Source organism: Balaenoptera physalus (genome assembly GCF_965194825.1).
Source record: "Balaenoptera physalus genome assembly, chromosome: 16".
NCBI classification, from domain to species: domain Eukaryota; kingdom Metazoa; phylum Chordata; class Mammalia; order Artiodactyla; family Balaenopteridae; genus Balaenoptera; species Balaenoptera physalus.
Window position 1 is genome coordinate 40,628,131 of NC_138898.1, and position 72,089 is coordinate 40,700,219.

The following is a 72,089-nucleotide window of genomic DNA, read 5'->3' on the forward strand; positions in this document are numbered from 1 at the left end:
GTTCTTCACACTCAGGATCACATGTAATATTTTAAACAGCCTTGGAAAACCTATTGTGGTCTATTTTAGAGATGAGGAAATTGAAGCTTAGAGAGGTTCAGTGACTTGCCCAAATTCATACACTCACAGAAAAAATCTCTGTATATGGCTGGAAAGATGCTTCACAGCTTGTCAATTTAACATATTATGTTTTTAGATTGTCTGACTGTCTTGGATCCCCATTCACAAATTTGAGGGACTTGCTGGCTATCCCAACCAAATATCCTTTGGTCCCAAGTTAAGGTGCCCTTGCAGTAACTTGTTGGTTCCTCATTAAGCATGTGAGGGGGGCAGTTCTTGGAGAAAGGACTGTAGGGCAGACCAAACCAAAGGTGTCCATGCCCTAGGAGAGCTTATGCTAAATACTCTTATAGGATAAAGATAGTTGGTGATCAAAGGACTCTTGCCTTCATTCAGTCATTCAACAAACTTTTGAGAGTTGGCAGTGTGTAAGGTCCCTGTGACAGATGTTTTTCCAAAGATAAAGGATATTTACCGGGAGGCTTCAAAATTGAAGGAAGATTTAAAGAACTAGGCTTCGAGAAGGCGAGGAGCTCAGCTTCAACCACATTCTCTCCTTAAATGGGTCTTCCAGATCAAATTTCTGAAAGACTCTCATTGTCCCAGCCTTAGTTTCATTCTGATCCCTCGACCAGCTTTTGGGTTAGGGCACCCAATTGAGAAGCCCAGAAACCCACTAGGATCACACTGGATAGGGATGACAAAGGACAAAAATAGAGCTATTATCAGTTGAAAAGAGGGAGAGATGATATGATCTTAAAACCAACAGAGGTTCACTCTGAACAGCACTGTTAATGCTGGAATACAAGAAGAAAAAATATCCCCTTATCTTCAAGAAGATTTTAGACTGAGAGAGAGAAGACATGTATACAAACATGTGTATATGTGATATATTCACTACAAAAAGCCCTCAGTGCTTCAGCCTCCTCTGAACCACATGCTTTGTAACGTGGTTCTGCGATGCCTTCCATCAAGAGGCAGAGCCATTTTCTGGCTCCTCGCACCTCGGCTGCCTCGAGAGTTACTTTCACTAATAAAATGCAGTAGGAGGGCCCATGTGCCAGTTCCAGCCCACTTGTCCCAGCCAAAGCTACCCTGGACCACCTCAAGGCTGCTGAGCCCCAAGCATGAGGACCCAGCAACAAAGAGCAGGGCCACCTCGCAGTCTACAGCTGACCATAAACACAGCTGTGAGCCCACAGGAGACCTGAAGGATAGCCCAGCTGACCCACCGTCTTATGATCAATAATACATTTTTATTATTTTAAGCCACTGAGTTTGGGGGAGTTTGTTATGCAGTAATAGCTAACTGAAATTTATGTATTTATAATCCAAGAGGGCATTCAAAGGCAGTTAAAGAAGGCCAGAACTAAATATTACAGGAGTTCAGAGGAAAAGTTGGCTTCTGGATTAGAAAAACAGGAATGAATATTATGGTCCTCAGTCCCCTTCTCATAGAGGAAGTGATATTGTGAGTTAGCTTTGCAGATTAAAAAGTATTTCCTCAGGTAAAGATAAAAGGAGAGCATAACATCTTTATTTTTAATAAGAGTAATTCTTCATTTGAAGTTTTCAATGTCTTTCTAATGTATTTAATATCTTTAAAAAAGCTTTAGGGCTTCCCTGGTGGCACAGTGGTTAGGAATCCACCTGCCAATGCAGGGGACACGGGTTTAAGCCCTGGTCCGGGAAGATACCACATGCCACGGAACAACTAAGCCCGTGCGCCACAACTACTGAGCCTGCTCTCTAGAGCCCATAAGCCAAAACCACTGAGTCCACGTGCCACACTACTGAAGCCCGCGTGCCTACAGTCCGTGCTCTGCAACAAGAGAAGCCACTGAAATGAGAAGCCCACCCACTACAACAAAGACTAGCCCCCGCTCGCCGCAACTAGAGAAAGCCCTCGTGCAGCAACAAAGACCCAACTCAGCCAAAAATAAATAAATTAATTAATTAATTAATTAATTTTTTTAAAAAGGTTTATTCCTTTCCTCCGTGACTGAGAAAAAATTGTATAGATACATAAATTTCTCTTCCTCACATAGCAAGAATCAAGACTAGAATTACAGTTCTGGAAAGGCAACTGTATTTCCAGTGACACTCTACAGCAAACATTTACATCACCCCAGCACCTGTTAAATTAAACATGCATATTTTATTTATAAAGGTCAACTAATTAGCAAGAGTGGGTTTTTATAAAACAGAATTTAAAAGGCAATTATTCTAAGATAGAAACCTAATTGTTATACATTTAACATGTTGAATTATCCAAGAAGAAAGAAAGAAAGCAAGAAAGAAAGGGAGAAAGAGAGAGAGAGAGGGAGAGAGAAAGAGAGAGGGAGAGAGGGAGGGAAGAAAAAGAAAGAAACCTTATAACATTATTCAAGTGATCCCTAGAAGCTCACCAATGAGAGCTCGTCACCTCTCTCACCCGTGATTCAAATATTAAAGTTCTAATTCTAATAATATTGTGAAATAATGAACTATAGGATAAGAATGTTTTTCAAACAAAGTACACGGAAATGAGAATTACTGCTACAGGAACATGATAAAACCATTATCAGAAAACAATTAAATAAAGGGGAAAATTCTGGAGCACAATTACAATAAAATAATAAACACACAGAAGAGAAAACGCCCTTTCCATTTTCCCAGATGCAATCACATAATCACATTTTCCTCACAGAAACAGAATCACACACACACATTGGGTATCAAGAAGTTATATTAGAACAGTGCTTAAAAGCAGTATACATTAAAGATAAACAGGAGAAATTATTCTCAAAGTTGCAGTCAAAGTTATGACAGTGTTAACTTTACAAAACTCAATTCTGATTGGGTCTATCCACTGACTGAAAATGCTCAGTGGCTCCCTATTATTTACAGAATCAAAATTGAAGTATTACGTGAGACTCCCTAAAAGCAGTCAGGGATTGTTGTGCCTATCATTTGGTGAGGTGTGTCCTCAGAGGAAGGGAGGTAAGGGAAGCAGGACAGGACGTGTTCGAGGGGCCAAGCAAGAATGTGGTCTGGGCTGGAGTTTCGGCTCACCCCATCCCACAAGAGCTCTGAGGCATGAACAGCACCGCAGAGCTGCCTCGTCGTGAAGCAAGGAGCAGGCTCTTACACCCCCAGATCGCTACTGGCTGCAGGTTTCCCTGGTGAGGTCTGTAACCTCTCAGGCATTTCTGGATGAGGTGGCTCCTACAGAATGGGGAAACTGTCTGGAGAAGTGGCAGAGATTAACCAACACTCACAGCAGCTGAAGGAAGAACACACTGGCCAGGCAAAGGGGTCTCGGTGGGACACCAACCGAGCATCTTCTATGCATTTGTAATCCCGCCTGGACTGCCTTGCTGTCCTCAGCTCCCCTCTCCCCCGCTCCCCCCAAGCATGGCACATAGGTACACGTTAACAGCAATGATTTCGCAGAGTCTGTTCCCTCGTACTGGACTCCCCTTTCCTCTTTTTCCTCTTCCAAAGCTCCACCTTATTCTTTGTAATCAAGTGCAATTGTTCCCCTTTCAACAAAGTCCCCTTTGATCCCCAGAAAGGATCCGTTACTTATTTTTCTCTATTTCAAGGCCCTTTGTATAATTCACTCTTATGGTATAGCCCATCATTTAAGATATTTGTTAAATGCATTAACCCCCTGGCTAGATCATCAGTCCCATGAGGACGGGGATTGCATGTGGCTGTTTTCCTGTCCCCAACATTGAAATACAGGGCCTGGAGTAGGGTAGTGGCTCTGTGACTGATTGGTGACTAAATAGATGCCTACATGAGAACAATGGTCTTCTCTGGAGAAGAACAAAGTCATTCATTCAGCTTCGGCTTTCTATTCCAACCGGACAATCCGGTGAGCTGTGTCACTGCAATGTCCTGTCTGAGCAGCCTGTTTACTCATAACCTGGGAGGCTTTTAGCCAAAATGCTGCATTGTCCATTTCACTGGCATGGGGCACACCAACAATTAAAAGAGGGCTACTAGAGAATGGACTTGAGGATATGGGGAGGGGGAAGGGTAAGCTGTGACAAAGTGAGAGAGTGGCATGGACATATATACACTACCAAACGTAAAATAGATAGCTAGTGGGAAGCAGCCACATAGCACAGGGAGATCAGCTCGGTGCTCTTTGACCACCTAGAGCGGTGGGATAGGGAGGGTGGGAGGGAGGGAGACACAAGAGGGAAGAGATATGGGAACATATGTATATGCATAACAGATTCACTTTGTTATAAAGCAGAAACTAACATACCATTGTAAAGCAATTATACTCCAATAAAGATGTTAAATAAATAAAAAGAAAAAAAAAATGATAAAAGAGGACAATAAAAGGACCACATTCAAGCAAGTGCTGATGCACTTACTGGCATCAGCCACTGGATTCAATTATGTCCAAAAGGAAACATTGAAAACTAAGGGGTAAAAAGAAGGTGCAGATATTGAAGGATAGCGGTCAGACTCACCTTTGCTTCTTAGATCTTTTTAGGTACAATGATCATAATGAACTTGCTTATCTTCTCATAGATTTTTTTGACCAGTTTTCCCCACTTCCAGTTGTTATGAGAGAGACCCAATTTTGAGGAGGGAGTTTTATAGATGTATGACACATACCCTGAAAAGTGCACAAACCATAATTAATTAGTTAATAATTAATCATCAATTAATTTTTACTCAGTGAGCACACCTATAAAACCAGCACCCACATCAAGAAGTAGAACATCATCAGGAGCCCGGAAATTTCCTGTGTTCCCTCTCAGTCATTACCCTCGAGAGTTACTAGTATCCTGGTTTCTAACACCATATATTAGTCCAGCCTGTTTAGGAAGAAGGAGAGTCATACAGGGTACACTTTTCTATCTGGCTTCTTTCACTGAACAGTATGTTCATGAGATTCAGGCAGGATGTTGTGTATAGTTGCACATTATTCATTGTCACTGCTATGCCACAAGCCATTGCATGAATTATGCCATGACTGATTGGCCACTCTGCTATTTATTGATGAAAAATTGGGTTGTTTTCAGTTTGGGGCTATTAAAATAGTGGCACCACAAGAATTCTCATACATATTATCTGGTAAACATAGTATGCATTTCTGTTGAATTCATTATGTTAATGCAGCATAAATGTATTTGATGGTCATCTTTCTTTGTCAAATTACTAGACTGTTAGGTAGAAAATAAAGCTATCCACATTAAAAATAAATTACATTATGAAAAAGTAAATAAAAGAAAAATTGGACACATGAAGCAAACGCAACCAATTTTTTAAAAAAATGATTCAGAATAATAGGTATATGGGATTCATTACACTATTCATTCTAATTTTTTGCATATCTGATTTATTTTTCAAAATTAAGGTTTAAAACTTGTGCTTCAAAGTGATCAGTAGAAAATTTCAACAACTATCCCCAAGTAGATGTAAAATTCATGCATGTAATCAGAGAACACAGGCCTATTTAGCTTTGTAAATACTGCCAAAGAGTTTTGCAAAGCAATATGACCAATTCAAACCTGACTTTTTCCAGTTTTATGGAGACATAATTGACATACACCCTGTATAAGTTTAAGGTGCACAGCATGCTGATTTGATTTACATACATTGTAAAAAGAAAAAAATTCTCCTTGTGATGAGAACTCTTAGAATCTACTCTCTTAACAACCCTATAAATCACATAGCAACGTTAACTATAGTCATCTTGCTGTACATTACTAGCACTTACTTATAACTAGAAGTCTTTGACCACCTGCCTGATTCCCCCTCTCCTATCTCCCACCTCTCATAACCACACATCTGATCCCTTTTCAAACCTGAATTTTTAAAATCCAGACTTTCATTGTACAGATGGACCAGTGTACTCCTGCTAATAGACCCAGCCTGGGTGACCAAGGGTGTAAGATACATAATAGCTATGGCTGGGCTCATTCATTCTCTATCACTAAAGGTAAATAAATCAATAGCAAGGATGAGAACACATTATGTGGCGGATTATTTACTATATACATTTAACCTGGGTCGACCAGACCAGGTGACACCAATTTCTATTCCTATTCACTTTTCCTCCTTTGCTCAGAAATCTTCAATCCAGATATTGAACTATTTTTTCAGCAATAGAGCACTACATACTAATACAAATGTGTGGTCTTGGAGCCTTAGTACTTTAGCAGGAAATAGCTAGTGCCTCATAATTGAGAACTGGGTTCTGAGGAAATTGATTGTTAAATTTTCATGGGAAGTAAGAGTAGTAAAAAAAAATCTGTTGGAAAGGGGTTTGTAAGTATTTTTAAATTTCTGTTTTCTCTATGATACCATGAAGTCCATGATTATGAACATCTGGTTCATGGTTGCTACCCAGACATCTTGTAAAGTGCCTGACACAGAGTAGTTTTCAGTAAACATTTGTGCACCTAGTTGCTCATAATATTCATCATGACTCTTGTGCATTTAGGCGAGAGGTCTTAAAGGTGAAAAAGTTGCTCAAAGAAACTGTGTGTGTGTGTGTGTGTGTGTGTGTGTGTTTGCCACTATTTTGGTAGATGGACATCATGGCTTGTGACATCATGTGATATCATGGCTTTCACTGATTCTGAATTAGAATAAAGGTGAACATGTCTAGTGCTATTTTTCACTTGACTTGATCCAAACCAGTTTGGATCCACACAGGGCGTAAATTAGACGACTGAGGTCACAACTCAATCCAGACTGAAACTGAGAAACTACAGCTGGATGACAAATTGGTCAATTCCACGTACAAACTGAATAATGATAAATGTGTCCACTGGGTACTAGAAACAGTATCTAGATTAGATGCACTGTCTCTAACTCCTACAATGCCGCGAGCAGGCATCATTATTCTCACTATTCAACTGAAAATGAGAGCGATGAAGTGGCTGACTAAGACCACTTACTTAGTAACCAGAGTGGGGGTTGATTCCAAGCCTGGCTATGTTTGACTCCAAACCTCTTGCTAGTTCTGCTATATCTCAAAGCCCAGGGATTATTTATTTAGTGTCAGGATGGAAAATTAGGAAAAACACAAGGCATAACAAAGTGTCGAGACTCCTAAGACCGTGTGGGTATGGAGGATGCAATGCAAGGTTTCTCCCAGGTGGACAGGCCAGCTAGCAAGCCTGTTGTGGTGTCATGGCAACATGCAGTATCCTTAGCAGAGTCACATTAGGTGATGGATGCCTGTTTTTTGGTTTATAGTGTGTGGGTTTTTTTAACTAGATATTAAGAGAACAAAAATTTTTTTTATTATCGGTGTCTTTATTTGAAAATCACTCTGCACATGGACCTCTGGGGAAATGCTGCTCCATCTTTCAAAGGCAAATTTGCATTTTACACATAGAAGAGTTCTTTCTTGTGATTTGCTTTTCCATGGGAGCTCTCCAAGGTCCCTTATTTAAGTTTTAAAATGCTATGATTTTACATCTCATCAAATATAATATAAAAGTTCAAGTTTAATATATCTTACAAAAATTGCCTTCCTGTAGATTATGTCCTTCAGCTATCATTTTAAATTGTAATTTGCAGTTTTGAAATTCTGCCATAAAAGAAGACGTTTTCTTTAGTCAAAATAGAAGTAACTTAATTTTTATTGTCTGGCCAAATTGATCCACTTTTCTCCTTTTGTTTGGAGGAATTGTCATGAATTTGTAGAGCTGCCCCATTTTCCAGGGAAATATATGTATTCTTTGGGTCTCAGAGAATAAAAAAATTTGACTTTAAAAGGCACTTAGGATGAAATAGCTATAATTCTATTGTAGTTTTATTACTGAATTCAGTTTTTAAGGGACAAAAGATATTAATTAGCTTAGGTAGCCCTCAACACAATTCAGTATATATTTTGGAGCATGTAATACATATGAGTCTCTCGAACATTGAAATAAGGTAAAAAGGGTCTCTTTCATTAAAAAAGCCCACAGAGGAACAGGGTTATTTTGAAAGCTAGTTAAAGAGAGTAACGGGTCATAGATGAGTTGGCTTAGAACTGATGAAATGAGTACTTTGCATAAAGCCCACTGCGTCTTTATTATCTTAGTTCAACATTAGTGCTCAAAGACTATGTTGAAAGAATGGATGGCCAGCATGATGAATACCTGGAGATAACTTTATTTCATCCATACCTTTCATGAGCTCTAAAAACTATGCATGCTTCATCTGTACTTTCCTTAGATCACCTCCTCTTCCTGGATGAATGTCAAAGGCATTATGGAATTAAAAGACCAACACTTTTCCTGTGATATTGCAAAGTCCTTGTAAAAATACTTTAAGTGGTATTTAAATGACAACTCGAAAGGTAACAAAATTATTTATAGTTGAAAGAAAAGTCAGGCAGATAGAAAATTTACAGTGATCCATGAAAATGATATGCAGTGAAAGTAAACTGAGAGAAGAAAGATATCTGCCAGGCTTAATTCACGTCACTCATTTTAAAATTCACACAAAGGTAGTTAAAATCACTAACTTATGTTGAAACATTCTCTATTGATTGACAGAAGAATGCTAAATGATGTTGACAAATGATAAAGCACATAAAATAGCCACACTCAAATTTGAGAACTGTTGCTGTTCAAGTGTATTAGTCTGGTCAGGCTTCCATAACAAAATACTCAGATTGGCTGGCTTAAACAACAGACATTTATTTTTTCATGGTTCTGGAGGCTGGAAGGCCAAGTTCAACGTGCCAGCAGCACAGGTTTCTTGTGAGGACTCTTTTTCTGCCTCAAAGATGGATGTCATCACCTTGCCTTTCCTCTGTGTGTGCACTGCTATTGTCGCTCCCTCTTCTTATAAGGGCACTGGTTCTATTGGATTAGAGCCCCACTCTTATGGCCTCATTTAAACTTAATTACTTAAAGATCCTATCTCCAAATATAGTCACACTGAGAGTTAGGGCTCCAACACAGGGATTGGGGGAGGTACAATTCAGTCCATAAAAATGGGGCTCACTATCAATGTCAGCACAGAAATCTCTAACATCTTAGACAATCAACTACATAAATTGCCCAAGATTCTTGGGCCCAGATCCTTGAGAATGAAAATTTTTAATCAACATTGTTTATCCAAAAGATTAGCCTCTCTCATGTACCAGCATGATTTCAGTTGGAATAGTAATATCTTGCTGGCTAATTTGTTGCATAATTCTGTACTATTGTATCCTTCGAGAAATAGTTTAATTTATATTTAGACATAATTAGTTTTCTTCTTCATCATCCAATTCTTAAAATTCACTCAAAATGTTCCAATATTGACTACCCTTCCCCTGGAATGCCAGCTTCAGCAATGCTTTTTTCTTTAAAATGGAAGCTCACATAAGCAATTATCAACATCTCAGCTTTTGAAAGAAACTTTCTTTGCCCAACTTGGGTAAATGAATAGAAAGCAATTGTTACTTCAGCTACAGTACACTAAATTATCACAGTAATAGCTTATGAGTCAGGTTTATTTTGCACTCTTTTGAGCCCTTTTCCTGCAGAAAAATTTCCATCCTCCCAGTTTTCTCATTGTGATTTTGTAGGACCAAAAAACACAGTAACAGTAGAAGTTCTTTTTGAATTTCTTTGCCTTTTTCCTTTGATGTTTGTTGTTGTTGTTGATGTTTATGGGCCTTCTTTGCTCACTCTACATGGGTATCCAGACACTTTGAAGGTGCAAGTAAGAAGCGTACTTCTACAGGTGCATGAGAGATGATGTCCTGGAATGATCATAACATTTTGGGTGAAGAAGATTTGAGTTCTGATTCTGGCTCTGCCAAATACTAAGTGTGCACCCCTGGGAAAGCTGCTTACCTTTTTACGTCTTACTTTTCTCATCTACTAAGTGTAGAGGATAAAAGTAGTCTTAAAGAATTGCTGTAAACACCATAGATTTAAAAATATACTAGACAGAGACCTTCAAGATGGTGGAGGAGTAAAACATGGAGATCACCTTCCTCCCCACAAATACATCAAAAATACAGCTACATGTGGAACAATTCCTACAGAACACCTAGTGAATGCTGGCAAAAGACCTCAGAATTCCCGAAAGTCAAGAAAATCCCCATGTACCTGGGTAGAGCAAAAGAAAAAAGAAAAAAAGAGACAAAAGAATAGGGACGGGATCTGTACATCTTAGGGAGGGAGCTGTGAAGGAGGAAAAGTTTCCACACACTAGGAAGCCCCTTCACTGGTGGGGATGGGGGCGGGGCAGAGGGAAGCTTTGGAGCCACGGAGGAGAGTGCAGCAACAGGGGTACAGAGGGCAAAGCGCAGAGATTCCCTCACAGAGGATCAGTGCTGACCAGCCCTCACCAGCCTGAGATGCTTGTCTGCTCATGCGCTGGGACGGGTGGGGGCTGGGAGCTGAGGCTCAGGTTTCGGAGGTCAGACCCCAGGGAGAGGACTGGGGCTGGCCACGTGAAGACAGCCTGAAGGGGGCTAGTGTGCCACAGCTAGCCGGGAGGGAGCCCGGGAAAAAGTCTGGACCTGCCGGAGAGGCAAGAGACCATTGCATTGGGGTACATGAGGAGAGGGGATTCCTGTTCTGTGTGGCCACAGATGACAGAGCACTACCTAAGTGAGCTCCAGAGACAGGCAAGAACTGCAGCTATCATCTTGGACCCTAGAGATGGGCATGGACAGTTAACACTGCTCCTGCTGCCACCAAGAATCCTGTGTTCAAGTGAAGGTCACTACCCACACCCACCACACCCTGGGAGCCTGTGCAGCATGCCACGGCCAGGATCCCATGATCCAGGAACAACTTCCCCAGGAGAACACACGGCATGCTTAAGGCTGTTGCAACGTCATGCTGGCCTCTGCGACCACAGGCTCACCCCGGATTCCAATTATGACTACGGTACCCCTCCCTCTCCCTGGCATCAGTGAGCAAGAGAGCCCTAATAAGCCGCTGCTTTAAACCCCTCCTGTATGGGCAGGGAACAGATCTCTGAGGGTGGCCTACACACAGAGGCAGGGCCAAAACCAAAGCTGAACCCCAGGAGCTGTGCAAACAAAGAAGAGAAAGGGAAGTTTCTCCATGCAGCCTCAGGAGCAGTGCATTAAATCCCCACAATCAACTTGATAAACCCTGCATCTGTGGAATACCTGAATAGACAATGAATGTTCCCCAAATTGAGGCGATGGACTTTGGGAGAAACTGTAGATTTGGGGTTTGCTTTCTATGTCTGATTTGTCTTTCGTCTTATGTTTATCTTAGTTTAGTTTTAGTGCTTGTTATCATTGGTGGATTTGTTTATTGGTTTGATTGCTCTCTTCCTTTCTTTTTGTTCTTTTTGTGGGGGTGTGTGTGTATGTTTCTTTGGAGATGTTTCTGTTTAGTATTTATTTTACCATTTGTTTTCGGATGCGTTTGTTTTTTCTTCCTTTTCTTCCAACCCGTGCGGCTGGCAGGGTCTTGGTGCTCTGGCTGGGTAACAGGCCTGAGCCCCTGAGGTGGGAGAGCCGAGTCCAGGACACTGGAACACTAGAGACCTCCCGGCCCCACATAATATTAATTGGTGAGCGCTCTCCCAGAGATCTCTGTCTCAACACTAAGACCCAGCTCCACCCAACGGCCAGCAAGCTCCAGTGCTGGATGCCCCATGCTAAACAACTAGCAAGACAGGAACACAAACCCACCCATGAGCAGAGAGGCTGCCTAAAGTCATACTAAGTTAACAGACACCCCAAAACACAGCTCTGGACGTGGCCCTGCCCACCAGAAGGACAAGATCCAGCCCTACACACCAGAACACAGGCACTAGTCCCCCCAACCAGGAAGCGTACACAAGCCACTGAACCAACCTCACCCACTGGGGCCAGACACCAAAAATAACAGGAACTAAAAACCTGCAGCCTGCAAAAAGGAGACCCCAAACACAGTAAGTTAACAAAATGAGAAGACAGAGAAATATGCAGCAGATGAAGGAGCAAGGTAAAAACCCACCAGAACAAACAAATGAAGAGGAAATAGGTAGTCTACCTGAAAAAGAATTCAGAGTAATGATAGTAAAGATGATCCAAAATCTCAGAAATAGAATGGAAAAAATACAAGAAACATTTAACAAGGACCTAGAAGAACTAAAGAACAAACAAACAATGACAAACAAACAACACAAAAAATGAAATTAAAAATTCTCTAGAAGGAATCAATAGCAGAATAACTGAGGCACCCGGGTGGGGGTGTGTGTGGGTAGTGACCTGCGCTTCCACACAGGATTCTTGGTGGCAGCGGGAGCAGTGTTAGCTGTCCATGCCCGTCTCTCGGGCCCAAGAACGGATAAGTGACCTGGAAGAGAGAATAGCGGAAATAAATGCTGCAGAGCAGAATAAAGAAAAAAAGAAGGAAAAGAATTGAAGACAGTCTCAGAGACTTCTGGGACAACATTAAATGCACCGACATTCAAATTATACGGTTCTCAGAAGCAGAAGAGAAAAAGAAAGGGTCTGAGAAGATATTTGAAGAGATTATAGTGTAAAACTCCCCTAACATGGGAAAGGAAATAGTCAATCAAGTCCAGGAAGTGCAGAGAGTCCCATACAGGATAAATCCAAGGAGAAACATGCCAACACACATATTAATCAAACTATCAAAAATTAAATATAAAGAAAATATATTAAAAGTAGTAAGAAAAAAGCAACAAATACCATACAAGGGAACCCCCACAAGGTTAACAGCTGATCTTTCAGCAGAAACTTCACAAGCCAGAAGGGAGTGGCAGGACATATTTAAAGTGATGAAAGGGAAAAATCTACAACCAAGATTACTCTACCCAGCAAGGATCTCATTCAGATTCGATGGAGAAATTAAAACCTTTACAGACAAGCAAAAGCTAAGAGAATTCAGCACCACCAAACCACCCTCACAACAAATGCTAAACGAACTTCCCTAGGCAGGAAAAACAAGAGAAGGGAAAGACCTACAAAAACGAACACAAAACGATTAAGAAAATGGCAATAGGAACATACATATTGATAATTACCTTAAATGTAAATGGATTAAATGCTCCAACCAAAAGACACAGACTGGCTGAATGGATACAAAGACAAGACACGTATATATGTTGTCTACAAGAGACCCACTTCCGACCTAGGGACACATACAGACTGAAAGAGAGGGGATGGAAAAAGATATCCCATGCAAATAGAAATCAAAAGAAAGCTGGAGTAGCAATTCTCATATCAGACAAAATAGATTTTAAAATGAAGACTATTACAAGAGATAAAGAAGGACACTACATGATGACCAAGGGATCAAGCCAAGAAGAAGATATAACAATTGTAAGTATTTATGCACCCAACATATGAGCAACTCAGTACATAAGGCAAATGCTAACAGTCATAAAAGGGGAAATCGACAGTAACAAAATCATAGTAGGGGACTTTAACACCCCACTTTCACCAATGGACAGATCATCCAAAATGAAAATAAATAAGGAAACACAAGCTTTAAATGATACATTAAACAAGGTGGACTTAATTGATATTTATAGGACATTCCATCCAAAAAAACAGAATACACTTTCTTCTCAACTGCTCATGGAACATTCTCCAGGATAGATCACACCTTGGGTCACAAATCAAGCCTTGGTAAATTTAAGAAAATTGAAATCGTATCAAGTATCTTTTCCGACCACAACGCTATGAGATTAGATAACAATTACAGGAAAAAAATCTAAAAAATACAAACAAATGGAGGTTAAGCAATACACTACTTAATAACCAAGAGATCATTGAAGACATAAAAGAGGAAATCAAAAAATACCTAGAAACAAATGACAATGAAAACACGATGACCCAAAACCTATGGGATGCAGCAAAAGCAGTTCTAAGAGGGAAGTTTATAGATATACAGTCCTACCTCAAGAAAAAAGAAAAATCTCAAAGAAACAACCTAAAGCAATTAGAGAAAGAAGAACGAAAAAACCCAAAGTTAGCAAAAGGAAAGAGATAAAGATCAGATCAGAAATAAATGAAAAAGAAATGAAGGAAATGATAGCAAAGATCAATAAAACTAAAAGCTTGTTCTTTGAGAAGATAAACAAAATTGATAAAACATTAGCCAGACTCATCAAGAAAAAAAGGGAGAAGACTCAAATAAACAGAATTAGAAATGAAAAAGGAGAAGTAATAACTGACACTGCAGAAATACAAAGGATCATGAGAGATTACTACAAGCAACTCTATGTCAATAAAATGGACAATCTGGAAGAAATGGACAAATTCTTAGAAAGGTATAACCTTCTAAGACTGAACCAGGAAGAAATAGAAAATATGAACAGACCAATCACAAGTAATGAAATTGAAACTGTGATTTAAAATCTTCCAACAAACAAAAGTCCAGAATTAGATGTCTTCAAAGGTGAATTCTATCAAACATTTAGAGAAGAGTTAACACCCATCCTTCTCAAACTCTTCCAAAAAATTGTGGAGGAAGGAACACTCCCAAACTCATTCTAGGAGGCCACCATCACCCTGATACCAAAACCAGACAGAGATACTACAAAAAAAGAAAATTACAGACCAATATCACTGATGAATATAGATGCAAAAATCCTCAACAAAATACTAGCAAACAGAATCCAACAGCACATTAAAAGGATCATACACCATGATCAAGTGGGATTTATCCCAGGGATGCAAGGATTCTTCAATATATGCAAATCAATCAATGTGATGCACCATATTAACAAATTGAAGAATAAAAACCATATGACAATGTCAATAGATGCAGTAAAACTTATGACAAAATTCAACACTCATTTATGATAAAAACTCTCCAGAAAGTGGACATAGAGGGAACCTACCTCAACATAATAAAGGTGATATATGACAAACCCAAAGCCAGCATTGTTCTCAATGGTGAAAAACTGAAACCATTTACTCTAAGATCAGGAAAAAGACCAGGTTGCCCATTCTCACCACTATTATTCAATATAGTTTTGGAAGTTTTAGCCACAGGAATCAGAGAAGAAAAAAAAATAAAAGGAATCCAAATCGGAAAAGAAGAAGTAAAGCTGTCACTGTTTGCAGATGACATGATACTATACATAGAGAATCCTAAAGATACCACCAGAAAACTCCTAGAGCTAATCAATGAATTTGGTAAAGCTGCAGGATACAAAATTAATGCGCAGAAATCTCTTGCATTCCTATACACTAACAATGAAAAATCTGAAAGAGAAATTAAGGAAACACTCCCATTTACCATTGCAAGAAAAAGAATAAAATACCTAGGAATAAACCTACCTAAGGAGACAAAAGACCTGTATGCAGGAAACTATAAGACACTGATGAAAGAAGTTAAAGATGATACAAACAGATGGAGATACAAACCATATTCTTGGATTGGAAGAATCAACATTGTGAAAATGACTATACTACCCAAAGCAATCTACAGATTCAATGCAATCCCTATCAAACTACCAATGGCATTTTTCACAGAACTAGAACAAAAAACTTTACAATTTGTATGGAAACACAAAAGACTCCAAATAGCCAAAGCAATCTTGAGAAAGAAAAACGAAGGTGGAGGAATCAGGCTCCTTGATTTCAGACTATACGACAAAGCTACAGTAATCAAGACAGTATGGTACTGGCACAAAAACAAATATAGATCAATGGAACAGGATAGAAAGCTGAGAGATAAACCCATGCACATATGGTCACCTTATCTTTGATAAAGGAGGCAAGACTATACAGTGGAGAAAAGACAACCTCTTCAATAATTGGTGCTAGGAAAACTGGACAGCTACATCTAAAAGAATGAAATTAGAACACTTCCTAACACCATACACAAAAATAAACTCAAAATGGATTAAAGACCTAAATGTGAGGTCAGACACTGTAAAACTCTTAGAGGAAAACATAGGCAGAACACTATGACAGAAATCACAGCAAGATCCTTTTAGACCCACCTCCTAGAGTAATGGAAATAAAAACAAAAATAAACAAATGGGACCTAATGAAACTTAAAAGCTTTTACACAGCAAAGGAAACCATAAACAAGATTAAAAGACAACCCTGAGAATGGGAGAAAATATTTGCAAAGGAAGCAACAGATAAAGGATTAATCTCCAAAGTATACAAGAAGCTCATGCAGCTCAATATCAAAAAAACCAAACAACCCAATCCAAATATGGGTGGAAGACCTAAATAGACATTTCTCCAAAGAAGACATACAGATTGCCAACAAACACATGAAAGGATGCTCAACATCACTAATGATTAGAGAAATGCAAATCAAAACCACAATGAGGTATTACCTCACACCAGTCTGAATGGCCATCATCAAAAAATCTCCAAACAATAAATGCTGGAAAGGGTGTAGAGAGGGAACCCTCTTGCACTGTTAGTGGGAATGTAAATTGATGCAGCCACTATGGAGAACAGCATGGAGGTTCCTTAAAAAAGTATAAATAGAACTACCATATGACCCAGAAATCTCACTACTGGGCATATACCCAGAGAAAACCATAATTCAAAAAGAGACATGTACCACAGTGTTCACTGCAGCTATACTTACAATAGCCAGGACATGGAAGCAACCTAAGTGTCCATCGACAGATGAATGATAAAGAAGATGTGGCACATATATACAATGGAATATTACTCAGCCATAAAAAGGAATGAAATTGAGTTATTTGTAGTGAGGTGGATGGACCTCGAGGCTGTCATACAGAATGAAGTAAGTCAGAAAGAGAAAAACAAATACCGTATGCTAACACATATATATGGAATCTAAAAAAAAAAAATGGTTCTGATCAACCTAGGGACAGGATAGGAATAAAGACGCAGAAGTAGAGACATGGACTTGAGGACACGGGGTGCGGGGAAGGGTAAGCTGGGATGAAGTGTGAGAGTAGCAGTGACATATATACACTACCAAATGTAAAATAGATAGCTAGTGGGAAGCAGCTGCTTTGCACAGGGAGATCATCTCGGTGCTTTGTGACCACCTAGAGGGGTGGGATAGGGAGGATGGGAGGGAGACGCAAGAGGGAGGGGATATGGGGATATGTGTATACATATAGCTGATTCACTTTGTTATACAGCAGAAAATAGCACACCATTGTAAAGCAATTATACTCCAATAAAGATGTTAAAAAATATATATACTAAAATATATATATATACTACAGTGTTGGGCATATAGTAGGGGTGTTTTCAATCGTCATCAGTGTGTAGATACTAAAGCAGTCATATTCTTAGCAATAATTCAGATTTCCCTGGTTGGAGCATGATGGTAGGTCAAGTTCCTCCCCTGAGCCTCAAATAGTTATTTCCAGAACTCCTTAGGGGTGGATCTCACTTGAATTCACACACCACCCCTTGCCGTCTTCCCTGATAATCCCCCTGGTTGATGGCCTCCATCTGAGAAGCAGCTGCCGCCATTCTCTGTAGTGCAGTGACTACTGTAGCAGCTGAGCTGCTTCCTTGAGCTTCCAAAGCTTCCAATCATGGATCCACGCAGCCTTCCCTGGAGCACCTGAAGCCTACAGAGGGAAGGGAAAATTCCTTCCAAACCTGGGTACCTGGGCACCTATGCAGGGCACCTGGGTCAAGAGAATATCTTGGCCTGTCCCCTTTTCTCTAGCTATCCTTAAAAAAAAAAAAAAAATAGATTTTGCCTCTCTCCAAACAAAAATAAAATGAAAACACATTATTCAAATTTGGATCCTGGCACCATTTTCTCAGATTTTTCTCTTCCTGTCTAAATTCCAGTGTCATTCAAAAGCAGGCCTTTCCTTTTTTCACTGATAAATATAGATGCCTAGCCTTGTCTTATTGCATCTTTAAGACTACTGGATCTACCGCCCATAGATTTTAGGTCAATATGCCATGGATTATCTAAAGCTTTTGTAATTTCAGGTAACTTTTTATTCTTTTAAACGTTAAGACATTCTGTTTCTACATTGTGCTCCAAAAGGTGTTTTCCCTCACAGGGATCATGCTACCCAGTTCAAATATTTCTGTCCTATATAGAATGGGGAGTTGTTTTCCATTTATAAGGTGTAAGTAAAATAACCTAATTCAGGAGGCTTCCAATTTCCTTCTATCTATCTCACTTCTAATCAACATGAGAGCCCTTTAGCAGCTTGACCATGGACAGCTACAATCCTTAGAAATAGGGTTTAGAAAGAAAAAGAGAAATAGTATTTTTCTACTCAATTAGGTTTTTAAAAGTAAAATTACGTTTTTATTTAAAAAGGGTAAATTGAAGAATGGAGACACCTTCAGTATGATTTCGTACCTTTGTCATCACACTGAATTTCTTTCCAGTCACTGCCCACACTGACCCTAGTTTTACTCCCAGGCTTGAGTAGAAGCTATACATCTGCATTGCTAGCTTGGGGTTTGAAACTCTCTGCACTGGTTATTAGCTATTGTGTTAAATCTTTGAAAATACATCTTAAATGTGTTCCTCAGTTATCAGTGGCTTCATAGAGTTGCAGCTTCAAACAGTTTGTTATTCACTGTGCTCCAACAAACACTGAAGCAGAAGAGAGAAGCTGCTCTTGCAGAGGGCAGGAGAATAACAGTCATAACAGCTAGCTCATAATACTTACAAGGTATGCCCCAAACTCTTCTGAGCACTTTATAGTCATTAAGTCATTTATTGAGTAAGCACAGGGATGCTCAATAAACAGCATAGCTGTTTACTCTGAGATACCTGAGTTTGATTAAGACTATCCAGCTGAAATGGTGAAGCATGCACCTCAGTGAACCCACTGCTCCACAAACAATGAAAATACAAGCAAAACGATCAGATTCAACCATTTGATAACTCTGGAGTTTAACCAAAGGCCCAGAACAAAATAGCTATTCAAAAAATATCTATTCAAGAAAAACTACTGAATCTCATTAAAAACCAGTGAAGTCTGAGTCATTTTCACGTGGGAATATTCCCATCCCCCTCCCTCCGAAGCTGAGGGATGAGGTGGCCATGGAATGCCTGCAGCTTCAATAGGACACTGCTCTTTTTGGAGCTCCAGTAAAAGCTCCATCTCCGGAGGACAATTTTTTGATCAAATTAGCAGCTCCCTGGAAAATCCCCATGCCCAGGCTGTTGCTTCTATTTGATTTGACTTGAAGCTTAGGTGAATCAGGTGAAAAAGTCCTATCCCCAGGGCATTAGTGAAAAGAACAGCAATCTACTGCTAACACTTAACATCACAGCTGCATAAGGCTGTATGCTTCAGTTGAGACCAACAAGAACCTCACCAAAAGACAAAAGGAAGATTTGGAGAACTAGATGACCATAGGGAACTTTGAAAAGCTCTGACATATTCCCGAGGATCTAGAAGATTGTTCAAATGTGCAGGGCTATGCCCATGACCAGGGATGTCCGAGCCCAGGAAAGACCTGAGTAAGGAGAAAGCCCAATCATTCACTTCTGACTGACCCGGAAGTCCTAAGCAAGCAGGAGGTGAAAGATAAGGCCAACTCCTATAATGCCTGAGGGTTGAAGGTATGCTTCAAACAGAACCTCGTGCAAAAGGTGGGAAGAAGATGTACTGTCTCAAGGCAATTAAGGAAATCTGAACCATCAGGATCCATGCAACCACTAAAGTATACTGACACAGGGTGAACCCTAGGTCCCAGTCTTAAAAATAAAAATAAGAATTTTTTTTTTTTTTAAGCTAGCAGAGAATTTAGAGAACACACTGTAGAGAATATAGAATCTACAGATTAAGTCTAGGGAAGTTGCTGAACAAAAAGCAGTAACAAGAAACAAGAACAACAACAAACAGCAATAACAACAAACAGGAGTGGAAGGGTGAGGGAAAAAAATGTGGTACCAGAGTTGTTGCAATATATTATCTACGATGTCCAGATTTCAACCACAAATTATGAGACATGCAGAGAAACAGGAAGGTATTGCCTCTACAAAAGAAAAACAACAGCCAATAGGAAATGTCTCTGAAATGGCCCAGATGTTGGCCAGTTAGATAAGGACTTTAAGTCAACTGTTATAATTATATTCAAAGAACTAAAGGAAGTCATGTCTAAAGAATTAAAGGAAAGTGTGACAATGGTGTGTCTCCAAACATAGTATAGCAATAAAGAGACAGAATTATAAAAAGGAATCAAATAGAAAGTCTAGTAGAAAAGTTAAGTAACTGAAATTAAAAATTCATTAGAGGGGCTCAAAAGCAGATTTGAACTCAGAGAGAATTCAGGGTGAGAAAAATAGTCTGGCAATTCCTCAAAAGTCAAACACAGAGTTACAATTAGACCCAACAATTCCACCCTGAGGTATATACACACATGAATTGAGAACACATCCACAAAAAAATGTGAATACTAATGTTCACAAAATAACCCAAAAGTGGAACAATCCAAACGCCCACTAACTGATGAATAGATGAATAAAATGTGGCACAGACCTACAGTAGAATATTATTCCATCATAAAGAGGAATGAAGTACTCACACATGCCACAACGTGGATGAACCTTGGAAACATTGTGCTAAGAAGCCAGTTACAGAAAAACACATACTGTGTGATCCTGTTTATATGAAATGTCCAGAATAGGCAAATCCATAGAGACAGAAAGTAGATTACTGGTTGCTTAGGGCTAGAGGTGAGTTGGGATAGGATTTACTGTTAATGGGTATGGGGTTTCTTTCGGTGGTGATAAAAGTGTTCTAAAGTTTGATTCTTATGCAACTTTCTGAATATACTAGAAACTACTGGGAACCATGATGGCAGAGTAGAAGGAGGTGCTCTCACTCCCTCTTGGGAGAACACCAGAATCACAACTAGCTGCTGTACAATCATCAACAGGAAGACACTGGAACTCACCAAAAAAGATACCCCACATCCAAAGACAAAGGAGAAGGCACAATGAGATGGTAGGAGGGGCGCAATCACAGAAAAATCAAATCCCATAACTGCTGGGTGGGTGACTCACAGACTGCAGAACACTTACACCACAGAAGTACACCCATTGGAGTGAAGGTTCTGAGTCCCACGTCAGGCTTCCCAACCTGGGGGTCCGGCAATGGGAGGAGGAATTCCAAGAGAATCAGACTTTGAAGGCTAGTGGGATTTGACTGCAGAAATTTGACAGGACTGGGGGAAACAGAGACTCCACTCTTGGAGGGCAAACACAAAATAGTGGGTGCATTGGGACCCAGGGGGAAGGAGCAGTGACCCCATGAGAGACTGAACCAGACCTACCTGCTAGTGTTGGAGGGTCTCCTGCAGAGGCAGGGGGTGGCTGTGGCTCACCACGTGGGCAAGGACACTGGCGGCAGAAGTTCTGGGAAGTACTCCTTGGCGTGAGCCCTCCCAGAGTCTGCCATTAGCCCCACCAAAGAGCCCAGGTAGGCTCCAATGTTGGGTTGCCTCAGGCCAAACAAAGAACAGGGAGGGAACACAGCCCCACCCATCAGCAGTCAAGAGGATTAAAGTTTTACTGAGCTCTACCCACCAGAGCAACAGTCAGCTTGACCCACCACCAGTCCCTCCCATCAGGAAACTTGCACAAGCTCTTAGATAGCCTCATCCAACAGACGGCAGACAGCAGAAGCAAGAAGAACTACAATCCTGCAGCCTGTGGAACAAAAACCACATTCACATAAAGATAGACAAGATGTAAAGGCAGAGGGCTATGTACCAGATGAAGGAACAAGATTAAACCCAAGAAAAACAACTAAATGAAGCAGAGATAGGCAACCTTCCAGAAAAAGAATTCAGAATAATGATACTGAAGATGATCCAGGACATCAGAAAAAGAATGGAGGCAAAGATTGAGAAGATGCAAGAAATGTTTAACAAACACCTAGAAGAATTAAAGAACAAACAAACAGAGATGAACAATAAAATAACTGAAATGAAAACTATACTACAAGGAATCAACAGCAGAATAACTGAGGCAGAAGAATGGATAAGTGACCTGGAAGACAGAATGGTGGAATTCACTGCTGTGGAACAGAATAAAGAAAAAAGAATGAAAAGAAATGAAGACAGCCTAAGAGACCTCTGGGACAACATTAAACGCAACAACATTCGCAGTATAGGGGTCCCAGAAGGAGAAGAGAGAGAGAAAGGACCAGAGAAAATACTTGAAGAGACTATAGTTGAAAACTTCCCTAACATAGGAAAGGAAACAGCCACCCAAGCCCAGGAAGTGCAGCGAGTCCCATACAGGATAAACACAAGGAGAAACACGCTGAGACACATAGTAATCAAATTGGCAAAAATTAAAGACAAAGAAAAATTATTGAAAGCAGAAAGGGAAAAACGACAAATAACATACAAGAGAATTCCCATAAGGTTAACAGCTGATTTCTCAGCAGAAACTCTACAAGCCAGAAAGGAGTGGCAGGACATATTTAAAGTGATGAAAGGGAAGAACCTACAGCCAAGAATACTCTACCCGGCAAGGATCTCATTCAGATTCCATGGAGAAATCAAAAGCGATACAGACAAGTAAAAGCTAAGAGAATTCAGCACTACCAAACCAGCTCTGCAACAAATGCTAAAGGAACTTCTCTAAGTGGGAAACACAAGAGAAGAAAATAATCTACAAAAAAAACCCCAAAACGATTAAGAAAATGGTCATAGGAACATACATATTGATATTTACCTTAAATGTGAATGGATTAAATGCTCCAACCAAAAGACACAGTCTTGCTGAATGGATACAAAAACAAGACCCATATATATGCTGTCTACAAGAGACCCACTTCAGACCTAGGGACACATACAGACTGAAAGTGAGGGGATGGAAAAAGATATTCCATGCAAATGGAAATCAAAAGAAAGCTGGAGTAGTTATACTCATATCAGATAAAATAGACTTTAAAATAAAGAATGTTACAAGAGACAAGGAAGGACAATACAAAATGATCAAGGGATCAATCCAAGACGAAGATATAACAATTATAAATATATATGCACCCAACATGGGAGCACCTCAATACATAAGGCAACTGCTAACAGCTAAAAAAGAGGAAATCGACAGTAACACAATAATAATGGGGGACTTTAACACCTCACTTACACCAATGGACAGATCATCCAAAATGAAAATTAATAAGGAAACACAAGCTTTAAATGACACAATAGGACAGATAGATTTAATTGATATATATAGGACATTCCATCCAAAAACAGCAGATTACATGTTATCTCAAGTGCGTATGGAACATTCTCCAGGATAGATCACATCTTGGGTCACAAATCAAGCTTCAGTAAATTTATGAAAACTGAAATCATATCAAGCATCTTTTCTGACCACAATGCTATGAGATTAGAAATGAATTACAGGGGAAAAAATGTAAAAAACACAAACACATGGAGGCTAAACAATACGTTACTAAATAACCAAGAGATCACTGAAGAAATCAAAGAGGAAATCAAAAAATACCTAGAGACAAATGACAATGAAAACACGACGACCCAAAACCTATGGGATGCAGCAAAAGCAGTTCTAAGAGGGAAGTTTATAGCTATACAAACCTACCTAAAGAAACAAGAGAAATCTCAAGTAAACAATCTAACCTTACACCTAAAGAAACTAGAGAGAGAAGAACAAACAAAACCCAAAGTTAGCAGAAGGAAAGAAATCATCAGAGCAGAAATAAATGAAATAGAAACAAAGAAAACAATAGCAAAGATCAATAAAACAAAAAGCTGGTTCTTTGAGAAGATAAACAACACTGATAAACCATTAGCCAGACTCATCAAGAAAAAGAGGGAAAGGACTCAAATCAATAAAATTAGCAATGAAAAAGGAGAAGTTACAACAGATACCGCAGAAATACAAAGCATCCTAAGAGACTACTACAAGCAACTCTATGCCAATAAAATGGACAACCTGGAAGAAATGGACAAATTCTTAGAAAGGTATAACCTTTCAAGACTGAACCAGGAAGAAACAGAAAATATGAACAGACCAATCACAAGTAATGAAATTGAAACTGTGATTAAAAATCTTCCAACAAACAAAAGTCCAGGACCAGATGGCTTCAGAGGTGAATTCTATCAAACATTTAGAGAAGAGCTAACACCCATCCTTCTCAAACTCTCCCAAAAAATTGTGGAGGAAGGAACACTCCCAAACTCATTCTATGAGGCCACCATCACCGTGATACAAAAACCAGATAAAGATATTACAAAAAAAGAAAATTACAGACCAATATCACTCACGAATATAGATGCAAAAATCCTCAACAAAATACTAGCAAACAGAATCCAACAACACACTAAAAGAATCATACACCATGATCAAATGGGATTTATCCCAGGGATGCAAGGATTCTTCAATATACACAAATCAATCCATGTGATACACCATATTAACAAATTGAAGAATAAAAACCATATGATCATCTCAACAGATGCAGAAAAAGCTTTTGACAAAATTCAACACCCATTAATGATAAAAACTCTCCAGAAAGTGGGCATAGAGGGAACCTACCTCAACATAATAAAGGCCATATACGACAAACCCACAGCAAACATCATTCTCAATGGTGAACAACTGAAAGCATTTCCTCTAAGATCAGGAACAAGACAAGGATGTCCACTCTCACCACTATTATTCAACATAGTTTTGGAAGTCCTAGCCACAGCAATCAGAGAAGAAAAAGAAATAAAAGGAATACAAATTGGAAAAGAAGAAGTAAAACTGTCACTGTTTGCGGATGACATGATACTACACACAGAGAATCTTAAAGATGCCACCAGAAAACTACTAGAGCTAATCAATGAATTTGGTAAATTTGCAGGATACAAAATTAATGCACAGAAATCTCTTGCATTCTTATACACTAATGATGAAAAATCTGAAAGAGAAATTAAGGAAACACTGCCATTTACCACTGCAACAAAATGTATAAAATACCTAGGAATAAACCTACCTAGGGAGACAAAAGACCTGTATGCAGAAAACTATAAGACACTGATGAAAGAAATTAAAGATGATACCAACAGATGGAGAGATATACCATGTTCTTGGATTGGAAGAATCAATATTGTGAAAATGACTATACTACCCAAAGCAATCTACAGATTCAATGCAATCCCTATCAAACTACCAATGGCATTTTTTACAGAAGTAGAACAAAAAATCTTAATATTTTTATGGAGACACAACAGACCCCGAATAGCCAAAGCAGTCTTGAGGGAAAAAAATGGAGCTGGAGGAATCAGACTCCCTGACTTCATACTATTCTACAAAGCTACAGTAATCAAGACAATAAGGTACTGGCACAAAAACAGAAACATAGATCAACGGAACAAGATAGAAAGCCCAGAGATAAATCCACGCACCTATGGTCAACTTATCTATGACAAAGGAGGCAAGGATATACAATGGAGAAAAAACAGCCTCTTCAATAAGTGGTGCTGGGAAAACTGGACAGCTACATGTAGAAGAATGAAATTAAAACACTCCCTAACACCATACACAAAAATAAACTCAAAATGGATTAGAAACCTAAATGTAAGACCGGACACTATAAAACTCTTTGAGGAAAACATAGGAAGAACACTCTTTGACATAAATCACAGCAAGATCTTTTTTAATCCACCTCCTAGAATAATGGAAATAAAAACAAAAATAAACAAATAGGACCTAATGAAACTTCAAAGCTTTTGCACAGCAAAGGAAACCATAAGCAAAAAGAAAAGACAACCCTCAGAAAGGGAGAAAATATTTGCAAATGAATCAACGGACAAAGGATTAATCTCCAAAATATATAAATAGCTCATGCAGCTCAACATTAAAGAAACAAACAACCCAATCCAAAAATGGGCAGAAGACCTAAACAGACATTTCTCCAAAGAAGACATACAGATGGCAAGAAGCACATGAAAAGCTGCTCAACATCACTAATTATTAGAGAAATGCAAATCAAAACTACAATGAGGTATCACCTCACACCAGTTAGAATGGGCATCATCAGAAAATCTACAAGCAACAAATGCTGGAGAGCATGTGGAGAAAAGGGAACCCTCTTGCACTGTTGGTGGGAAGGTAAATTGATACAGCCACTATGGAGAACAGTATGGAGGTTCCTTATAAAACTAAAAATACAATTACCATATGATCCAGCAATCCCACTACTGGGCATATACCCAGAGAAAACCATAATTCAAAAAGATACATGCACCCCAATGTTCATTGCAGCACTATTTACAGTATCCAGGTCATGGAAGCAACCTAAATGCCCATCGACAGACGAATGGCTAAAGAAGATGTGGTACATATATACAATGGAATATTACTCAGCCATAAAAAGGAACGAAATTGGGTCATTTGTCGAGACGTGGATGGATGTAGAGACTGTCATACAGAGTGAAGTAAGTCAGAAAGAGAAAAACTAATATTGTATATTAACGCATATATGTGGAACCTAGAAAAATGGTACAGATGAACCGGTTTGCAGGGCAGAAATAGAGACACAGATGTAGAGAACAAACATATGGACACCAAGGGTGGAAAGCTGCAGCAGGTGGGGGTGGGGGTGTGATGAATTGGGCGATTGGGATTGATATGTATACACTGATGTATATAAAATTGATGACTAATAAGAACCTGCTGTATAAAAAATAAATAAAATTAAATTAAAAAATTAAAAAAAAAAGAAACTACTGAATTGTATGTATGTTATAACCGGGAGAATTTTATGGTATGTAAATTGTATCTCAATAAAGGTGGTTAAAATTTTTTTCCTTAACCTCTTTGATCCAGGGATCCTACATCTGTATAATAATACACTGTGTAGTGAGGATTCAATGAGATCTGTGAATTGAGTGCCCAAAACAGCCCAAGACGTGATGTGTTTTTCCAGTAAGTTTTCTACCAAATTCCTTGGAAATGTAAAAGGAAGAAATAGCAACTGAGTAGGTATGTCTTGTTTTGTTTTTTACTGTTGGATCCAATTAGTATAAAGTCATAGTTCCTTCTTAAATGAGAAAGTATCTCCCTTCAGTATATATTAAAGACTGATAATTAGACAAAATCCTTGGAAATGTAAAAGGAAGAAATAGCAACTGAGTAGGTATGTCTTGTTTTGTTTTTTACTGTTGGATTCAATTAGTATAAAGTCATAGTTCCTTCTTAAATGAGAAAGTATCTCCCTTCAGTATATATTAAAGACTGATAATTAGACAAAATCATTCACAAGTTAAATATCTTTCATTCATAAAAACAGCTTTCTTTAAGATATACAGATTTAAGAATTTACAGTTGTAGATTTTTTAAATATATGGGACTTCAATAAAGATTTAAAACAAATAAATATATGGCTTTAGATTCACAGTGTATGTACACAATGCACCAGCAATGTTGCTCTATGGTGAGAGTTGGAGTTTAACTATCAAGTAAATTTTCTCAAGACCTATGATGTAAAAAATGAGTGATGTGTATTAAGAATCTCCAAAAATACATAAAGTAGAATATGTTTCCCGTGATTTCACCGTGGAATCCTTTTCCTCTTAACGATGCTTTTGGGACCACTGTTCTACAAAACACATTTTAGGCAACTAGTATGTGAGCAATATATATGAAATAACTCTTCTTTTCTCCTCCACAAGTGGACTCTTATGCATCTGCTAAGGCAGTGGCTGTTCTCTTTGTGATGCTGATGAAAGGTATGTTTCTTGTCTCCAGGAAAAAAAACGCACATAAATTTTACTTGTAATTTCAGGATGTCTACAGCCCCTATCTAAGGGACAATAGTTAGTTTTAAATTCTTTCAAAAAGTAAAGAATCTTCTTGAACCATGTGAGCTAACTTTTGCCATGGAAATTAAAAATCTTCATGGTTTCTTCCAATTTTTTTTGTATTCCAGACATTAAGGATGAAAGTGTTTTATACAAAGTGTTATTATCTGAGTAAGAGCAGTCTTTGCCTTCTTTTTTGAAAACAGAAAGGTACGAAATTCCTAAGCCTCTTCTAAAGAATAAGTCACTGTAAAAATTACTTGATGATCAAAAATAATACACAGTAATACTGAAGTGTCTGAGTTCAGAAAACAATGCAGAGTAATTACATTTTGAATCTGTAGCACCTTTTCATCCAAGGTGCTCACATACTCCTTGAAGATAACCAAAGCCTTGTATTTTCTGTGACTATCTTTATTTTAAATATTCTCTAGCTCAGGTACACAAGTATTTGCCTGTATGTACTCAACTTTTGCTTGTAAAACAGAGTTCCTGTACTCACATTCATTTTAAAACAAGGATTAATCTATATGCATCTTCCTTGGCTCTAACAAGGAACAGAAATAGGTTAGGAAGAGGATAATGTATCAGAGGGAATGTTGGGGTAGGGGGGGGGTCCTTGAGTTTCTGGGGGCTGGAGGATAAGCTTGAAAAGAGCAGCAGGGCACAATGCCAGTCACCTTTTCTAATTCACATATGCATCTAACATATGTTTGGTAGTTACAATGTTTCACATCAGCCACTGTGCTAAATACTCAGGATAAAAAGGTAATTCCCTGCTTTTGAGATGGTTTACACTGGTGTTGTCCAACACCAGTCACACTGTGAACCACCTATGTAACTTTAAAGGTTTTCAACTTTTTTTTTTTTTTTTTTTTTCCTCTGGAGCATCAAGTTTATTAACTAGAATTGGAAGAACCAAGGAGTTCTTGGAACAAGAACTATCCCCCTCCCCCACCAACACGGAAGACAGAAGAGTAGGGGAGGGGAGACGTGCCCCAGGAATGACAGTCCAGTCTCTCAAGTTTCACCCAGGTGGGGGTTGAGGGGCAGACCTGCAGCCACGGTGGCCTCGCTTTCGGTCGCCCGGGCTGCTCCGGACCATCCTCTGAGCTGGCCAGGGTCTTGGATACGATGCTTCTGAAGGCCGTGCAGAGAACACACTCCTCTTCCCCTGCACCGGGCCCCAGGGAGCGCGGCAGCCTGATCTTCCTGCCTCGGTCATCCATGGGGTTCACATGGGCTCACTTTATTATGACGCCTCATGCTGGGCAGCTTGCAACAAAGATGTTTCAAAATAAAGTTCCAGATTCTCCCAGCCACCCCTTGCTTTTTCTGGCTCTGGCCAGAGACAGTGGATGAGGACACACTCTCAGGCTGCCCAGCGTGGGAGGACCTTCCAGTGTTGGACACACCCAGGGGGCAGCTGCTTCCCTCTGGGGCTCCAATCCTGCTGCTGCTGCTGGAGGTGGATGTCCCAGTGCCACACTGGGGGGCTGGGCTGGGGGTGGCAGTCCTCGCCTCCAGGCTGGGTGGGGGACAGGCAGACTCACCGGTCTTCTGCCCTGCCTGCTGGTCTTCCTGCAGCTGCAAATGTTTTCTGTGGTAGAGCCACCTGGTTTGCAGGGAGGACACCACAGGGCTTGGAGAAGGCTCAAGTTCACTGCCACAGAGGTCCCCCCAAGAGAAGGGCTTCAGAGTTATGATGGAGACCTCCACCTTGGGTTTCTTGGAGCTCACACTGCCTGTCCCAGTGTCCTGGATCTGGTCGCAAGTCAAGCCTGGAGTCCTCACCATTGTCACCTCCAGGTCCTCTGCACAGGGTGGCTGGAGTGGCTCCTTCCGGCCCATGTTGACCCATGGATGCCTCATGAGGTCAGGTAAGGTGCCTCTGTCACTGGGGTTGAGGGCAATCATTTTTTGTAACAGATCCCTTATCTTCACAGACAGATAAGGTGGGATGGGGTATTGCCCTTGTAGGATTTGCTTCCGCAGCTCCTGGAAGTCTTTTCCCACAAACGGCTGGGACCCAGTTACCATGGTGTAGAGCACTACTCCCAGGCTCCACACGTCCACCGCAGGGCCGCTGGCGCTCTGCCCCAGGAAGAGTTCCGGGGCAGCATAAGGGTGTGTGCCGCAGATCGTGTCCAGTTGGACAGTGTCATCACACTTGTTGCTGAGGCCAAAGTCTGTAAGTTTGATATTCATGTTGGAATCAAAGAGGAGGCTCAGTGGCTTCAGGTCCCGGTGCATGATACCCCTCTGGTGGCAGTGCTGCAGGGCGGAGACCAGCTGCTGGAACGGGCCTCGGGCCTCCGCCTCTGTCATACGGCCATGGATCTTCAAATAGCGGTACATGTCCCCCCCACTGAGGTACTCCATCACCACGAAAAATGTCTCCTCTGTGTCAATCACCCCCAGCAGTTTTACAATATTGGGGTGATTCAGAACCTTCAGACTGCACACTTCCCGGAAAAGTGCCTGGACACTTGAGAAGCTCTGACGCCTTTTCTTTATGACCTTCACAGCCACCTGTGTCCCGGTCAGAATGTGCCGGGCCAACTTCACTTTACTGAAGGTGCCTTCACCAATGGTGCAGAGGATCTCGAAGTCATCAATATGAGCCTTCTTGCCAGCAGATTTGGCTGTGAGGCCCTGCATCCTGGTGATCTGCTAACTACACTGACTGACAGCACTACCTAGCAACGCTAACTACGCTAACTAACAATGCTAACTGTACTAACAGGGCTAAGTATGCTGTCTCTACTAACAACGCTAACTACGTTAACTGTACCAACAGCGCTAACTAGTACTAACTACACTAACTATGCTAATCAAGTATTAACTATACCAACAATACTCACTATGCTAACTGTAGAAAGAACAATGACACAAATAAAAAAGAGTAGAGAAAAGAGAAACGAAAATCAACAAAATGGCAGAAACAAGGAAAACACAAGCTAACTGTAGGTCCAAGGCCATCAGGTCACCAAAAGCAGCTTCCTGGGCTCTAAGGACCAAAAACCTGGGCCCACCTTTCTCTTTCATAGGGCTTTGTGAAGTACATCACAATGGTGCACTCTGAGGTCAGAGCAAGAAATGGACCCATCACCGCTGGGGATACACCACAGTGGTTTTCTCACTTTTTGAGTTCAAGGCCCCTTTATACTTAGGAAAAAGGATCCCAAAGAAATTTTTCTTTACGTGTGTTATTAGATATTGGTATTCACTTTGTTATAAATAAAAATCTGCAGGATACTTCAGTGGCCTTTTTATTTCTAGTTTGAAAATGTGTAATAATTTTAAAGACCTCATAATGTCTACACTTGAAATGTTCAATTCCTTTTCCTTAAATTCTGGTCTCAAAATAAGGTTACAACTTAACTGACTTCACGATACTATACAAAATGTTCTGTTGCATAAGACATGATACGGTACATTATGAAAGTCTATGAAGCTGAGAGAAGATTTGCCAGGAAGGTCATTGAGCAGATTTCTCATCAGGAGGCTCGGAGGCCAGATGGCATGACTCAATGTACTTGAAGTGTTGAAGGAAAGAAACCGTCAACCAAGAATCCTATATCTAGGAAAACTTTCCTTCGAAAATGAGGGAGAAATCAAGACATTCCCAGTTAATCAAGAGTTGAGAGAGTTCTTAACCACCAGACCCGCCTGCCACAGGGAGTTATTCAGGTTGGAGTCAAGGACCCTGGACAGTAGCTCAAAGCCTTATGAAGAAATAAAGACCTCTGGTAAAAGTAGACAGACGGGCGACGAGAAAAGCTAGTACTGTTGTAACTTTGGTTTGTAGCTCCACTTTTTGTCTTCTATTTGATTTAAGAGACTAATATATAATAAAACACACACATACAAATAAAAAAAAAAAAAAAGATCACCTCTTCACCTAGAAAAGTTACTTCACCCCCACTTTAGCCTAACTTTGGGAATTCCCATCAACAACATTCTTCTTTCCACTGTAGGAAGCAACGCTGCCAGAAGCTATGGCAAGCAGAGCCTCTTCTAAAATGCCTTTGATGACTGCAGCAACATGGATGCAACTAGAGATTATTAAGTGAAGTAAGTCAGAAAGAGAAAGACAAATACCATGTGATACCACTTACATGTGGAATCTAAAGTATGGCACAAATGAACCTATCTATGAAACAGCAACAGACTCACAGACATAGAGAACAGACTTGTGGTTGCCAAGGAGGAGTGGGGTGGGAGAGGGAAGGGCTGGGAGTGTGGCATTAGCAGATGTAAACTATTATATATAGGAGGGATAAACAACAAAGTCCTACTCTACAGCACATGGAACTAGAGTCAATATCCTGTGATAAACTGTAATGGAAAAGAATATAAAAAAAGAATGTCTATATGTGTATAACTGAGTCACTTTGCCATACAGCAGATTGGCACAAGATTGTAAATCAACTAAACGTCAATAAAAACAATAAAATAAAATAAAAAATGCCTCTGATGATGTACACAGCCCCTGCTCCTGCTGACTACCTCTCTGCAGCACCCAACACTGTGAAACCCCACCCCCAGCTGAGGTCACTCCAGTCCTGTGTCTCCTTCCTTTGTCCTCTGTCTCCCACCAGTGTTTGTCTAACAGAAACACAAAGAACTGCTGTGTTTTCACTCAGTCTCACTGTTCACGTTCCCACGCTTGATTTGGGCATCAGACCTGCAAGAGTTCAAAACTTACTGGGTGGTAGAACTGCCATTTCTCTGCCTGTCTCTCATTATAAAGAACTTCTCTGAAATTCTGAATTCACTGGTCTGGTCATCCATTCACCAGCAAGTATCTAGGTACTGGGGTTAAGAGCTAGGAATGAGATACAGTTGTTAGTAAAGAAACAACAAACCCCAAATGGAGTCACTTGTGCTAAGTCCCACATCAGCAAACCAAGACTTAATAGCTAACCTAATTGCAGTTTCAGCCTCTCTCAGGAATGGGACCTTTCACCAATAGATCTGGAATTACCTGGTCAGCACTAGAGGGGTGACCCCCCCCACCTTCCCCCAAAAGGAAGGTGACCCTGCCTGAAACAATCCACTCTTAGCTAGAAACTTCCCTTTTCTGCCCCCTCCTGCCTGTAAAATTCTTGCATTTTTTACAGCTCTGCAGAGCTCCTTTCTACTTGCTCAATGGGATGCTGCCCAATTCATAAATCATTGAATAAAGCCAATTCGATCTTCAAATTTACTCAGTTAGAATTTTATGTTTTTAATACAGTGATGAGAAAAACAAATAAAAAGAGAGGCACCAAACTCTTCAGAGAGTGTATCCCATTATCCCTCACACTCTTGGAAGCCTGGGTCAGCAGAAATGGAGGAGAGCCAGTGACGAGAAAAAGCCTCTTGAAAACCAAATCAGAGGTCCTGAAATACTACAGACTTACTTGTACAAGTGGATGGGAACAAGCAGAGAGTAGCAGTTGTTTATTACTGTACACTGTAATCGAGGGAAACATTTGGAGTTCAAGAATAGAGATTTAAAGATGAGATGCTAAAATTCATAACAACTTGTCCAAAACAGGCCAGAAAACCTTAAGTTTTTGCCTTGTTTAAAAGAAGTCCTAAGTAAAGGGAAAACCAAATATTATGAAAAATTTTGGAGACATCTCACACACCAACCTTCCCTTTATTTGAATTACTTCATTATCATTACTTTAGAGTTATGTACACTCATAAAAGTTCATTTATTCTGAGTTGAGAAGTCCATTTTATCATCATGTGTATTGTGCTTACATTTTAAAATCAGAAACAACTTCCCCAAGATAAAACTGATTCTTCATATCTTTTGGTTTTACTATTCCAAAAGAGATTAGGTGACTTGGGGTATTATTTTTACCCTATGTTGATTTGCCTACCTTGTAAAGGAGCAAGGAACTTTTCCTTCAACCCTTATTTTCCTAGTGATTTGTTTAAAATGAAAGGTAAATATGTGCTTGTGGGCATATAAGTGTGTGTGTGTACAATCATTTTTATATAGAGATTTATTATCTCTCAATTTATTTTGTACAAGAGGTTTCTCTCAGAAAATCAGTGTCTTCTTCTTTTTTTTTTTTTCACGATTCATATCTTTAATACTCTCTGAGAGGCAAGTGAAAAGCAACAATGGATTTTTAAAAGGACCATGTCTGACACATGTCTGACAACACTGAGTGTGGAGGAGGAGGGAAGTTAACCAGCTAGCACAGTGCCTTGCATGTAGTAAGCACTGCAACATTTGTTAAATTGCAATGACTTGAAGTTGAAGATCATGATATATATATATATATATTTTTTTTTAATATATATATATTTTTTAGATTTTTAGAAATTGCATGTAATGTCTGAAACATTTATATTAACATATTTCCATACAAATAACCCAATGAAAGTTTAGTATTAGTTGTTTTGTTTGTTTTTTTATACTGCAGGTTCTTATTAGGCATCAATTTTATACACATCACTGTATACATGTCAATCCCAATCGCCCAATTCAGCACACCACCATCCCCACCCCACCGCAGTTTTCCCCCCTTGGTGTCCATATGTCCATTCTCTACATTTGTGTCTCAACTTCTGCCCTGCAAACCGGTTCATCTGTACCATTTTTCTAGGTTCCACATACATGCATTAATATACGATATTTGATTTTCTCTTTCTGACTTACTTCACTCTGTATGACAGTCTCTAGATCCATCCACTTCTCAACAAATGACTCAATTTCGTTCCTTTTTATGGCTGAGTAATATTCCATTGTATATATGTACCACTTCTTCTTTAGCCATTCGTCTGTTGATGGGCATTTAGGTTGCTTCCATGACCTGGCTATTGTAAATAGTGCTGCAATGAACATTCGGGTGCATGTGTCTTTTTGAATTACGGTTTTCTCTGGGTATATGCCCAGTAGTGGGATTGCAGGGTCATATGGTAATTCTATTTTTAGTTTTATAAGGAACCTCCATACTGTTCTCCACAGTGGCTGTATCAATTTACATTCCCACCAACAGTGCAAGAGGATTCCCTTTTCTCCACACCCTCTCCAGCATTTGTTGTTTGTAGATTTTCTGATGATGCCCATTCTAACAGGAGTGAGGTGATACCTCATTGTAGTTTTGATTTGCATTTCTCTAATAATTAGTGATATTGAGCATCTTTTCATGTGCTTCGTGGCCGTCTGTATGTCTTCTTTGGAGAAGTGTCTATTTAGGTCTTCTGCCCATTTTTGGATTGGAGTGTTTGTTTCTTTAATATTGAGCTGAATGAGCTGTTTATATATTTTGGAGATTAATCCTTTGTCCGTTGATTCGTTTGCAAATATTTTCTCCCATTCTGAGCATTGTCTTTTCGTCTTGTTTATGGTTTCCTTTGCTGTGCAAAAGCTTTGAAGTTTCATTAGGTCCCACTTGTTTATTTTTGTTTTTATTTCCATTATTCTAGGAGGTGGATCAAAAAAGATCTTGCTGTGATTTATGTCAAAGAGTGTTCTTCCTATGTTTTCCTCGAAGAGTTTTATAGTGTCCAGTCTTATATTTAGGCCTCTAATCCATTTTGAGTTTATTTTTGTGTATGGTGTTAGGGAGTATTCTAATTTCATTCTTTTACATGTAGCTGTCCAGTTTTCCCAGCACCACTTATTGAAGAGACTGTCTTTTCTCCATTGTATATCTTTGCCTCCTTTGTCATAGATTAGTTGACCATAGGTGCGTGGGTTTATCTCTGGGCTTTCTATCTTGTTCCATTGATCTATGTTTCTGTTTTGGTGCCAGTACCATATTGTCTTGATTACTGTAGCTTTGTAGTATAGTCTGAAGTCAGGGAGTCTGATTCCTCCAGCTCCATTTTTTTCCCTCAAGACTGCTTTGGCTATTCGGGGTCTTTTGTGTCTCCATACAAATTTTAAGATGATTTGTTCTAGCTCCGTAAAAAATGCCATTGGTAATTTGATAGGGATTGCATTGAATCTGTAGATTGCTTTGGGTAGTAGAGTCATTTTCACAATGTTGATTCTTCCAATGCAAGAACATGGTATATCTCTCCATCTGTTGGTATCATCTTTAATTTCTTTCATCAGTGTCTTATAGTTTTCTGCATACAGGTCTTTTGTCTCCCTAGGTAGGTTTATTCCTAGGTATTTTATCCTTTTTGTTGCAATGGTAAATGGGAGTGTTTCCATAACTTCTCTTTCAGATTTTTCATCATTAGTGTATAGGAATGCAAGAGATTTCTGTGCATTAATTTTGTATCCTGCAACGTTACCATGTTCATTAATTAGCTCTAGCAGTTTTCTGGTGGCAGTTTTAGGATTCTCTATGTATAGTATCATGTCATCCGCAAACAGTGACAGTTTTACTTCTTCTTTTCCAATTTGTATTCCTTTTATTTCTTTTTCTTCTCTGATTGCTGTGGCTAGGACTTCCAAAACTATGTTGAATAATAGTGGTGAGAGTGGACATCCTTGTCTCGTTCCTGATCTTAGAGGAAATGCTTTCAGTTTTTCACCATTGAGAATGATGTTTGCTGTGGGTTTGTCATATATGGCCTTTATTATGTTGAGGTAGGTTCCCTCTATGCCCACTTTCTGGAGAGTTTTTATCATAAATGGGTATTGAATTTTGTCAAAAGCTTTTTCTGCATCTATTGAGATGATCATATGGTTTTTATTCTTCAATTTGTTAATATGGTGTATCACATTGATTGATTCGCCTATATTGAAGAATCCTTGCATCCCTGGGATAAATCCCACTTGATCGTGGTGTATGATCCTTTTAATGTGTTGTTGGATTCTGTTTGCTAGTATATTGTTGAGGATTTTTGCATCTATATTCATCAGTGATATTGGTCTGTAATTTTCTTTTATGTAGTGTCTTTGTCTGGTTTTGGTATCAGGGTGATGGTGGCCTCATAGAATGAGTTTGGGAGTGTTCCTTCCTCTGCAATTTTTTGGAAGAGTTTGAGAAGGATAGGTGTTAGCTCTTCTCTAAATGTTTGATAGAATTCACCTGTGAAGCCATCTGGTCCTGGACTTTTGTTTGTTGGAAGATTTTTAATCACAGTTTCAATTTCATTACTTGTGATTGGTCTGTTCATATTTTCTGTTTCTTCCTGGTTCAGTTTTGGAAGGTTATACCTTTCTAAAAATTTGCCCATTTCTTCCAGGTTGTCCATTTTATTGGCATAAAGTTGCTTGTAGTAGTCTCTTAGGATGCTTTGTATTTCTGCGGTGTCTGTTGTAACTTCTCCTTTTTCATTTCTGATTTTATTGATTTGAGTCTTCTCCCTCTTTTTCTTGATGAGTCTGGCTAATGGCTTATCAATTTTGTTTATCTTCTCAAAGAACCAACTTTTAGTTTTATTGATCTTTGCTATTGTTTTCTTTGTTTCTATTTCATTTATTTCTGCTCTGATCTTTATGATTTCCTTCCTTCTGCTAACTTTGGGTTTTGTTTGTTCTTCTCTCTCTAGTTTCTTTAGGTGTAAGGTTAGATTGTTTACTTGAGATTTCTCTTGTTTCTTTAGGTAGGTTTGTATAGCTATAAACTTCCCTCTTAGAACTGCTGTCGCTGCATCCCATAGGTTTTAGGTTGTCGTGTTTTCATTGTCATTTGTCTCTAGGTATTTTTTTATTTCCTCTTTGATTTCTTCAGTGATCTCTTGGTTATTTAGTAACGTATTGTTTAGCCTCCATGTGTTTGTCTTTTTTACGTTTTTTTCCCTGTAATTCATTTCTAATCTCATAGCGTTGTGGTCAGAAAAGATGCTTGATATGATTTCAATTTTCTTAAATTTACTGAGGCTTGATTTGTGACCCAAGATGTGATCTATCCTGGAGAATGTTCCGTGCGCACTTGAGAAGAACGTGTAATCTGCTGTTTTTGGATGGAATGTCCTATATATATCAATTAAATCTATCTGGTCTATTGTGTCATTTAAAGCTTCTGTTTCCTTATTTATTTTCATTTTGGATGATCTGTCCATTGGTGTAAGTGAGGTGTTAAAGTCCCCCACTATGATTGTGTTACTGTCAATTTCCTCTTTTATAGCTGTTAGCAGTTGCCTTATGTATTGAGGTGCTCCTATGTTGGGTGCATATATATTTATAATTGTTATATATTCTTCTTGGATTGATCCCTCGATCCTTATGTAGTGTCCTTCCTTGTCTCTTGTAACATTCTTTATTTTAAAGTCGATTTTATCTGATATGAGTATAGCTACTCCAGCTTTCTTTTGATTTCCATTTGCATGGATTATCTTCTTCCATCCCCTCACTTTCAGTCTGTATGTGTCCCTAGGTCTAAAGTGGGTCTCTTGTAGACAGCATATATATGGGTCTTGTTTTTGTATCCATTCAGCCAGTCTATGTCTTTTGGTTGGAGCATTTAATCCATTCACGTTTAAGGTAATTATCGATATGTATGTTCCTATGACCATTATCTTAATTGTTTTGGGTTTGTTTTTGTAGGTCCTTTTCTTCTCTTGTGTTTCCCACTTAGAGAAGTTCCTTTAGCATTTGTTGTAGAGCTGGTTTGGTGGTGCTGAATTCTCTTAGCTTTTGCTTGTCTGTAAAGCTTTTGATTTCTCCATCAAATCTAAATGAGATCCTTGCCGGGTAGAGTAATGTTGGTTGTAGGTTCTTCCCTTTCATCACTTTAACTATATCATGCCACTCCCTTCTGGCTTGCAGAGTTTCTGCTGAGAAATCAGATGTTAACCTTATGGGAGTTCCCTTGTATGTTATTTGTCGTTTTTCCCTTGCTGCTTTCAATAATTTTTCTTTGTCTTTAATTTTTGCCACTTTGATTACTATGTGTCTCGGCGTGTTTCTCCTTGGGTTTATCCTGTATGGGACTCTCTGCGCTTCCTGGACTTGGGTGGCTATTGCCTTTCCCATGTTAGGGAAGTTTTCGACTATAATCTCTTCAAATATTTTCTCTGGTCCTTTCTCTCTCTCTTCACCTTCTGGGACCCCTATAATGCGAATGTTGTTGCGTTTAATGTTGTCCCAGAGGTCTCTTAGGCTGTCTTCATTTCTTTTCATTCTTTCTTCTTTATTCTGTTCCACAGCAGTGAATTCCACCATTCTGTCTTCCAGGTCACTTATCCTTTCTTCTGCCTCAGTTATTCTGATATTGATTCCTTCTAGTGTAGTTTTCATTTCAGTTATTGTATTGGTCATCTCTGTTTGTTTGTTTTTTAATTCTTCTAGGTGTTTGTTAAACATTTCTTGCATCTTCTCAATCTTTGCCTCCATTCTTATTCCGAGGTCCTGGATCATCTTCACTATCATTATTCTGAATTCTTTTTCTGGAAGGTTGTCTATCTCCACTTCATTTAGTTGTTTTTCTGGGGTTTTTTCTTGTTCCTTCATCTGGTACATAGCCCTCTGCCTTTTCATCTTGTCTATCTTTCTGTAACTGTGGTTTTTGGTCCACAGGCTGCAGGATTGTAGTTTTTCTTGCTTCTGCTGTCTGCCCTCTGGCGGTTGAGGCTATCTAAGAGGCTTGATGGGAGGTTCTGGTGGTGGGTAGAGCTGACTGTTGCTGTGGTGGTCAAAGCTCAGTAAAACTTTAATCCACTTGACTGTTGATGGGTGGGGCTGGGTTCCTTCCCTGTTGGTTGTTTTGCCTGAGGCAACCCAACACTGGAGCCTACCTGGGCTCTTTGTTGGGGTTAATGGCAGACTCTGGGAGGGCTCACGCCAAGGAGCACTTCCCAGAACCTCCGCTGCCAGAGTCCTTGTCCCCACAGTGAAACAGAGCCACCCCCTGCCTCTGCAGGAGACCCCCCCAACACCAGCAGGTAGGTCTGGTTCAGTCTCCCCAAGGGTCACTGCTCCTTCCCCTGGAAGTCTTCCCCACTACTTTGTGTGTGCCCTCCAAGAGTGGGGTCTCTGTTTCCCCCAGTCATGTCGAAGCCCTGCAATCAATTCCCACTAGGCTTCAAAGTCTGATTCTCTAGGAATTCCACCTCCTGTTGCCGGACCCCCAGGTTGGGAAGCCTGACGTGGGGCTCAGAACCTTCACTCCAGTGGGTGGACTTCTGTGGTATAAGTGTTCGCCAGTCTGTGAGTCACCCACCCAGCAGTTATGGGATTAGATATTACTCTGATTGCGCCCCTCCTACCGTCTCACTGTGGCTTCTTCTCTGTCCTTGGACGTGGGGTATCCTCCTTGGTGAAGTCCAGGGTCTTCCTGTCAATGATTGTCCAGCAGCCAGTTGTGATTCTGGTGCTCTCGCAAGAGGGAGAGAGAGCACGTCCTTCTACTCCGCCATCTTGGTTAATCCCCGATCAGTGTCTTCTTCAACTTAATTTTTAATTAACATCAAGTCCACTTCTGATACACAATTCTGTAAGTTTGGGCAAATGAATGCTGTATTAGTTTTCTATTGCTATCATAACACAGTACCACAAATTGAGTGCATTAAACAACACAAATGTATTATTTTACAGTCTGTAGGACAGAAGTCTGACACGATTTTCACTTGGTTAAAACTGAGGCATTGACAGGGCTGCATTCCTTTCTGAAGGCTCTGGGTAGCAGCCCTTTCCTTGCTTTTTTGCAGCTATAGGTTTCCCACATTCCTTGGCTTGTGGTCCCCTTGCTCCATCTCCAAAGTCAGCAGAGGCAAGCTGAGTCCTTCTCAAATCACATTACGGTGACCTCCTTTTCCACCTCCCTCTTCCACTTTTAAGAACACTTGTGATTATACTGAGCCCACCCGGATAATCCAGGATAATTTCCCTATTTTAAAATCAACTGATTAGAAACTTTAACTCTGTCCACAACTTTAACTCCTCTTTGTCATGGTAATCTATTTACTGGTTCTGGGAATTAGGAGGTGGACATCTTTGGGGGCTATTATTCTGCCTTCACAAATGCAGTCATGTATCCACCACCAATGTCAAGACACTGAACAGTTACAGCCTCCAAAACAACTCCCTCTCTCTCCTCCCTTGTATTCAAATTTCCCCCCCAATCTAACCCTGGCAAACACCAATGGGTTGTCCATCCCTTTTGTTTGCCTTTTCTGGATGTCATATACATGGAATCATACAGTAGAAGCCCTTTGGGTCTGGCTCCTTTAAACTAGCAAAATAACGTAATTATTTACACATCTTGTGGCAAGTATCAATAGTCTGCTCCCTTTATCTTGTGAGTCTTCTTTCTTTTAGGAATGTACCTTTTATACTTTCACCCATTGAAGAACATTTAGTCATGTCCAATTTTGAAGATAAAGTTGCTTATAAACATCTGTATATAGGTTTACGTGCAAACGTAAATTTACATTTCTCTTGAGTAACTACCCAGTTGTGGGACAGGTAGGTCATAGAGCAAATGTGTGGTTAACTTTGTAAGAAACTTCCAGGCTCTTTTCCAAAGTAGCCATACCATTTTGCATTCCCACAAGCAGCGTATCTCTTATAGTTGTGGAACATCTTCATCAGCGCTTAGCATTGTTGTTGTTGTTGTTGTTGTTGTTGTTTTACTGCAGCCATTCTAATAGGTTTGTATTGCTATCCTCTTGAGGTTTTAATTTGCATATCCTTAACGGCTAACGATCTTAAGACATCTTTTCATGTGTGTATTTGCCATTCACATATCTTCTTTAGTGAAGTGTCTGATCAAATATTTTGCAAATTTTATTATTGGGCTGTTTGTTTTCTTATTAATGAGTTTTGAGTGTTCTTCATATATTGTGGATAAACGTTCTTTGTGAGATACTCAATTTGCAAATATTTTCGCCTAGTCTGTAATTCTTCATTCTTTGTCTTTCAAAGAACAAAAGTTTTAATTTTGAAAAAGTATTTATCAATTTTTCTTTTATAGATTGTGCTTTTGTTGAGAACTCTTTGCTTAACCAAAAGTCATAAAGATTTTTGTTTATTTGTTTTTTAATATGGTGCATTAAATGGACTGTCTCTTTAATGTTAAATAAATCTTGTTTCCTTGAAATACACCTCACATGGTCATGAGGTATTCTCTCTTTTTCAAATTGTTGGATTTGAAATGCTAAAATTTTGTTTGGAATTTTTGTACCTATGTTCCTGAGATAGGGATATTGGTCTGTCCTTTTTTTTTCTTGTAATATCTTTGTCTCATTTGGATATCAGGGTTATGGTTGCTTCAGAGAAAGGGTTAGAAAGTATTGCCTCCTCTTCAATTTTCTGGAAGATTTTGCCTAAAATTGGTATTATTTCTTCCTTAAATGTTTGACAGAATTCACCAGTGAAGCCATCTGGGCCTGGATTTATCCTTGGAGGAAGGCTTTTAACTATGAATTCAATTTCTTTAAATTATCATGATAAAGTAGTTATATATCCTAATCACTGGAAGTAGGGATGTTCAGGTTATCTGTTTCTTCTTGGGTCAGCCTTGGTAGTTTGGGACTTTCGAGGAATTTGTCCATTTCATCTAGGTTGTCAAACTTAGTGGCATAAAGTTGTTCATAATTTTCCCTTATTATATTTTAAACATATGTAGGACATATAGTGGTATTGAAACCACTAGGTGGCGTTTCATGGGGCTCCGAAGAGCTCTGGTCCTTTATGTCTCAACGCAGAAAGAATTCAGTGAGAGGCAAAGTGATAGGTAAGAAGTCATTTATTAGAATAGGATGCTTGTGAGGCTTATAAGAGGGCAGGCGAGTGCTGCGCTGCCCTGAGTACTTAGTGGGTTACATTTTTATAATCAAAGGAAGAAAGGGGAGGGCGAGAAGACCGCCTTCTTTTTCATTCTTGAGTAGATGTCACGTTTCCATCATCAGCCCTTCCTCCAGATTGGGCAGGGGAGTTTTGTCCCTACATGGTCAGGCCAGGACTGCCATGGCACTATGGAAAAATTATTTCAGGTCTCAGTACAATGAGGGTCTTTCTCTTTGAAATGTCACCTTCCATAAATGATTGTTTTATTTGTGTGCAAAGAGCATGCCCTGGGGGTCATTAACTTGTTGACACCACTGGGCAGGTTGCAGGCCTTATTTTCCACTATTGTTTTATTGTTTCAGGGCAAGTCTCATGCTTCTGTTGCATGGTTTTGTTGCTAAGCAAATTAGCTTGGTTTTGTTGTTAGGCAAGCCAATCTGGCTTTGATGATAAGCGACTTGTTCTGCTTTATGAGTCAAGCAACCCCACGTTGTTTCAGGATTTTCCCATTACTTTCTTGAGTGATCATTAATCTTACTGTGGTCTCCCAAAGTCCCCTAAAGTTCCCTCTCTATCTACAACCCCCTAATGGGGCTTCTAAGCTATTTGATTATCCTACTGTATCCCTATAAGTATCATCTTTCTCATTCCTAATGTTATTTTTTTTCCTGCTAACTCTAGCTAGAGGTTTATCAATTTTACTTATCATCGCAAAAGGTCCAGCTTTTGGTTTCACAAACTGTCATTAGTGTTTTCTTATTTTTGACTTTTTGAACGTAAGCACTGATCTTATTATTTCCTTTCTTCTGCTTACTTTATTTTTAATTTATTTTTTTTTCTAGTTTCTTGAGATGTAAGCTGAGGTCATTGATTTGAGACTTTCCTTCTTCCGTGAAATAGGTGCTTAAACATACTGTAAATTTCTCCCTAAGTTCTGCTTTAGCAACATCCTACAAATTTTGATATGTTGTCTTATTTTCATTCAATCCAAAATACTTTCTAATTTTCTTTGATTTCTTCTTTAACTCTTGGGTTATTTAGATGTGTTATTTGGTTTCCAAATATGTAAGAATCTTCCAGATATCTTTCTGCTATTGATTTCTATTTTAATTCAATTGTGATAAATATTCTTAAATAAATAAAGGATTTTAATCCTTTTAAATTTACTAATACTTGTATTAGGATCCAGAATATGGTCTGTCTTGATAAATGTTCCATATGCACATGAAAAGAATGTTTTTTTAAATGTTATAAAGAATATTTCTTTATACTTACGGATTTTCTGCCTACCTCAACTATCAGTTATTGAGATGAGACAGGGCATTGAAATTTCTGACTATAATTGTGGATTTGCCAATTTGTTCTTTCATTTCTATCAGTTTTTTTCTTTATGTATGTTGAAGTTCTATTATGTCCTCTTGAGGAAGTTACCCCTTTACCACTATGAAGTGGCCTTCTTTATCTCTGGTAATATATTTTGCATTATTTTTCTTGTACTACATCTTTGAAATTTGGTTTGTATTTTTCACTTATAGCATATTTCTATTTAGGCTAGCCACATTTCAAATGCTCAGTAGCCACACATGGCTAGTGGGTACTGTATTGAACAGCATAAGTCTAGGCTCTAAGGCAATGCTTCTCAAACTTCAGGCTGTGCAGGGTATCTTCTTAAAATTCAGATTGTGATTCAGTAGCTCTCTGGAGAGACCCAAGTCACTCTAATGATACTGGCTGTTACTATTACTTCTTGAACTAATTCTATATTCCAGCTACCTATATAGTTCTATAGGATATATCCTACATGACAGTTCTGTTTCTACATTTCTGCCCTGATAATATCACATTTCTATCTACTTTAAGGCATTCCCTATCATGGGAAATATACTACTTTGGTATTGGCCATGGTATTTACTTTTGTACTTTTTTTATACCATATAAAACACTCCTGAAGGAACAAATTAGAGAAATGACTTCTATGGGTACCTATCTTTAATCCTTAACAATTATATCTCTATGGCCTTTGTGGACACTGATAACTAGATGGAGGAAACAAACCAATATTGAGATTTTCCAGGAATCCTTGTCCTATTGTTGAAGTGTTTCTAAAAGGACAGGTCAGTTATCTTACTTCTCTTTCTATATGATAGCTAATCACCAAAAATCATTTTGGAATGCTTCTTGGGCAAACCTGTTTGGGATCCTGGTCAAAAAACAAGAAACAAATGTGAGCTGCATTTGTTTAAGAGCTTAACCTCCCCATTAATCCTCCCGTTCATCCTGAGAGCTTCTTTTACTTGGGTATGACACAATCACTTCTGCAAACTCCACAATGCAAGGAAACTTACAGCAGAAGGGAACAGACTCTTTTCCAGGATGCAGTAAGCACCCCCAGCCCTGAGTTTTGGTAAGGCCCCATCATGCATAGGGGACCAGCTTTTAAAACATGTACACAGTAGGATCTCAATAATTATTTCCTTGAAGGAAAAAAGAAAACCACTATTGCTACTATTGTTCACAGACCAATTTTTCAAACAATTGTTCATGTATTTATTTAACCAGAGTATGTACGTGTCAAAATCCTGGATATTTTAGATCATGGATAAGCCTACTGAATTTCCAGAAGATGTGATACCTTCATCTCTAAGATTTAGGAAACCATATGGAGACTCCTCCCTTAAAAGGTATAATTTTAAGCACTATTGCTCTCCTTTGAGGAAGGCCTGCAGAAAGATTATTAACCACACCCAAGTAATGGGCCAACCCATTTGGCCTACAAAAGCTCAAGCACAATAGTCTCAGGCAACTTTCTGGACCCTGGCCCTGGTTTCCCTTCTTTTCTTGTGCTGTTTAAGGGAAAAGAAGAAGCTAACAACCTCCAACCAAACCAGTGACCACTGTGCTACTTGGCACTCTAAACTATTGGGAGATGGTGTGTATTGGGGGTTGGAAAGGAAGTTTTGGTCAGGACAACTTGAACTTGAAACCTACCTGTATGACCCAGGCTACTTTATTTAACCTCTGGATTGTGAAGCAAGTGCTTTAATTAATCCTGTAGAAGGGAGAGCTTAAGAAGACCATACAGAGTTAGAGGACAGAATCATGATGACAACCAATCTGATCTGTTTTTTTAAAAAAGCCATATTAAAAGGTTTCTGGAAAAATCTGGACTGGCTGTGAATATTGCTTTGAGAAAAGAAGAAAAGGGCAATTATAAAGGCCAAAGAGCTCCTTTATATCTAAAACACAAAAATCTTCATAGTGATGGTAACACAAGGATGTGAGTACTGGTAGTTTATGGTGCGGGGCGGGGGGTTGCAGGGGGGTGCGATTCTAGGAAACAAGACAAGGCAAGGAAGGAAGCCAATACTGGGTGCATTACTGGCAGATTATCACTGTGAGCAACTGGAGCTCCATCCAACTGAGGACATCTGGGGAGAGTGTAGGACACACCTCACTCGGAGTTGCCTCATCTGAAGGGGGAAGATTAAGCACTGTCCCCATGGACAAGGACTTCACCCTACCTCTCACCTGCCCTGTGAATGGCCAAGCCTGGTTTCCACTGACAGAGAAAGTGCTCAGGAAGACAGTCATAACTGCATACAGTGAGAAGCAGTCAGCGTGCAGGGGGTGAGGGGGGCCAGGGGACACGGGCTTGCCTACTGTCCTCTTGGCCTTCCAATGTGCATGGCAATTAGAGGAAGCTGACCTGGTCCTCCACACAGGCCACAAAAAGACAGCAAGAAGGACAGGGGAGGAAAGACATTCATTTAAATGTCTCTTCACTATGTAATCTTGTTAAATATGAAATCAACCCTGAATATTGGATCAGCTCTCTTTTCTGTTTAGACATATGTGTTGCCAATCACTGACACAGTTAACTAAAGGCCCTTTTTCTTTCTTTCTTTTTCCTCTGTCAGTGGATATATTTACTGTGGTTCAGTTGTTTAAGAGTATCATTTACAACGTTTCTATTCTAAGTCAAGCAAGAAAAAGAGCAGTTTGCTCAATCTTTTATCTCCATTATACTGTTTAAAAAGATCATCTGTCTCTACACACTACCGTTTCCCTTAGTTCTACATTTATTGGAAGCAACCAACCCTGGTGGTGGCCTATTTAACACCAGTACAAAACCTAGAAGGTTTAATTGAAAGCACTGGCATTCAAACTGTGCTTAGTAGCTTTCAGGAAAAAAAAAAAAAAGTGTGTATTTAAGACCAGTATTGAGTGGAACCCCCTGGGTCTCAGGGCATGGAGCCCAGGGAGCAAGATTTGAAAGAGCAGAGAGAGGATGCCTGGTCACCAACAACTACAATTGGTGGTTTAATCTAATAATGTAGAGTAAAGAAATTGTTAACAGTTTAGGTAAGGACTGTCAAAATAAGACTAAAATTGTCCGTCTTCCAATTAATAACAGAAAGGGATTATAGTATCGACCTGTTCCCTTTTTTTATAACTCGTAATTATTCAAAAAAACAAAGAAGATCTGCAAGGGGACTTTTCTGTCACTGTACTGCTTGACACCTCTCATTTATTACCCATTGTTTAGCATTAATGTCACTTTTCCCCACAGTACACAGAGTTAGAAGGGTTTTATTGCTATAATTTCTACCACTGTGAAACTGTGGTATATAATTATACCTTCAATGCTTAGAATGTCCCTTTCTGAGTTGCTAAGGAGTTGCATTAAAAATAATAATAAAATTAAATGCACCAAATGAGAGCCTCATGAGATGGATAGAAAGAGGTATCACTGTGACCACCTTAAGTAAACTGGAGACTGTTTCCGTGTTGACATTCCTTTTTCAGGCTAATGTTTTATAAAACTATTTTTTTGGAGGCACCTTATATCAACATATATATCAAAAGGTTAACCCTTCTTCCTCTGCAGGGAGGATTACAATTTTCTTCTAATTGATCACTTTAGTGATCTCAACATTTCAACATATGGAGTTGCTAAAAGTCCTTAGTGAGTAAATAAACAAACCATTAAAATAACAAGAGACACAAAAGCTCCACAAAGACCCAGTGCACTAATTGTATGATCTTTGATGGATATTAAACATCCAGTGAATAACAATGTAAATAGTAATGCTCTCTGCCAAGTAAACTATGAAAAACCTAACAAACTTTTTATCTTAGGTATTGGCATATCTCAATGATCTGTACTGTGTGATGGCTTAGGAGTGAATATGCGATGGCTTAGGAGTGAGTATGATTTGAACCTAATACATTTTTAGAGGGTGTCAAATTCAGAACCAGGCAGATCCATCTCCTGACCCTAAACATGGTCCTAAAGTAAATCGCTTGCGGAAATTGGATCCCAAAGATTACAGGTGGGGAATTTTGAAGTGTGTCCATATTTCATTGGAGATCAAAGAAGCCTAACTAAAAGAATTGTGGGCTGACTCACATGATAAGTTCTTTTTGAAAGGGCTATTTTATCTTGAAGATTATGAGTTTGGAGGAACTAAGGTGATTGGCAGTGGAAAGAATCAGAACATGTGAAATTCCTTAAACATTTATTGACTTAAATAACTTTGTGTTACACATAATTTTTAAAAACACCCTTTAAAACAATAATAATGCTCTCTATATTTATACATGTAGTCATGACAAAAACATTTATTTAACCCCAGCTTTGTGTGTAGAACTGTGCTAAGGCTTTTAGGGATTACAAAGAAATATACTACTTCCTCTTTATATTTTTCTCCATTGCACTTTTGACTATCCTATATCTTATATATTGTACTTATATTTTTTCTTTATTGTTAGTTTCCTCCCACTAGAGTATAGGCTCTTTAAAGCAGAAACTACATCAGATGATGCCAGCACCCCACTTCTATCCCCTGTTATCAGTTGAATTGTCTTCCTAAAAAGATATGTTGACATCCTAACCCTTAGTACCTCAGAACGTATCCTTCTTTGGAAATAGGCTCTTTACCAAGATATTCAAGTAAAAGCGAGGTGGACCCTGATTTAAATGGTATCCTTATAAAAAGGGGAGATTTGCACACAAAGATTGACACACCCAGAAGGAAGACGAAATGAGGACATGGGGAGAACACCACATGTGGACACAGGATTGGAATGATGCACCCACAAGCCAAGTACTGTCGATGATTGCCAGCGGTCCACCAGAAGCTAGAAAGAGGCAAGGATGGATTCCTCTGCAGTTTTAGAGGAAGCACAGCCTTACCTACACCTTAATTTCAGACTTCAGGCCTCCAGAACTGTGAGGCAATAAATTTCTGCTTGTCTAAGCCACCCAGTTTGTGATATTTTGTTACAGTAGCCCCACAAAACTAATACATCTCTGCAACTCATTACTTCAGTCCACCCTGGACCACCTTTTATCACACACAATTATTTGCCTGAGAGCTTTCTCTAGCTGCTGGGACCAGCTTTTGCAGAGGGGCCCAGGAATTGCCCTGTTGGGAGTTGATGGGAGTATAGACAGCCCAGCCCCTCGCTCACTTGGGTAGGATCACTCTGAGGAATGTAACCTGCACTGTTTCCCGGGGCTCCCCAGCACGATCAAGCTCCACTTGTCTACAGTGTTGAACCTGCTGGAAAATGTACCCCTTAGCAGCTCCTCCCTTTACTGCTCCACTTCCCCACCCACCTGCCGGTGTTTCCTGAGATCACCTCCTAAATATGCTACTTGCACATGAATCCATGTCTCCAGGTGTGCTTCTGGGGGAGCCCAGCCTAAGACAGGGAGCTTCTGTAGCTCATTGTGACTTTCCAGGGCTGAGAACAGTGTCTAGGCAGTGGTGGGTGTTAAAAATACACGTAAGGATGAAAGAAGTAGTACACACATTACTTGCCCTCAAAGATTCTAAAGGCTTTCAATGAAATGCAGAGCTAGAAAGTAAGAGCAGGTGAACAGTTGAAGAGAGCAGTGAAAGACGTCCGGGAGAGTGTGAGGTTTCATGATGAATGAGGAGCCCTGACAGCAAGCAGTATGGGGCCCTCGGATGGAAGGAGAGAGCCTGGGGGCCCCTGGTGAGCTCACAGGCTTTCTGAAGGGCAGCAGCCTCCCTTTGGAGGCCATATGTCTCACACTCACTATTTGTGGGTTTCACTGCCGATCCTAACTGATAGATCTTCTACAGTGGAAAGGGTCAACCCTAAAGCAATGCTATAGTTGTGCAAAATGCACAAAGCTTACCAGTGCCAAGTTCCACAGTGATTCATGGGCTGAACCAAGAACAGAACTGAGGTATTCTTTTTAGAGGGCGCTTGATTTGATTCTGTTTAATTCAAATCCATGTGCATTCATCAAATACACAGCACTAATGGTCATGAGCTTGAGTGGTATATAAAACTAGAGGAAGCTCACTTATTGGGTAATTCAGGGGAACCACAGAAGAAAACCTACAGAGATGATTCAAAACAGACATTTTAAAAAATATTTCACTTCTTTTACTACTATTCATCTCTATCTCCATCACTAACACTCCCCTCTGAAACCAGTAACCATATGCACAGTTATTATGTTCAGGGTTTACCTGAACTATCTCATTTAATCACCATAACTACCCTGAGATAGGAATTCCACACGTTTTTGCAGATGAAGAAACCTGAGTTGAAAATAGCAGAGCTGAGATTCAGACTCATTTCTGTCTGATTCCAATGCAATGCCCAGGTATAAAAATGTATGTAACATGAGTGTTTTCTTAATCTTCTTATTATTTCCAGTTGTTCAGTTCAGGGAGCCAGACTCAGATCTCAAAAGCTGTGAGTTATTTTGCCTGCAGGTCTGCGGTTCAGCACATATTAGAAAAGGCAAGATATGGCAGACAGTATTTTCGAAAGATGGCCAAACATCTTCCTACAATGTGACACTGACACTCCTTCAGCTGTGTCTCCTCCCTTGAACCTGAGTAAACCTTGTAAATGTCTCAGTCAATAGACTTTGGCAGATGTGATATACGATTTCTGAGACTAGGTAATAAAAGGCAATATGGCTTTGCCTGATGGCAATCTTTTGGGATGTGCACTCTGAGAACCCAGTGCCAATAGGCAAGAAGTTCAGCTACACTGAAGCTACAAAGAAGGGGAGACCATGTGGAGACCTCCCATAGAGATAGACAGCCTTGCCCCCAGGAGCCCTGGCTTTGCCAGCCCCAACTATTTCATCTTCTCAGCAAGACACATGAGGGAATAGACCTTAAGATGATTCCAGCATTCCAGCCCCCTTTCTATCAGAAGCCAAGTAAAGCAGAGACAGCTATCCTCTATTGAACTCTGCCCAAAATAAATCCTTCTGTTGTTTTAAACCACTACGTTTGGGGGTTAATTTGTTATGCAGAAATGATAACAGGATTACAAAACAAAGGTACACAACTAAGAGAAAGCTAGTCTAATTTAAATAAATTATCCCTTCTTAAATATTTTATTCCTGAAAATGCATATAAGGAAGATTCCAAGATGGGCTTATTGTATTTATATTTCTTTTCCCTGTTCATGGCATAACTCTTCCCCACACTGGCTTTATTGAGATATGATTGATGTATAACATCGTATAAGTTTAAAGTGTACAATGTGATAATTTGATACATGTATATATTGTGAAATATTTACCACAATGAGGTTAGTTAACACATCCTTCATATAATTACCATTTTGTTGTTGTTGTTATTATGGTAGGAACATTAAGGCTATATTCTCATAGAAACTTTCAAGTGTACAATACAGTATTGTTAACTATAGTCACCATCCTGTACTAAAGATCCTTAGAACTTATTTATTCTATAACAAAAAATGTGTACTCTTTGACCAACATCTCCCCATTTCCCCAGCCTAGCATCTGGCAACCACCAATCTACTCTCTGTTTCTATGAGTTCGATGTTTTTAGATTCCACATATAACTGATATCATATAGTATTTGTCTTTCTCTGTCTGACTAATTGCACTCAGCATAAGCCCTCACGGTCCATCCATCTTGTTACAGGGGCAGGATTTCCTTCTTTTTTGTGGCTAAATAATATTCCATTATATACATGGATCCGTATATATAGATCCATTCATCTGTTCCATATATATAGATCCATTCATCTGTCAATGGACACTTAGGCTGTTTCCATGTCTTGATTATTGTGAATCATGCTGCAATGAACATGGGAGTGCAGATATCTCTTTGAAGTCCTGATATCATTTCTTTAAATATATATCCAGAATTGGAATAGCTGGATCATATGGTAGTTCTATTTTTAATTGTTTGAAGGACTTCCATACTGTTTTCCATAGTGGCTGCACCAGTTTACATTCCCAGCAACAGTGTACCAGGGTTCCCTTTTCTTCACGTCCTCACCAGCATTTGCTATCTCTTGTCCTTTTGATAATAGCCATTCTTACAGGTGTGAGGTAATATCTCATTGTAGTTTGATTTGCATGTCCCCAGTGATTAGTGATGTCAGGCATCTTTTCATGTTCATGGCATAACTTAAATCCTGAAAATCTACCTTCAAATAGACGTGAAATGGATTTGGATACCTCTCAGCCTGGTCTCCAGGGCACATTCTTCTCCTCAAAGTCACTGAATCTTACAGACTTTGATCAATTCTTTGATAAATGGCAACGTCTCACGTCAAGAATGAAATCTATTTTTCAGCTCTGCAGAAAAGTTTCATGAGCTCTGGTCACAGATATAGCTGGTTGGTATTAATGCTTTAATCCCCTGGTTTGGGAAGGATTTATGTCAAGATTTAGGTTGTTTCATCTTTGAGATTAATAACATGAGAACGTAGCATGAGTAAGGTCTAACCAAAATTCAATGACCGGTACATCCCAGTCTGAAAAGGGCTAGTATCTCTGCCCATTTCACAGACTGTCACTTTAACTCCACCACAAGATGTAACCTATGTGCGCTGCCTTCATATCTGTTTAATGAATAAATATATAGCCTGTAATCTTGTTTGTGCACCCAATTTTCCATTTAACAAGAATATCCTAAAGACTATTACAAGAGACAAAGAAGGACACTATATAATGATCAAGGGATTGCTCCAAGAGGAAGGTATAACAATTGTAAATATTTATGCACCCAACAAAGGAGCACCTCAATACATAAGGCAAATACTAACAGCCATAAAAGGGGAAATCGACAGCAACACAATCATAGTAGGGGACTTTAACACCCCACTTTCACCAATGGACAGATCATCCAAAATGAAAATAAATAAGGAAACACAAGCTTTAAATGATACATTAAACAAGATGGACTTAATTGATACTTATAGGACATTCCACCCAAAAACAACAGAATACACATTTTTCTCAAGTGCTCATGGAACATTCTCCAGGATAGATCAAAACAAAACAGAATACACAACATTCTGCAGGACAGATCATATCTTGGGTCACAAATCAAGCCTTGGTAAATTTAAGAAAATTGAAATCGTATCAAGTATCTTTTCCGACCACAACGCTATGAGACTAGGTATCAATTACAGGAAAAGATCTGTAAAAAATACAAACACATGGAGGCTACACAATACACTACTTAATAACGAAGTGATCACTGAAGAAATCAAAGGGGAAATCAAAAAATACCTAGAAACAAATGACAATGGAGACACAACGACCCAAAACCTATGAGATGCAGCAAAAGCAGTGTTAAGAGGGAAGTTTATAGCAATACAAGCCTACCTCAAGAAACAGGAAACATCTTGAATAAACAACCTAACCTTGCACCTAAAGCAATTAGACAAAGAAGAACAAAAAACCCCAAAGCTAGCAGAAGGAAAGAAATCATAAAGATCAGATCAGAAATAAATGAAAAAGAAATGAAGGAAATGATAGCAAAGATCAATAAAACTAAAAGCTGGTTCTTTGAGAAGATAAACAAAATTGATAAACCATTAGCCAGACTCATCAAGAGAAAAAGGGAGAAGACTCAAATCAATAGAATTAGAAATGAAAAAGGAGAAGTAACCACTGATACTGCAGAAATACAAACGATCATGAGAGATTACTACAAGCAACTCTATGCCAATAAAATGGACAATCTGGAAGAAACGGACAGATTCTTAGAAATGCACAACCTGCCGAGACTGAACCAGGAAGAAATAGAAAATATGAACAGACCAATCACAAGTAATGAAATTGAAACTGTGATTAAAAACCTTCCAACAAACAAAAGCCCAGGACCAGATGGCTTCACAGGAGAATTCTATCAAACATTTAGAGAAGAGCTAACACCTATCCTTCTCAAACTCTTCCAAAATATTGCAGAGGGGGGAACACTCCCAAACTCATTCTACGAGGCCACCATCACCCTGATACCAAAACCAGACAAAGATGTCACAAAGAAAGAAAACTACAGGCCAACATCACTGATGAACATAGATGCAAAAATCCTCAACAAAATACTAGCAAACAGAATCCAACAGCACATTAAAAGGATCATACACCATGATCAAGTGGGGTTTATTCCAGGAATGCAAGGATTCTTCAATATAAGCAAATCAATCAACGTGATACATCATATCAACAAATTGAAGGAGAAAAACCATATGATCATCTCAACAGATGCAGAGAAAGCTTTCGACAAAATTCAACACCATTTATGATAAAAGCCCTGCAGAAAGTAGGCATAGAGGGAACTTTCCGCAACATAATAAAGCCCATATATGACAAACCCACAGCCAACATTGTCCTCAATGGTGAAAAACTGAAACCATTTCCACTAAGATCAGGAAAAAGACAAGGTTGCCCACTCTCACCACTATTATTCAACATAGTTTTGGAAGTGTTAGCCACAGCAATCAGAGAAGAAAAAGAAATAAAAGGAATCCAAATCAGAAAAGAAGAAGTAAAGCTGTCACTGTTTGCAGATGACATGATACTATACATAGAGAATCCTAAAGATGCTACCAGAAAACTCCTAGAGCTAATCAATGAATTTGGTAAAGTAGCAGGATACAAAATTAATGCACAGAAATCTCTTGAATTCCTATACACTAATGATGAAAAATCTGAAAGTGAAATTAAGAAAACACTCCCATTTACCATTGCAACAAAAAGAATAAAATATCTAGGAATAAACCTACCTAAGGAGACAAAAGACCTGTATGCAGAAAATTATAAGACACTGATGAAAGAAATTAAAGATGATACAAATAGATGGAGAGATATACCATGTTCTTGGATGGGAAGAATCAACATTGTGAAAATGACTCTACTACCCAAAGCAATCTAGAGATTCAATGCAATCCCTATTAAACTACCACTGGCATTTTTCACAGAAGTAGAACAAACAATTTCACAATTTGTATGGAAACACAAAAGACCCCGAATAGCCAAAGCAATCTTGAGAACGAAAAATGGAGCTGGAGGAATCAGGCTCCCTGACTTCAGATGATATTACAAAGCTACAGTAATCAAGACAGTTTGGTACTGGCACAAAAACAGAAATATAGATCAATGAAACAGGATAGAAAGCCCAGAGATAAACCCAGGCACATATGGTCACCTTATCTTTGATAAAGGAGGCAAGCATATACAGCGGAGAAAAGACAGCCTCTTCAATAAGTGGTGCTGGAAAAATTGGACAGGTACATGTAAAAGTATGAAATTAGAACACTCCCTGACACCATACACAAAAATAAACTCAAAATGGATTAAAGACCTAAGTGTAAGGTCAGACACTATCAAACTCTTAGAGGAAAACACAGGAAGAACACTCTATGACATAAATCACAGCAAGATCCTTTTTAACCCAGCTCCTAGAGAAATGGAAATAAAAACACAAATAAACATATGGGACCTAATGAAACTTAAAAGCTTTTGCACAGCAAAGGAAACCATAAACAAGACAAAAAGACAACCCTCAAAATGGGAGAAAATATTTGCAAATGAAGCAACTGACAAAGGATTAATCTCCAAGATTTACAAGCAGCTCATGCAGCTCAATAACAAAAAAACAAACAACCCAATCCAAACATGGGCAGAAGACTTAAATAGACATTTCTCCAAAGAAGATATACAGATTGCCAACAGACACATGAAAGAATGCTCAACATCATTAATCATTAGAGAAATGCAAATCAAAACTACAATGAGATATCATCTCACACCAGTCAGAATGGCCATCATCAAAAAATCTACAAACAATAAATGCTGGAGAGGGTGTGGAGAAAAGGCAACCCTCTTGCACTGTTGGGGGGAATGTAAATTGATACAGCCACTATGGAGAACAGTATGGAGGTTCCTTAAAAAACTAAAAATAGAACTACCATACTACCCAGCAATCCCACTACTGGGCATATACCCTGAGAAAACCATAATTCAAAAAGAGTCATGTACCAAAATGTTCATTGCAGCTCTATTTACAATAGCCAGGACATGGAAGCAACCTAAGTGTCCATCATCGGATGAATGGATAAAGATTTGGCACATATATACAATGGAATATTACTCAGCCATAAAAAGAAGTGAAATGGAGGTATTTGTAGTGAGGTGGATGGAGTTAGAGTCTGTCATACAGAGTGAAGTAAGTCAGAAAGAGAAAAACAAATACAGTATGCTAACACATATATATGGAATCTAAGGAAAAAAAAAGGTCATGAAGAACCTAGTGGCAAGACAGGAATAAAGACACAGACCTACTAGAGAATGGACTTGAGGATATGGGGAGGGGCAGGGGTAAGATGTGACAGGTTGAGAGAGTGGCATGGACATATATACACTACCAAATGTAAAATAGATAGCTAGTGGGAAGCAGCCGCATAGTACAGGGAGATCAGCTCGGTGCTTTGTGACCACCTAGAGGGGTGGGATAGGGAGGGTGGGAGGGAGGGAGATGCAAGAGGGAAGAGATATGGGAACATATGTATAAGTATAACTGATTCACTTTGTTATAAAGCAGAAACTAACACACCATTGTAAAGCAATTATACTCCAATAAAGATGTTTAAAAAAAAAAAAAGAATATCCTACGGTTTCTAATTAGTTTGACTATGTGTATTAATCATTGAAATACCAGGAGAAATAGCCTGTGTGCATTGATGATATATTGAAGATTTAGACACTGATGACATTAATGAGAAATATTACATTTCCCAAGCAATTTGGCCATAAAACTCTCTTCAGCCACTTGTTCTCATTCTCTATTTGAAGAAGGGGAAAGTCAGAACTTTTCTACATGAGCTCATCTCCAACTCCAGCCACGTTTATCCTTGCTTACTCCACGGCAGCCCGACTGGTACCTTGAGAGCTTGTTTGGAGGTTCTAGCAGGGGAGCTCAGCTACTCGTATACCCTTGACTGAAGAACAGTCCTCCTTTATCGGGGAAGGTTGTCCTCTTTGACTGAGCTTGCAGCTTCGGGAGGGACGCACATGGAGTGGTGAGGGAGGGAGGGGACACCCGCCTAGCCGAATCAACCCTGGCAATCAGTGGTATGACAGATGTTGCAGCCAGATCGCCCTCACATCCCCGACTGATACCTTATTTTTTCTTGAACCCACCGAGAATATGTTGGCATCATGGCCTTTGAACTTGCTGTTCTCTCTACCATGATATCTTCTTGGTTTTTTTTTTTTTTTTTTCTCTTTCTAGTTTCCTTCCTGCAAAAAGCTGTCAGTTTAGTAGGAAAGACCATGAGTTTGTGGGTTACTATCAATCAAGGTAGAAGGTAATACTTGCTGCCTACTTTGGGGTTCCCCCAAAGAAGAACCTGAGACAATGATTTGAACTTATGCAGAAGGGGACCTCAGAAAATATCATCAGCAAAGTAAGACAGGGAAGGTAGTCAGTAAGAGGCGTGTTTTCAAGCCAGTTAACACCGTGGGCAACGGGGGGCTTAATCCCACTTGGGGACTCTGGGCAATCAATAATCTCAAGTCAGGAGCAAGGAAGCTTCAACGTTGATCGAAGGCTACTCCCAGCACTTCTGCTCCAGCAGAGCAGCCCCTGGAAGCCAGAGAAAGCCTCTGGGCAGAAAAAGGCAGCAAGGAGTGGCTGCTGCTACAGAAGTCAGTGTGGAAAATATGCCAAAGCCGTTTGGATAGGGCGCTAACGGCATTTGCCAGGGTGCCACTTGGAACTATCTTTTAAAGTATGCTGCCAATTTAAGGGATTCGTGATTATGTTTATTTGGTAAGAAAAGTCAAGGCTTCCTGGAAATGCTGTCATTTGATGTGAATCCACTAGGACTTTGAAGTTCCATCAGTAACCAAAGTATAAGAGAGGCAAAGAGTCTAGAAAGTGACTTTCTGGACAGAATGAAGAGGATGAGCAATGTAAAGGGGGTGAGAAAGCAGAGGCACTCTGGAAACAAGTGGGAAGAACCAGTCATCACTAGAAGAAGTAACAACCTGTAGATACTGGAATAGGGGAAACATTTTTAGTTATCTTAAGAAGAAGCTAAAAATATTGAGGGACTTAATTAGGCAAGATAGCAAAAATAAAGAAAACAAAATGAAGTTGAACAGTATGAAGAGATGTTTCACTGAAGAGGATATATGAATGGCAAATAAGCAATGAAAAGTTGTTCCACATCACAAGCCATTAGGGAAATTAAAATTAAGACCACAATGAGGGGGCTTCCCTGGTGGCGCAGTGGTTGAGAATCTGCCTGCCAATGCAGGGGACACAGGTTTGAGCCCTGGTCTGGGAAGATCCCACATGCCGCAGAGTAACTAAGCCCGTGAGCCACAACTACTGAGCCTGCGTGTCTGGAGCCTGTACTCCACAACAAGAGAGGCCGCGATAGTGAGAGGCCCATGCACCATGATGAAGAGTGGCCCCCACTTGCTGCAACTAGAGAAAGCCCTCGCACAGAAATGAAGACCCAACACAACCAAAAATAAAAATAAATAAATAAATAAAAAACATTTATCTTTGTAGTGGTCATTTAAAGAAAAATCATAAAAAAAAAAAAAAAAGACCACAATGAGCTATCACAACACACCTATTAGAAGAGCTAAAATGTAAAAATAATGATAATGTAAATGCTGGCGAGGATGCAGAGAAACTGGATCTCTCATATGTTGCTGGTGGGAATGTAAAATGGTACAGCCACTTTGGAAAAGTGTTTGGCAATTTCTTTTAAAAAACAAAACACATATCTACCATACAACCTAGCAGTTGCATTCCTGGGCATTTATCTCAGAGAAATGAAGATTTATGTCTCAACAAAAACCTATACATGATAGTTCACAGCCGCTTTACTTATAATATCCCCAAACTAGAAACAACCAAGATATCCCTCAATAAGTAAATGGTTAAACAAACTATGTACATCATACTGTGAAAGACTGCTCAGCAATAAAAAGGAGTGAACTACTAATACACGTAACAACTTGGATGAATCTCAAGGGCATTATGCTAAGCTTAAAAAAAAAAAAAAGCCAATCTGAGAAGGTAACATACAGTATGATTCCATTCATAAAAATCTCAAAAAAGGCAAACTTATAGAGATGGGAAACAGATTAGTGGCTACCAGGGGTTAGGAATGGTGGTGAGGAAAGGGTGGAACCTGACTCTGGGAAGCAGGAGAGATTTTTGTGGTAGTGGAATGGTTCTGTCTCTGGTTGGTGGTCATCACAGGAATCTACTTACGTGGTTAAAATGACTGGAACTATACATACACATGGTACCCATGTCCATTTCCTGGTTTTGGTATTATAACATAATCATGTAAAATTGAACCACTTAGGAAAACAAGGTAAAGGTTACATGAGACTCCCTGTACTATCTTTTGCAACTTCCTGAGAATTTATAATTATTTCAAAATGAAAGGTTTAAAAATCATAATACCAAGGGTCATCAGCAGTTCTATGACTGGATCTAAAAGCAAACGGCATTGCTTAGACATGCCTGTAAATTTTCTACTCTCATTATTGAATAAAAAGAAAGTTTCTAGAAGTGCATGTGGAGTGTAGAGCTTGCTCCATCTTTTTGTACCCCAACCAAAAAACAGAACGTTATCTGTTCCCTTCCTGTAACTATCCCCACCAGGGATACCTCTGTCCTTACTTCCAACAGCACAAATAAGCTTTGACTATTTTTGTATTTTGTATAAACGGGACAATTTATTTTTTTTTGAGGATCCCAATTCTTTTCAATATGCTGATTGCATTTGTGCATAACACAGTCAATCTTCCTCCTCATCCTAAACCCATATCTTATAAAAGAAACAAGATGCCTACTCCAGGATTGAGTATTCAGTTGCATTTAATGATGTAAAAGTCATTTGCACCCCCCCAATACACGTCAAATGCATCCTATACACTTCCCACGTGGGCAGTAACAGGGGAAGGTGGCTGGGGATCCTGCCATTGTGGGATGGAGGAGGAGGGAATTCTATGAAGTTGGGATCTAGAAATGACTTTCAGATCAGCGAAATGCTGCATTTCGAGATAATTATGTGTGAAGTGTGGTTATTTGTGCCTTCACTTTTTTAGTTCAGCGATGGGAAGTGAATCACCAAAGATGTTTTGATTGCCTAAACAAGATCCAATTTCAAGCTCATCTTGGTAATGTGTATATTCTAGATGCAGACATAATTCCTTTTTGAGAAATGAGTACTAATGGAAGTTTCCCAATTTGACAGGAGGGAGTGTTTTGTGTATCTCTCAAAGGAAAGTGGAGGCTAACCGTATGGTCCCTTATCTGACCCAGTGACCCAGGGTTGTAAACATCCTTGGTTACGTGTTCCCGTCAGCCTTCACTGGGTCCGGGCATAACTCATCTTGAGAAGAAAGACCCTCCAAGGATCCTTATTGTTCTGAAGGGTGCCACCATTCAGCAGAAAAAAAATCTTTTCCATTGGAGCTAATATTAAATCAGGAAAGGAGTGACTTTATGACCATAAAACATTTCCGAGCACATTGGAGGCTTTCACAAAGAATCCTGTGTTTCCTTGATGCATACAAATAGATATTATTGAAACAGGATGGAGGTTTGGATGGCTTTTTCTGTCATAGCCTGTAGTGATAGATACATTTTATACCCACTATACTCTTCTTCCACGTTTGGGCTGCATTTGTTTTACAGGAATAAAGAATAACAGGAAATTGTAACTCAAGGTATGCACTCATATGGTATAGTACTGTGCATCAGGTTGATAAGCCACCAATTGAATCTTTGTCATGGAATCAAAACATCTTTGATGATTCACTTCCTCTCCCTGCCCCACCCCCAGCACTCATGTTATAAATAGACACCGTTGTGTATGACAATGTTGAAAGGGAGTATTCCAAAGTCAAACTTACATTTTGATTTTAAATTTTAGGTTATCACTTTGGTGTGATATACTCAGATAAAATAAACAGTACTTCCCTTTTGTAATTTACAGCCTCCTTTAAAATCTTTAATACCTTGGTATATTTCATTTATTGTCCTGAATATAATTTTGGGCATGCTCTCCTCACATTGTGTGAAAAACTGCTATGGTTAATCTGCCTTTGAGTGACATAGTCAATGCAGTTGACAAGCTTAAACTCCTGTCTTTGCTTTTTTCCACCTTGGTATTTTGAAATGAATTGAATGAAAACAAGCAAAAGGAAATACCACAGCAGTTGATTAATTGGTACTAAACTTTGCTCATTATCAAGTAGATTACCAAGAGTACATTAGGAGCAACTTTATACAGCACAAAGAAAAAAAGGTCCTGTAGAATACATTTTTTCATTGCTTATCAAGGAAAAGATATATTTTCAAAAAAAGCAAAAGGAAAATCAAGGTCAGTTCTGCTCTTTACTGCTGCACTTTAATTGGAGCAGTGGCAAAAACAACTTGGCCTTTTAGGATCATTGATTTTATCTGGATGTATTATTGTGTATATTAGCCATCTCCTAAATTCCAATTAAAATGATTGTCAGTGGGATGGATATTTGTTCAAAAGGTTCTCCAACAGAGAAAACCTAGGAATAACTGAGAAAACAGTGGGAATTATTATTATCTATGACAACTATACTTAATCTTTGCTTTGGAAAAAAAATCGCGCACCTTCTCCAGGGTCCTCACAGCTGCTTCCCTATAACGGAGCTCCAAGGAACACTGGGGCTCCCTGTAAGGAGTAAGCAACCTGGCCAAACAGCCACATAAAACCCAACACACTTTCAGGATAAATTTTCAGTTAAAAGCAGGAATAGAAATTCCAAATGAATTACTGGTTTGGATCAAAAAAGATATTGATGGTTCGGTTTTGTTTCTGTTCAATAGGTTTAGAGAATATATACTTTGTTCCAGTGTTTTCAGCCCAGTTAAATATGTTTGAATTTCATTTCAGATTCAATTAGTGCACCTCACAACATGTTTGGCTGATATTTTGGTTTCATTAAGTATCTGTTTAAAATATAAATTCAAATTACTTTTCCAAAGGCTTGCATTTTTATAAGCATCTGAAGGAAAAATTTTATGCTAATCTAGCCATCAACAAAAAGTGTGTGTGAGAGACAGAGACAGAAATAATTTTTGTGTATGAAATATTTTATCAGGGAAAACTATTGTATTTTTAGATAATGTCAGAGTAAGGCTTCAGGGTTTCATCTCAAATTTTATGGTTTCAACAGCTTTATTTTAATCCATTAGCTCTTAGAGCTTATTTACACTACTTAAGAACATTTTCTCTTTCTTATGCAGAGCAGTGAGAACAAAAGAACCACAGTAAAAAAAGCTGGATCCAGTGGTGTCTCCTCTTGTATACAAAGGAGAAAGCCATAACCCTCCCACACAGCCCTGAAAGGCTACTGGGCTTAACACTATTGCATTTGAAGGTTTCTCAAAAGCATAATTAATGTTTTGGTAACTTTTCAACTTTCCTTTCCCCTCTTCCTGCATTTTGCTATGGATTATTGGACTGTTCCATTTAGTGACATGAAAGGAAATCGAAGTCCTGAGCTTTGTAACACACAGATGAGCTTAAAATAGCTCTTCTACTTTTAAACTGTATATACAGGTTTATCTTATTTCTGAAAAGATTTTGCAAACATTCTTACTCCTCTTTCTGTGGCACTGAATTTGCAGTCTTTCTTTTGGAGGTTATGTTAGGACAGTACATAATATGTGAAACTGAGCTGAAGTCAAGATTTTATGCCCCAGCCTTTTATGACTATTACAATGTTCTTAACATTTAAAAGCATTTCATAATCTACACTTATTTTTTTAAGCATGCACGATGATATTTCTTTACTAACTCCATCACCAAACCATATGTCAAAATTTTTTAATTATTTTTTTTCTATAGAACTAAAATGTTCCAATTCAAGGAATATGCTGCTTTTTGGTGAAGCAGTTGGTAAGGAGAATATTGACTGGGACTCGTTTAATGGAGATAGTCCATTAACTACTTAATAATGCCAATAATTATTTGTGCAACAGACGCTCCTCTTAAGGAAAAATCAGTGGAGTGTCTTGTACCTGATAGCATTATACTTCAACATTTATTGATTGATAAAATTGACGATGACAATAATATATTATTCAATTCATTCAACAAAATAATTTCTGTTTTACTCATCACAAAAGCATAATTTTGAAGTCTAACATGCAAGTGGTATTGTTTATTCATTTCACAAACAACGTTTGTGATACTCAACTTCTGCAAACATGATCAAACTTTTCTTTTCCCATTTTGTCTAGAATCCATCCCGATGTATGACTCTGACATGTTACTATAGACATAGACACATTAGAAATGTGGGGAGCTACTAGGTTAAGAAGAAACAAGTGATTAAAAATAGAACTTCCATATGACGCAGCAATCCCACTTCTGACCATATACACGAAAGAATTGAAATCAGTGTCTCAAAGAAATACCTGCACCCTCATGTGCATTGCAGCATTATTCACAATAGCCAAGCTATAGAATGACGTAAATGTACTTTGACGAATGAGTGGATAAAGAAAATGTAATATAGAAGGAGACCTTCAAGATAGTGGAAGAGTAAGACATGGAGATCACCTTCCTCCCCACAAATACATCAGAAAGACATCTACATGTGGGACAACTCCTACAGAACACCTACTGAACACTGTCAGAAGACCTCAGACCTCCCAAAAGGCAAGAAACTCTCCACATACCTGGGTAGGGCAAAAGAAAAAAGAAAAAAGAGAGACAAAAGATTAGGGATGGGACCTGCACGAGTGGGAGGTAGCTGTGAAGGAGGAAAAGTTTCCACACACTAGGAAGCCCCTTCACTGGCAGAGACGGGGATCGGTGCAGACCAGCACTCCCCAGCCCAAGAGGCTTGTCTGCTCACCCACTGGGGCAGATGGGGGCTGGGAGCTGAGGCTCTGGCTTCGGAGGTCAGACCCCAGGGAGAGGACTGGGGTTGGTTGCGTGAACACAGCCTGAAGGGGGCTAGTGCACCACTGCTAAGAGGCAAGAGACCATTGTTTCGGAATGCACGAGGAGAGGGGATTCAGAGCACCGCTAAACGAGCTCCAGAGACAGGCGCGAGCCATGGCTATCAGCACAGACACCAGGGACAGGCATGAGATGCTAAGGCTGCTACTGCAGCCACCAAGAAGCCTGTGTGCAAGCCTGTGCAGCCTACCAGTGCCAGGGTCCCGTGATCCAGGGACAACTTCCCCAGGAGAACACACAGCACGCTTCAGGCTAGTGCAACGTCATGCTGGCCTCTGCCACCACAGGCTTGTCCCGCACTCTGTACCCCTCCCTCCCCCTGGCCTGAGTGAGCCAGAGCCCACTAATCAGCTGCTCCTTTAACCCCGTCCTATCTGAGCGAAGAACAGATGCCCTCAGGCGACCTACACGCAGAAGCAGGGTCAAATCCAAAGCTAAACCCCAGGAGCTGTGCGAACAAAGAAGAGAAAGAGAAATTTCTCCCAGCAGCTTCAGGAGCAGTGGATTAAATCTCCACAATCAACTTGATGTATGCTGCATCTCTGAAATACCTGAATAGACAATGAATCATCCCAAAATTGAGGCGGTGCACTTTGGGACCATGATATATATATATTTTTCCTTTTTCTCTTTTTGTGATGGTGTATGTGTATGCTTCTGTGTGTGATTTTGTCTGTATACCTTTGTTTTTACCATTTGTCCTAGGGGGTCTGTCTGTCCGTATTTTTTAGTATAGTTTTTAGAGCTTCTTATCATTGGTGGATTTGTTTTTTGGTTTGGTTGCTCTCTTCTTTCTTTATTTCTATTTTTTTTCCTTTTTTTATTACTTTTTAATTTGTTTTATTTTTAATAATTATTTTTTATTTTTTATTTTAATAACTTTATTTTATTTTTTACTTTCTTTCTTTCTTTCTCCCTTTTCTTCTAAGCTGTGTGGCTGACAGGGTTTTGGTGCTCTGCCTGGGTGTCAGGCCTGTGCCTCTGAGGTGGGAGAACCTAGTTCAGGACATTGGTCCACCAAGGCCTCCCAGCTCCATGTAATATCAAAAGGCGAAAACTCTGCCAGAGATCTCCATCTCAATTCTAAGACCCAGCTCCACTCAACGAGACCAGCAAGCTACAGTGCTGGACACCCTATGCCAAACAACTAGCAAGACAGGAACACAAACACACCCATTAGCAGAGAGGCTGCCTAAAATCATAATAAGGTCACAGACACCCCAAAAAACACCACTGGATGCAGACCTGCCCACCATAAAGACAAGATCCAGCCTCATCCACCAGAACACAGGCACTAGTCCCCTCCACCTGGAAGCCTACACAATCCACTGAACCAACCATAGCCACTGGGGACAGACACCAAGAACAACAGGAACTACGAACCTGCAGCCTGAGAAAAGGAGACCCCAAACACAGTAAGTTAAGCAAAATGAGAAGACAGAGAAATACACAGCACATGAAGGAGCAACGTAAAAACCCACCAGAACAAACAAATGAAGAGGAAATAGTCTACATAAAAGAATTCAGAGTAATGATAGTAAAGATGATCCAAAATCTTGGAAATAGAATGGAGAAAATACAAGAAACGTTTAACAAGGACCTAGAAAAACTAAAGAGTAAACAAACGATGATAAACAACACAATAAACGAAATTAAAAATTCTCTACAAGGAATCAATAACAGAATAACTGAGGCAGAAGAACGGATAAGTGACCTGGAAGATAAAATAGTAGAAATAACTACTGCAGAGCAGAATAAAGAAAAAAGAATGAAAAGAATAGAGGACAGTCCCAGAGACCTCTGGGACAACATTAAATGCACCAACATTCAAATTATAGGGGTCCCAGAAGAAGAAGAGGAAAAGAAAGGGACTGAGAAAATATTTGAAGAGATTATAGTTGAAAACTTCCCTAATACGGGAAAGTAAATAGTTAATCAAGTCCAGAAAGCACAGAGTCCCATACAGGATAAATCTAAGGAGAAACACGTCAACACACATATTAATCAAACTATCAAAAATTAAATATAAAGAAAAAATATTAAAAGCATGCAAGGGAAAAAGAACAAATACCATATAAGGGAATCCCCATAAGGTTAACAGCTGATCTTTCAGCAGAAACTCTGCAAGCCAGAAGGGAGTGGCAGGACATAATCAAAGTGATGAAAGGGAAAAACCTACAACGAAGATTACTTTACCCAGCAAGGATCTCATTCATATTTGACAGAGAAACTAAAACCTTTACAGACAAACAAAAGCTAAGAGAATTCAGCACCACCAAACCAGCTTTACAACAAATGCTAAAGGAACTTCTCTAGGCAGGACACAAAAGAGAAGGAAAAGACCTACAATAACAAACCCAAAACAATTAAGAAAATGGTAATAGGAACATACATATCAATAATTACCTTAAATGTAAATGGATTAAATGCTCCAACCAAAAGACACAGGCTGCCTGAATGATACAAAAACAAGACACATATATATGCTGTCTACAAGAGACCCACTTCTGACCTAGGGACACATACAGACTGAAAGTGAGGAGATGGAAAAAGATATTCCATGCAAATGGAAGTCAAAAGAAAGCTGGAGTAGCAATTCTCATATCAGACAAAATAGACTTTAAAATAAAGACTATTACAAGAGACAAAGAAGGACACTACATAATGATCAAGGGATCAATCCAAGAAGAAGATATAACAATTATAAATATTTATACACCCAACATATGAGCAACTCAGTACATAAGGCAAATGCTAACAGCCATAAAAGGGGAAATTGACAGTAACACAATCATAGTCGGGAACTTTAACACCCCACTTTCACCAATGGATAGATCATCCAAAATGAAAATAAATAAAGAAACACAAGCCTTAAATGACACATTAGACAAGATGGACTTAATTCATATTCATAGGACATTCCATCCAAAAACAACAGAATATACTTACTTCTCAAATGCTCATGGAACATTCTCCAGGATAGATCATATATTGGGTGACAAATCAAGCCTTGGTAAATTTAAGAAAATTGAAATTGTATCAAGTATCTTTTCCAACCACAACGCTATGAGACTAGATATCAATTACAGGAAAAAATCTAAAAAATACAAACAAATGGAGGCTAAATAATACACTACTTAATAACCAAGAGATCACTGAAGAAATCAAAGAGGAAATTAAAAAAATACCTAGAAACAAATGACAATGAAAACACGACAACCCAAAACCTATGGGATGCAGCAAAAGCAGTTCTAAGAGGGAAGTTCATAGCAATACAAGCCTACCTCAAGAAAAAAGAAAAATCTCAAAGAAACAACCTAAAGCAATTTGAGAAAGAAGACAGAAATAAACCCAAAGTTAGCAGAAGGAAAGAAATCATAAAGATCAGATCAGAAATAAATGAAAAAGAAATGAAGGAAATGATAGCAAAGATCAATAAAACTAAAAGCTGGTTCTTTGAGAAGATAAATAAAATTAATAAACCATTAGCCAGACTCATCAAGAAAGAAAGGGAGAAGACTCAAATCAATAGAATTAGAAATGAAAAAGGAGAAGTAACAACTGACACTGCAGAAATACAAAGGATCATGAGAGATTACTACAAGCAACTCTATGCCAATAAAATGGACAAGCTGGAAGAAAAGGACAAATTCTTAGAAATGTACAACCTTCCGAGACTGAACCAGAAAGAAATAGAAAATATGAACAGACCAATCACAAGCACTGAAATTGAAACTGTGATTAAAGGTTTTCCAGCAAACAAAAGTCCAGGACCAGGTGGCTTCACAAGTGAATTCTATCAAACATTTAGAGAAGAGCTAACACCTATCCTTCTCAAACTCTTCCAAAATATAACAGAGGGAGGAACACTCCCAAACTCATTCTACAAGGCCACCATCACCCTGATACCAAAACCAGGCAAAGACTTCACAAAGAAAGAAAACTACAGGCCAATATCACTGATGAACAAAGATGCAAAAATCCTCAACAAAACACTATCAAACAGAATCCAACAGCACATTAAACGGATCATACACCATGATCAAGTCAGGTTTATCCCAGGAATGCAAGGATCCTTCAATATACACAAATCAATTCATGTGATACACCATATTAACAAGTTAAAGGATAAAAACAATATGATAACATCAATAGATGCAGAAAAACTTTTGACAAAATTCAACACCCATTCATGATAAACACCTTCCAGAAAGTAGGCATAGAGATAACTTATCTCAACATAATAAAGGCCACATATGGACAAACCCACAGCCAACATCGTTCTCAATGGTGAAAAGCTGAAACCATTTCCACTAAGATCAGGAACAAGACAAGGTTGCCCACTCTCACACTATTATTCAACATAGTTTTGGAAGTTTTAGCCACAGCGATCAGATAAGAAAAAGAAATAAAAGGAATCCAAATTGGAAAAAAAGAGGTAAAGCTGTCACTGTTTGCAGATGACATGATACTATACATACAGAATCCTAAAGATGCTACCAGAAAACTACTAGAGCTAATCAATGAATTTGTTAAAGTAGCAGGATAGAAAATTAATGCACAGAAATCTCTTGCATTCCTATACACTAATGATGAAAAATTTGAAAGAGAAATTAAGGAAACACTCCCATTTACCATTGCAACAAAAAGAATAAAATACCTAGGAATAAACGTACCTAGGGAGACAAAAGACCTGTATGCAGAAAACTATAAGAAACTGATGAAAGAAATTAAAGATGATACCAACAGATGGAGAGATATGCCATGTTCTTGGATTGGAAGAATCAACATTGTGAAAACGACTATACTACCCAAAGCAATCTACAGATTCAATGCAATCCCTAGCAAACTAGTAGTGGCATTTTCACAGAACTAGAACAAAAAATTTTACAATTTGTATGGAAACACAAAAGATCCCGAATAGCCAAAGCAATCTTAAGAAAGAAAAACGGAGCTGGAGGAATCAGGCTCCCTGATTTCAGACTATCTGACAAAGCTACAGTAATCAAGACAGTATGGTACTGGCACAAAAACAAATATAGATCAATGGAACAGGATAGAAAGCTGAGAGATAAACCCATGCACATATGGTCACCTTATCTTTGATAAAGGAGGCAAGAATATACAATGGAGAAAAGAGAGCCTCTTCAATAAGTGGTGCTGGGAAAACTGGACAGCTACATCTAAAAGAATGAAATTAGAACACTTCCTAACACCATACACAGAAACAAACTCAAAATGGATTAAAGACCTAAATGTAAGGCCAGACACTATAAAACTCTTAGAGGAAAACATAGGAAGAACACTCTATGACATAAATCACAGCAATATCCTTTTTTGGCCCACCTCCTAGAGAAATGGAAATAAAAACAAAAATAAACAAATGGGACCTAATGAAACTTAAAAGCTTTTGCACAGCAAAGGAAACCATAAACAAGGCAAAAAGACAACCCTCAGAATGGGAGAAAATATTTGCAAACAAAGCAACCGACAAAGGATTAATCTCCAAAATATACAAGCAGCTCATGCAGCTCAATATCAAAAAAACAAACAACCCAATCCAAAAATGGGCAGAAGACCTAAATAGACATTTCTCCTAAGAAGATATACAGATTGCCAACAAACACATGAAGGAATTCTCAACATCATTAATCATTAGAGAAATGCAAATCAAAACTACAATGAGGTATCACCTCACACCAGTCAGAATGGCCATCATCAAAAAATCTACAAACAATAAATTCTGGAGAGGGTGTGGAGAAAAGGGTGCCCTCTTGCACTGTTGATGGGAATGTAAATTGATACAAGCACTATGAAGAATAGTATGGAGGTCCCTTAAGAAACTAAAAATAGAACTACCATACGACCCAGCAATCCCACTACTGGGCATATATCCTGAGAAAACCATAATTCAGAAAGAGTCATGTACCACAATGTTCACTGCAGCTCTATTTACAATAGCCAGGACATGGAAGCAACCTAAGTGTCCATCATCGGACGAATGGATAAAGAAGATGTGGCACATATATACAATGGAATATTTCTCAGTCATAAAAAGAATTGAAATTGAGTTATTTGTAGTGAGGTGGATGGACCTAGAGTCTGTCATACAGAGTGAGGTAAGTCAGAAAGAGAAAAACAAATACCATATGCTAATACATATATATGGAATCTAAAAAAAAAAAAAAAAAAAAAAAAAATGGTTGTGAAGAACCTACGGGCAGGACAGGAATAAAGACACAGACATAAAGAGTGGACTTGAGGACACGGGCAGGGGGAAGGGTAAGGTGGAATGAAGTGAGAGAGTGGTATTGTCATATATATACTACCAAATGTAAAATAGATAGCTAGTGGGAAGCAGCTGCATAGCACAGGGAGGTCAACTCGGTGCTTTGTGACCACCTAGAGGGGTGGGATAGGGAGGGTAGGAGGCAGAGGCAAGAGGGAGGAGATATGAGGATATATCTATATGTATGGCTGATTTACTTTGTTATAAAGCAGAAACCAACACACCATTGTAAAGCAATTATACTCCAATAAAGATGTTAAAAAAATAATAAAAAATTAAAATAAATTTAAAAAAGAAAATGTAATATATATTATATTATATATTTATTTATATATATTTATTTATATGTATTATATTATCCAGCCTTAAAAAAAAAGAAAATCTGCCCTTTGCAGCAGCATGGATGAACTTGGAGGGCATTATGCTAAGTGAAATAAGCCAGACAGAGACAGACAATATACTGCATCATTTATATATAGAATCTTTTTTAAAAAAAAGTGATTTTAGAGACATATAGAATAGAATGGTGGTTGCTGAGGCAGGGAGAAGGGGAAATGGGGTGATGTAGGTCAAAGGGTACAAATTTTCAGTTATAAGAATAAGTTCTGAGGCTTTAATATACAGTGTGGTGACTCTAGTTAATAATATGTTACTGTACACTTGAAAGCTGCTGAGAATAAATCTTAAGTATTCTCACCTCAAAAAAAATGTTAGTAAGTAATGGATGTGTTAATCATGTTGATCTTGGTAATCACTGCACAATGTATATGTATGTCAAACCATCAGATTGTACACTTTAAATATATACAATTATATTCATCAACTATTCTCAATAAAGTTAAAAAAAGAAAACAAAAGAAACCAGTGACCTTACAGCACTCTCAATTCACAAGTCAGAAAGAAAACAGGCTAGGGCCTCAGAGAGTCAGATGGATGGAGAGAGAACAAGGATCCAGTACTTCTGTGTTTTCAAACCCAAATACATTACGTAACCCTCTCAGAGACTCACAAACAAATATTTCCAATTTCAAGGAGCAGTAGTAATTACTAATTACTTATTCATAAGGAATGCAAATCCTTCAGATTCTGATTTATTCTTTAGATTCTTAAATGTCAGATCGCAGGTGGTTTTCAATTCCACAGACACGCTGGGTTTACTTGGGTAGCTGCTAACAGCGCAGCAGCCACGTCTAGACCTTCCCTGGCTGTGCAAATCTTTTCTATATTCTAACTTTGTAAAGCCAGAGATATAGACAGTATTGGAGTGCAGTCTCCAAAACAGTCTTGCAAAAGCATAAGAAGGCCAGATGAGTTTTCTATATCTCTTTAATAGTAATGACAAAGAAAGTGACATCTTTTTCTAGAAAGTTGAAAAATAGAGTAACTTTCTTTTTGAGAATGAAGAAACACAAAAACTAAATGCAATGTGTGAACCAGAATTGGATCCTGGACCAGAGTGGGGAAAAAAAGTAAAAAGGACTTTATTGATATGATTGCAGAAATTCAGGTAATATCTGTTGGTTGGATATTAGTATTCTATCAATATTAACTTTTCTGAATTTGATAATGTTCTTTGATTATTGAAGTGAATATCCCTGTTCTTAGAAAATACACACTTAGAGGCAAATGGGCCTAGCTTCTGTAACTTATTCTCAGTAGTTCAGAAAAAAAGCATCTGTGTGTATTTGTGCCTGTGCGGTGGGAGAGAAAGAGAGAGAGGGAATGATAAAGCAAATATGGCAAAATAATAATTGGTAAATTTGGATGAAGGGTATATGGGATTTATTTGTACTATTCTTGTAACTTTCTGTAAATTTATAATTATATAAAAATTATAAAGTTAAAAAAAAGAGTATCTCTACTTAAAAATATAGAACCCAAGACACCTTCAGCATTATATGCCCATCTACTACTTAGTTGTTTCAGTCGTCAAGAGCTGCGACTATTATCTCCAAACTTAAAACCATATATATTTATAGTAATTAACTGCTCCTCAGCTGAGCTGCAATCCTGCTCCTTACTCTCACAATAGGAGGTAAGCCTGGCTATCCGCCAAAGTGAAGAGAGGTACATGAATTGAGCAACTCTTTCATTTTAATTATTAT

The 72,089-nt window shown here is 38.9% G+C and overlaps 1 long non-coding RNA gene across 1 annotated transcript; it reads left to right on the forward strand.

The window, feature by feature from the left end:
* The first annotated feature begins 28,598 nt into the window (after positions 1–28,598).
* On the forward strand, positions 28,599–32,106 carry LOC309644716. The gene is made up of 2 exons (XR_014254571.1): positions 28,599–29,613; positions 31,714–32,106. It is a non-coding gene; the product is annotated as an uncharacterized lncRNA (long non-coding RNA).
* Positions 32,107–72,089: the final 39,983 nt, after the last annotated feature.